Source organism: Pipistrellus kuhlii, unplaced genomic scaffold (genome assembly GCF_014108245.1).
Source record: "Pipistrellus kuhlii isolate mPipKuh1 unplaced genomic scaffold, mPipKuh1.p scaffold_m20_p_14, whole genome shotgun sequence".
Lineage (NCBI taxonomy): Eukaryota > Metazoa > Chordata > Mammalia > Chiroptera > Vespertilionidae > Pipistrellus > Pipistrellus kuhlii.
In genome coordinates, this window is record NW_023425449.1 from 14,723,206 (window position 1) to 14,795,294 (window position 72,089).

Below are 72,089 nucleotides of genomic sequence, written 5' to 3' on the forward strand. Positions count from 1 at the left end.
ACACACAAGAAGTGTCTTTTCAATCTTAAATAATCAATCATTATAGAAGGGCAAGTACATCTCAAAAATGTTGCTGTTTACATTTTCATGGGGAAAGTTGATGGGTTTTCCTGTAAACTCACCAGTCTTGATGTTCTCCTCTCACCCAGAGGTTCTCAAGGAGTGATTCTCTACTACCACCCCTCTCCCCAACCCTGTCACCCAAGGACATTTAGTTTTATCTAGAGACATTTTCAATTGTTACAACTGCTACTGCCACCTACTAGGTAGAGACCTCAGGGATGCTGCTCAATACCCTATAATTCACATGGTAATCTCCTACAACAAAGAGTTATGTGATCCCAGCTATCCATAGTGCTAAATTGAATAATCTGTAAGTCTAACCTAATTCTTACTTGAAAACTTTGGGAGATGTAATTGCATTCTTTAAGGTTAATTCTGCCAGCCATAGTCTTGGGTTTTCCAGTGGTAAGATAAGCACAATCTTGTTAACTTAATTCATCAAAGTAGAGGAATCAACACCTCACCCAATTGATTGTTATTTCAAAGTGAAACAAATCAGAACTTTTACTTTCTTTGACTTATTTGCTTTTACTTTTAATGTTTGTGTATATGTGTGTGCATGGATTGGGACACCACCATAATCTTCTCATGTTTAAGACCTCTAAAGGGTTAACAGAGCCTTGACAGTCAAGTAGAAAAACAGAAGAGTAACAAATGTGACCACCACTTGTTAAAGCACCAGAATTTGGGTGGTCACTGTGATTTATTCTCACTTTTCCCAGAATTGCCTTAAGGTTTTCTCACTGTAAGGTTTTTCCTCACACTATTCCACTCTTTTGTAACTATTGATATTAAAATTCTACCCGTACTTCCAGGCCCAGTTTTCTGTAAAGCCTTTCTGCACTCGCCCCAAGAAAAAGTAATAGCTTCTTCCCTTTGGGGATTCCAGCACTCTTTCTGTGGATCTCTGTCAAAAATATATATGCATATTTACTTATTATTAGGTGTATCTTATTAAAAATATCTAGTGTTTCCCTGACTAGGTGGCTCAGTTGGTTAGAGCACCATCCCATACACCAAAGAGGTTTGGGTTTGATTCTCAGTCAGGGCACATACCGAGATTGCAGGTTTGGTCTCCATTTGGGGCATGTATGGAAAACAACTAATCAATGTTTCTCTCTCACATTAATGTTTCGCTCTCTCCTTTCTATCTCTAAAAAAATAAAAAACATATCTTTGGGTGAGGATTTCTTTTTTAAGTGGAAAAAAAACCCATATATACTATCTTCTAGTGAATTTTAAATATTTTGCATTTTAAATGTAAGGGACTCAGTTTTATATCTTTCATTTTCCTCATAGTATCAATCTACTGAACCTGTGCTTAATTGGCTTTGAGTAGATTGGGATTGATTAGTAGATATTTGCAGGTTTTCCTTTCCCGCAAAATTAAAAACCGAAGTAAAGATAAAGGTATTACCAAAATAACATTTCTTATTGTGGAATTCCTTATTGTGGAACCGTGTGTCTCCAACATGCTGAATGGAATTACTTATTGTTGTTCTTCATTTTGATTATCTCTCAAATATCCTCATATAGATTATTTCTGGGTTTTATAATATCAGAAAAAGATATAGTTTATTACCTGATGCTAGAAAGACAGCCACACCACCATGAATTGTTCTGTTTTGTTTGGTATGTTTTAAAGCATATAGATTTTCTACAAACCTTTCCAACAGAATGCTTTTCCTTGTTATTGAAAACTCTGGAGGGAAGGAGGTGGAGGGTGAGAGGTGAGGACAGATAAGAATTTAAATGTGTGTTTCTCACAGGACAGCCAGTGGTGGGAGACTTTGACCTGGATCCCTCAAGCTTGTCTCATATATTTGTGAATCATGTGGAAGAAGGAGCACATGAATTTAAATTGTTAACAGTGACACAAACCACAGCAATGAAACAGGAAAGCAAGGCACAAAGTTGTGCAATTCTGCATTTGGCTTTTTAAAAAGCTTCCCTAACAATGTTCTTACCATAAAGAACAAATCAAAATATGATGAGGTAGACATTCTATATAGTCATGTGATGAGATCACGGTTAAAAACTAACATATTTCTTTACAGTATTCCCTTGAAAGTGTTTTCATCTGTGCTTTCCAGTTCACAAGTAGCTTTACTCTTCCCTTCTTAATACTAAAAATTCCTTTGGACTGTTCAAATTTTCTTTTCCAAACAAAACATGCAATTATACATTGCAGATGTGAATTCTTTAGATTAAAAATAGGATCACAGTTTAAGGTTTAAAGATAAGGTATAGGAGTTAAAATGTTTGCACGATGTACTTTATCAATTACATATCATTTAATATCCCCAATGTGCTTGCTCTGTTGCCTGCTATTCAAAATAATTCTTGTTGAATTATTTTGCTCTTGAGAAAAAACTATTCATTTTCAAGACTCTCTACTCAATATTACCCTTGAAGCAATCTTAATTTTACTAGAGGGATGTTGTAGTTATTAAGTCTGATATATCTGAAAAAGAGATTTTATTTTTGGAATATACCAATTACATCCTATTTTAAACATAGTTTTTAAATTTAGGAAAAGTATATAAGAGATACATACCCTGTTTCCCCAAAAATAAGACAGTGTCTTATATTAATTTTTTCTCCCAAAGTTGCACTAGGTCTTATTTTCAGGGGATGTCTTATCTTTCCATGCGCTAGGTCTTATTTTCGGGAAAACACGGTAGTAGGTCAAACATAATGTAAACTTTTTGTATAGTCTAAGACACAGGAGAATAATATCTCTCTCTCTCTCTCTCTCTCTCTCTCTCTCTCTCTCTATATATATATATATATATATATATATATATATACATACTCAGTTTATTATATATATATATATATATATATATATATATATATATATATATCCCCAAAGTGTCCCCTTGGGTGTTCAACCAGGAGATTGGGAATTTGATCACTCACTATGACATGTGCTGACCACTAGGGGGTGGCTCAGAACAAAGGAAGGTCCCTGCTGGAAGCCAGAAGGCCCCGATTGGCCTTGACCACTGGCCACACCTAGGGACCCTACCTGTGTATGAATTTTGTGCACTGGGCCTCTAGTCAGTATATAATGGAATCACAATAATGTAACCATTTGACTTAATGATCTTAGATATTAAGACCTGATTCACTGAGAGACAGAATCAAGATGGTTTCATTGAACAACAGTTAAACATCTCATTTAACCACCTTCATTAGCCTCACTGTCTTCACACAAATTTAAAAAATAACATCCATTATTTTATTGTTTCTATTACGTTTTTCTACATAATTTGCATAACTACATTATTTCTACTATATTGATTTTCTATAAAAACTTATACTATGTGTTTGTCTCTATATTGGGGAAAGCAGAGTGCTGTTGTTTATTTAAAATAAAGTCCTCAGATTAAGTTTTACTCTGAATTTCCCTCTTTCAAAATTTTATATGACCTACCTCTTTATTTCATTCAATTTATTGTGATTTTGTTGGCTTACACATACAGAAAAAACCTGGAGAGATACCTGATCTTTGGAAGGGCTGTGGGGAGCTCTTTTCAGTATTAATGTTTGCTATGTAAAAACCACATTTGAGTTATTTATTTGTGCTGTATAAGAGAGTCGTTTTATTAGTGCCTCATCAAATGTGGCATTATTTTCCCACTACTTCTCACAAGATTTTTGGCAGCTGAGGATGGGAGTGGCTGCAGTGGAGGTAGTGACCAAATGGCTGAAAAATTGCTGAGAATCTGATATGGATGATGGTGATATACAGGTGTTATCATCCTTCCTGTCTCTTGAGTGAAGACAAGAGACTATGACAGTGAGATTTCCATTTGTTTAAATGTATGCTGTAAAAATTGAATGTTTTTTTTTTTTTTTGCTGGAACCATTATATATATACAACCTGTCCATTAGTCACCTCATACATTTTATTATCACTTCATACTTTATTTTCTTCCTTTGACCTCAGGAAGATTCCCAAGTAATTCTAAAACCCATTAGTATCTCTGAACACTCACAAGAAATCCATAAATGATTTCTTAATGGTCATTACTAACAGTATTAAGCAATCTTAGACTGGCTAGAAGTCATTGTATGGAAACTTTAAAAAAAATCTTTAATATAAGAATTCTCTTATTCTCTTTTGTTAATACTAACGTTTCCCTTTTGAGTATTTAAAAATAATACAAAATGTTTACCACTCAGTAAAAACCAATATGATAAATGGGCAAATTCCATTTTCATTCTCCATTTATTACAGTATGTGGGTTGTTAAAATAAGGAAGTTGCAACACTGCTATAATTTATAAAGAGGGTAAGGAATCCATCTGATTATCCTCCCTCTTCCCACACTTCTGGTTGGTCCCTTGAGTAAGAACAGCTACAGACAAAGGGATTAGTAATATTGAGTTTAGATATGTTTCCCAGCTCCTGTGAATACCTCTGCCACCTGAAAAATGACCGACCTACAGTGCTATGGGATAGAGCATAGCATAGAAACAGGAGATTTGGAATAATGCAAATCAAGTTCAAATCCTGGCTCCACCATATTTGGTTATGTGTTGTGTGCTGTTGCCTGGAAAATAGAGGTGGTGCTAACACGGACTGAACGTGGTTGTTAAAGAATAAATGAGATAATGAATAAAAATTCCTGTTGTGCATTATACACTCACTAAGGTTCATTGTTACTCTTATTCCTATCTCTGTGCCCAGCAAAGCACATCGAGAAAGACTTCTCATGGTCAAAGGGTAGAACCCCTGTGTAATGTGGTTCCTGCAGAAATATAGCAAGAAAGTTAAAAACAAATATTAATAAAAAAAGAGACACCAGGTTTTTTACCGAGGTGGGGAATGGTGCTGTTTAATGGGGCTTATTAAGAATCACAAGCAACTATACAAATAAAAGCTCAGAGAGAGGTCTGCAATTTTGTTCCCTGAGTTATTATGCTCAGTATGGGCATTTAATTTGATACATTAGCAATCTGGTCAAAAGTGGAAGTTGCTGTCTCCACTGATTTCCAAAGTTACAACACTCCTGTTTAGAAACTGTAGAGCTAATTTGTCATCATAGAGTTATAAACACAACAAAAGGACCTTTTGAAGGGCAGCATCTATTGCAATCCATAAAAGTTAGGCGTTTTCATCTTCCTAAGTATGTTTAAGCACAACAAGCACAATGACAAGATTTGTCTAAATGCTTTCCACATTTATCAAGGGATGTAGGCATGTCGGCGTTAGCAGGCGTCTTTAGGAGAATTTGTGTAATGGTAGCTTTCGCACTTCTCAAATTATATTGGAGACATACAGGCAGATGAGCTTCTATGAATAGACCACATGTAGTAGTGTCCATTACACTCGTTACGTTTAGAAAGCCTATTGGAGATGTTGGGCAAAGGGAGAGACTAGCACAGCAAAAGGACCTGCCATGTGTTAGTAGATTAAGGCCTGGGAAAGAACTTGGCATTTCCTGGTCCCAGTGTTTTTGGCCTAGGACTTCCTCCTCTGAGCTTGTTCCTCCGCTACAGCATCAAAGAGAAGGCTCAGTGGCCCCACTAATAGGGAAGTAGGATAACCTGGTGAGATGGTTAAGCATTCTCCACCTGAAGTGAAATTTCCTGGATTTAAAGTCAAACTTAGCCACTTTTATATCTGGTGTCCTTGGAAAAGCTTTTAGCCTCTTAACTCTGTTTTCTCCATCTCTAAAATGAGGTCTACCTCAAAGTTATTCTTGTGGATTAAAAACTAAAGAATTTAGCACATTTATTGGAAGATTTGGGATGCTCAGCAAATGAAGGTTTTTTGTTAATATTTGGGGAATATTTTGGGTTCCTATCAGAAAGCTAATCTAGTGAGATAAAATTTCATCTGAGTAAGTGTAAAAGCGAAAGTACTGGTATCCTTAAGCAAGCAGACAGTGAAGAACATGGAGAAATATGTCCTAGCCAGCACTGGGGCTGGAAGAGTAGTGGAATGAGGTCTAAAAAACCAGAAAATCAAACTTAATTTGTGGACACCTTGGATGCTCAGTAGAATAATGAGACGTTGTCTATCAGCTCAGTAAAGTCCTTTGTCTAGGACCTTGGATACTGTTATAGGCTGGATTGTGTCCCCCTCAAAATTTATTTATTGGATCCCTAATCCCAATACCTCATACTGTGACCTTATTTGGAGAGAGGGTCTTTACAGTGGTAATCAAGTTAAAATGAGTTTTAGTAGGCTAGGCCCTGATACAGCATGACTTTATGAAAACAGGGAAATTTAGATACAGAGATATAAATAGGGGGACAATGCCCTGTGAATGGTTATAGGGAGAAGAAAGCAATCTATAAGCCGAGGAGAGCGGCCTGGAGCAGACCCTTCCATCACAGACCTCAGAGGAACTAATTCTGCTGACACCTTGGATTTTCGAATGTGAGACAACACATTCCTGTTGTTTATGCCACCCAGCTCACTAGCAAAACAGTGCAAATACTTAATAAAAAGTGGAATTGGTAAGGCTATTGATGGTACAGGTAGTGGCATGTGAAAAAGCTAGGCCTCTCTGGGTTTAAGGTATCAGTCTAGTAATAATTAATGTCGTTTTTAAACATTCGTTTAAAATCTTGCTTGGCATTGACTTGTATTGACATAACCTTCAAACACGTGGTATCTACAGAACGTGTGAAGTGCAATTAACAAGTTTTGCTTGAAAAAGTTTGTGTTTGGTTTGGTTTTTGTTGCAAAACTAGGGCTAAGAAGATGGCGGATGAAGAGCATATTCGGCACTGCATGCTTTACGAGTTCCAATTAGGAAGAAAAGCAAGTGAGGCTGCAAAAAACATCTGTAGTGCTCTTGGTCAAGATGCAGTTAGCGCCAGAAAATGCCAGCGTTGGTTTGAGAAATTTCGCGAGGGAAATTTTTCGTTAGATGACAAGAGTGGTCGAGGCCGTGTGTCCAATTTTGATCAAGAAGCTCTTCAAGCTCTTTTGGTGCAAAATCCTCAAATTACCCAACAAGAGTTTGTGACAACTTTAAATTGTTCACAAAAAACAATTTCCAATCAATTGTGTGCACTTGGCAAAGTCCAAAAGTTTGGAAAATGGGTTCCTCATGAGTTGACCGACAACAACCGTAATCAAAGAGTCACATTTGCAGTTCGCTCCTCTCTCGTCAAAACCGTTTGCCGTTTTTAGAGCAAATTGTTACCGGAGATGAAAAATGGGTGCTGTATGTTAATTTGAAAAGGCGGCCTCAATGGTTGGACAAAAATGAGGCTCCGCAGCCCATGCCAAAACCTGACTTGCATGCGGAAAAAAGTGATGTTGTGTGTTTGGTGGAATTTTAAAGGAATTCTTCATTATGAACTTTTACCATCTAACCAAACCATTACAAGTGCAGTGTATAGTGCCCAATTGGAAAGGTTAGCCCAAGCTTTAAGAGGAAAAGAACCCACGCTGATTAATCGGAAGGGCGTAATTCTTCACCACGATAACGCACGACCGCATACTGCAAGAATCACTGCTGAAAAACTGCGCCAGTTGGAATGGGAAGTTCTCCCTCAACCTGCATATTCTCCTGATATTGCCCCTTCCGATTACTATTTGTTTCGTTCTTTGCAAAACTTACTTCTTGGAAAAAAATTTAATAATGAAGAATGCCTCAAAAATGCATTGACTGAATTTTTTGCATCAAAATCACAAGAATTTTACAACAGAGGGATTAAAATGCTTCCTGAGCATTGGGCACAAGAAGTAGAAAACAACGGCAACTATATTGTTGATTAAATTTTGTTGTATTGTTTAAATAAATTCGATTAAAAAAAGTATTAGAAAACGACATTAATAATTACTAGACCTAATATTCAGTGAAGTTGCCAGTTTGAATGTGGTTTGTTCCTGTTAGGTTACAGGGAAATCAGAATTTTAGAACCTTCATTTTTCTTTAGTTTTCCAAGAGATTTTGTAGCACAGTGGGAAGAACCCTCCCCTTTGCTTTCCACTTGGAGTCAAAAGCACACTGAGGACTCAACATATTTAGGTAGGGACTCATATTTGGCTTGAGACTAGTGGAAAGCAGAAGATATTAACCTTACTTCCTAATTTCTCCATTTTTGTAAATCAAACTCAGATGATAGCAAACATCAAATAGAAATATTTGCACTTTTGTTTTAAATGATACAGGCCACTGAAGTTATAGATAACAAAATTCATGCACTGTTGCAAGGGGGAGGGCATGTCCCTCAGCCCGGATTGCGAGAGGGCACAGGCCAGGTCAAAAGACCCCAGTGCCCGGGAGGGATGCAGGAGGGCTCCAGGGCATGTCCAGCCGGTCTTGCTCAGTCCCGATTGTCCAGACTCCAGCAGCAAGCTAACCTACTCGTTGGAGCATTTGCCCCTTGGTGGTCAGTTCACATCATAGCAACTGGCTAACTGGTCGACTCTCTGCACCCTGGTGGTCAGTTCATGTCATAGTGAGCAGTTGAGTGGTCTTAGCATATCATTAGCATATTACGCTTTGATTGGTTGAACGCCGACCGGACAACTGTACACTTAGCATATTAGGCTTTTATTATATAGGATTGTACGAAACTAATTAGTACCATGTTCATCCAGAATTTGTCAGAGGCTTATTGAGCCCTTACTATATATTAGGCTCCACTGACTTGAGGGCTTCAAAGCAGAAAACACTTGGTTCCTGTCCTCATGAGACTTACATTCTAGAGAGGGTAAACAGAAGGCACAGCAGACTGTAACAGTTACTGAGTAGCTCAGGGATGCTATGAGAACACATAGTAAGGACATTATCCCAGCCTGGAGGGGATTGGAGAGCTTCAGGAACAGATGGTTCATCAACCAAGTCTAACAGGCCCTCCTAGTTATGTTAACAGAGGTGGAGGGGAAAGAGAGGACATTCTAGAGTAGAGAGTGGGCATAACACAGGCAGTGCAATAGGGAAATGATAATACGGCACTTCTACAGTAACCACAAATGATTTTTTTTTAAAGTAGGTGTTAGGTAGAGAAGGAAGGAGGAAGGATGGGCAGCTAGTAGAGGATGAGGTAGGATAGAGGAAAAGTTAGCTGTAAGAAAAAAGAGGTGCAGTAGCCACATGAAGTAGAAAATGAACCAATATGGGAGTTAGAATTTATTCACTCATTTAGTAAAAATTTATTGAAATTCTAGCAATGTTTGGATGAGTGGATGGAATGGTCATTTTTGACCTCATGGGAAAGGCCTACATTCACCTTTTGGCTGTGTCATTTCCTGGCTGTGTGCGTTCTGAGCAATTCACCAACCTGAAGTGGGAGACTTGAAACTTAATTCCCTCATTGGCAAAATGAGCTAAACCAAGGTCACTCATTCTACAAGATTCTGCCATGAACAGTGAGAATATATTCTAGTTGTGATGGGTAGAATGTGGAATTCCCCCACCATCCTAACTCAAAGTACCTGGGGCTTGAGTATACTGAGTTAGTAATTCCATGTTGGAGAAAGAGTGTTCAGCTAGCAGTCCCATTAGGCAGCAATCCCCATCTCCCAGAGTAATAAAAGTTACACATTTATGACTTGTATGAAATAAAAACCATGAGCTTTGGTTGTTTCTGTGAAAAATCTGTCATGTCTCTGTGAAAACTGGTTTTTATCACTCAGAGGGTTACTGTACTAACTGTAGACTTCTTTACACTCATTCTTCCCTCAAGAAACAATCAGACTTTTACATCTTAGTTTATATGCAATTATGACTCACTTGTGAAAATATTGAGTGTTGAGAGGAGAGAAACATGGCTGGCTCTGGAAAAAAAAATACCAAGCATACAGAATGTGTGCTGGTATCCTCTTTCCTCCCTGGTCATGCTAAATGTCCCTTATTTCTTTCTCTACTTTTACTTTAACTTGTCTTCTAATCTAGTTTAGTAGCCAATGAATGACCGATGCTTATCAGCTATGAAATGTGAATTTAATAATCTATTGTCTTCCTTACAGTAATTCATATAGAAGATATAATTATCCACTTTTAATGGGTAAGGGAACTGAGAGTTTGTAATACGGGATAACTTTTCCAAGACCGAATAACTAAAGCACCAGAGTTAGGATAGGAACCTAGGTCTGGTTTCCCATCAGCTCTCCCTTGTTTTTATTCCCTCTCTCTCATTGTCTGGTCTCCAATGAGTATGCTTATTGTAGGTATCAGTTTTGCACTTGTATCAATGTTGACATATAAAAAGGTGTCAATCTTGATTTCTAAACAATAGTTCAGGCTCTCTCATGGAGTTTACCTTGCCTCAGTGGTTACTGCCTTCCCATATAAGTTTGGGGGAACTAAATCTCTTCTTCCTGCCATAACATTAGGTATCAGTCTTCCAACATGTGTATTTATAAAACAATTAGATAATATTTTGATGGGGTAAGCATTTGCTATTTTATTTGGTTTTAATGAGAGGATTGCTTTACACAAATCTTGAAGACAAGTATCTTTCTCTATTGGAAATTATTATAAGCCAAGTCATAAAAATAATTTGTGAAGTAGATGACTAAACCCCCCCCCCCCAAGAAAACCAGTGACAGATTGAGGCTCCTCATTGACATTTCATAATGCCATCAAGAGAAAGGGAAGTGTGGGGGCACAGTACACACAGCAGTCAGCCAGGAGTATTTTTGTGGCCACACAAAAAGGAGGAGGAACAAGAACAGAAACAGAATAACTAGAGAAACTACTATAAAAATCTCTTCTCCCTGCCCCCAACCTTAGCAAATGGTATTTAACAAATAACAGCTGATGAAACAAGCCTAAATCCAGGAAGAGGAAATCAGGTTGGGGCCCTTGTAGAAGGTATTGCTTAGCATACTCTAGCATTATTTAGCTCTGTTCCACCGACTATTCCTCTTATTTTCCACCCAAAAAATGTTCCCTCTCCTCTCTCAATTCTGTACATTAGTCTCAAATTCACTGACCCTTTGGGAGAGGAGCAGCATCTCTTCAAGATACTTGTCTTCAAGCCTGTTGTCACTTGGGAAGATGATCCCTAGAATGAAGCAGTCCACACCAATAGAAAGGACACTCAGCATTCACCATACCTGTTCCCCTATTTATAGTCGGCCATTTCCCTCCTTTATCTTGGAAATATGGCTGATTTTCAGGGGATTCTCACCAATCTAAGGAAGCCAAGACTGCCTCTTCTCTTTAAGCATCTGGGGAGAGTTTTCCTCAACTTGACATTGCCATGGATCTGGACACCAAGCTCCAGCCCTATGATCTTGGTGTTGAGAAGGGGTCTGCACGGTATGGTATGTACAGCACCAAGGGGCCTCAGAACACTTCAGGGTGAAGAGTTCAGCATTATCATCTGACCAGTAGATGTAAACTGAATGTTTCTCCTTGCCCTTAAGTAAGTCTTTTCATTCTGGCATAAAAGACTGTCAAAAGATTCCCTTCCGTCTGACTGGTGTGGCTTGATCGTTGAGCATTGATCCATGAACAGACAGATCACTGTTCAATTCCAGGCCAGGGCATATGCCCTAGTAGTGGGCTTTATCCCCAGTGTGGATCAAGCAGGAGGCAGCCAATCAATGATTCTCTCTTATCATTGTTGTTTCTATCTCTCCCTCTTCCTTTCTCTCTGAAATCAAAGATGAAAAAAAGATTACCTTACTTCTTGTTCTTGCTCACCATTAGAGTTGGTACATGCTCATTTGCACCTCCAGCCCCGATTGTACAACTTTCTGGTCTCACATTGCCAATCCCTGTTATGTCTGTTAGCAATTTCAATTATACCATGGCCAAACCAAGTCCTTTACCTTCCCCGCTCAACTGGCTGGTCTCTCTGAATCTTTCCCATGTCTATTAAGGAAAAAAAAAAGTAATCTTTGACTTGCCTGCTTCAAATTTCTCTCCCTCCCATTCTTTTCAATATCAACCCAACTGGGGGAAAAAGAAAGAGAGAGAGAGACAAAGCTATTACTCTACCTCCATAGTATGTTTGGTTTAATTAATGATTTTCTGTCACTGGTACTCTCCCAGTCTTTACATCCGAAAACTATAACCATGTCCTACCTAGCTGATAGTGCTAGGACTTTTTCCCTCTGATCCTTCTGCATATCATATAGTCACACTTTCCTCAAGGCAATGTTTTCCTTGGGGCAGCCAGTATCTCCTGAATCAGCTCTAAATGCTTCGCTCATTTTTAAGGTGTTATGTAACCTTCTCCAAATTCATCAGATTTCATTTCCTGTATCCTTAAACATAAATTAGTAAGGCCAATATTACTTTCACCATTTGAAATGTCAGCTCTTTGTAACATATAATCAAGAAATGCTTATTGATTTTATAATATTTTAAGAGTCTCATGCTCTACCGACTGAGCTAGCCGGGCACTTCCTGATTTTATAATATTTTAAATTACCTAATTTCCTTCTTGACCAGCTGTAGTAGACAGAGTAATGACACCCTAAAATGTCCACTTCCTAAATCCCTGGAATCTATAAATATATTATATTATATCATATCATATTATATTATATTATATTATATTATTATTATAAAAGGACTTTGCTGATATGATTAAATATCTTAAGATGGGAGACTCTCCTAGACCCTCTATTATCACAAAGATCCTTATAAGAGGAAGGTCAGAGTCAGAGAGGGAGGGGAGAGACAGAGAGGTGGGAAGAATGAGAGAGGGATGTTTGAAGGTGTGATGCTGATGGCTTTGAAAATGGAGGAAAAATGCAGGTGGCATCTAAAAGCTGAAAAACGGCAAGGAAACATTACTTTCTAGAGGCCCCTGAAAGAAGACTTATTAAGAGTCACAAGCAACTATACACATAAAAGTTCACAGGGAGGTCTGCAGTTTTGTTCCCTGAGTTATTATAATATGCTCAGTATGGCATTTAATTTGATACATTAGCCTTGCTGACGCTTTTATTTTAGGACTTCAGGCCTTCAGAACATTAAGATAATGCATTTGTGTTGTCTTAAGCCAATATGTTCATAGTAATTTGTTACAGCAACAATAGGTTTCTAAAGTACCTGGGTAAGACACTATCAGTGGCAAGTCTTTAGCAATGAAGTCGATTATGTAATCTATTTCTGGATGGAAAGCAAAGTTAATGAAACAATTGAAGGAAAAGAGATTTACCTGATAGGGTAAATGCTCACGTACCTGATAGGGTCATTGTGTATTTATTTCCAGCTTCCAAGTATCACCTGCATTTAGCTAATACAGCCTTTGACTCTAAATGTACCTACCTCTGTGTGCACATGTCTGCACATTTCTCAATGGGGCATAAAAGTAGAACTTTGGGTAGGGCCACTGCATGTAGTGAGGGGTCAATGAAAACTCTTGCTTGCTTACAATTCTTTCAAGCTATTTTCAAGGTCCAATAATACCATGCCATTTCACTTATTAATCAAAAATGAGGATTTGCCTTTGTGACCATATGAAGAACTCTGCTCAGAAACCTCTACATACTTTTCAACTTCTTGGAGTTCAAAGTTCAAATTTTTCAAGGTTGTCTGAATTTCTTTGGAGAGAAATAACCTTCACACTAAAAAAAAATGTTTTTAATTAAGAGTATTATTTCATTGTTAATAATATTCTAGAAAAACTCATGTTCTACATGCTGTTTTTCTCATCATTTGTGTTGTGGTTTTGTTTCTCAAAAAGTTCAAAACTAAATCAACCCAGATACAAGTAATAAACTTTCAGTAACTTGTGAACTTTCCATACTCTCTAACATTAAAAAAAAAATTCTCTAGGACTAAGCAGTCAGACGTTGGCATAATTCCACGACTTGTTATATTCTGCTCTAGTGGGTAGGAAGTTTGAGATGTTATTTGTAGCCGCTTACTCCTCATAATTGCTAACAGTTATTGAGCACTTACTGTACACGAGGCTCTGAACTAAGCATTTCACATTTATTGGCATGTGAAATTCTCAAAACAGCTCTGTGATATAGTGTGGTGGCTTGATTTGTATTAATAGTTCAAATTTTTCACATATCCCTTGTCAGTCTTTTGGGATGCTATAACAAAATGCCACACACTAGGTAGCTTGCAAAAATCAGAAATTCAGTTCCCAGTTCTGGAGACTGGGAGGCCAAGATCAAGACACCAGCACAGTCCTGCTCTTTGTTAAGGGCCCTTTTCCTGGTTCATAGCTGGCACCTTTTCGCTGTGTCCTCACATAGTGAAAGGGGCTAGAGATCTCTCTGGGATCTTTTATCAGGGCACTTAATCCCATTTTTTTTTTGTTTGGGGGGAATAAAAACCATGACAACATCATTTATATAATCAACCTATGTATAGTTTATTCAGAGTCTGTCACTATTATGCATTGGTACAGAAAAGTTTTATCATTTTGGCACAGTTGTGTTTTGAGGTAATGACACCATTGGCTTATTTCAATTAGCATCATGACCAAGAAAACAAATTACTGTATTTTTCGGACCATAAGACGCTCCGGACCATAAGACGCAACAGTTTTTAGAGAAGGGAAATGAAGAAAAAAAGATTCTGAAACAAATAGTGTCCTAAAATATTTTATGTGCATTAAAACCCAACATCACATTCATAAACACATGTAATCAACCCTGTAAAGTAAACAGCAGCATTTAGAACCATTTTAGAGCCGGGCAAGCACACAGAGACCACACAGAGCCGGGCAAGTAAAAAAAACTTTTTTTTTAAAGTATATGTGTAGGCTATATTTGGACCATAAGACGCAGGGACTTTTTCCCCCCACTTCTGGGGGGGAAAAAGTGCGTCTTATGGTCCGAAAAATACGGTATGTTAAGCAGTGAGGTTCATAATTATTTCTTAAACAATAGGCGTTGATGGCTTCTGAGGAAGCTATTAACAGCAGCTCTATTTCATCTGTGCCTGTTCAAAAGTGTTGTAATCATTTTAGCCATTAATATAGTATTTTTTAATCAGGAATGATATAGAAAATGCTTTGTTCAACCCTTTCTGTCCAATTGCTTTTTCATGACTTTCTCCTCCAAAATTAGAAATAAAATCAAAGCCTAGTCATTATGTGGGACCATGATGCTATAGATTAGGCTGCCTTTCTATTAAAAAAAAATTCTGTATCTCAAATTGGAATGATTTTAGAATATCAGCTTACAGTATAATGGGGAAAGTAAGAAGCTACTTATTGTTTTGAAGTTAGCAGGTAAGTTGATTGCCTGTAATTCTGAGTGCCATTCAAAACCAACAAATTTTGCTTTTTGATTATAATACATGTCCATTATAGTACGCTTTGGAAGAAAACACAAAAGTACAAAAAATAGTAAAAAAATAGAGAATTAATTTGACAGAATTGACAAAATTAACAGAATTTTGACAGAATTAATTTTTTTCATTTTTATTTTAAGACCATATGTTTAATTGGTATTTTCAGGGACAGTATACTGTTGCCACTGTTATTAGCCTGTGCCAGTGCTGCCTGCAAGTCTAGACTGGTGTCTTTCCCTCTTCTCCTGCATCTATGTTAGTGTGATATAATAAATAGTTTATTCTTAACACTGTGCTGGGCACAGTGAAAACTCAAATTAAATGAATGTTAGCAAATATAACAATTTGTAGTAGAAATTTCAAGTTTAGAGGATCCATGTATCATCCAAATAAAAATACAAGTGTTGGCAAAATAGGTTTATAATTATGAGTATGTAAAATGCAGTTAATTCTTATATTATTATTATTATTATTATTATTATTATTATTATTAATTATGCAGGCATCCTGGTATAGTTAACAACAGAGTTGGTAGGAACCAGGCCCAGGATGCCAGCCAGCTTCCAGCTGCTAGTCTCAGCTGCCTACGGCTGGGGTCTTGTATTATTATTTATTTATTATTGTATTATTTGTTTGTATTATGTAAACTTACTTTCTTCCATCCCTGTATATTCCGTATACAATTAGAAATATAAAAACAGATTTAAAAAACACAAAAGCATTTAATTAGCTGAAAATTACCTTAAAATTATCTTACCCAACCTCTTTTAATAGCTTGAATAATCTTAGAGAGCCATTGCCAAACTGGGAAACTCCATTGGTCTATGTACTTTCATCTTTACTCAGAAGACATACATGACTAATGCTTATTCTTTAGTAATCTATGGTGTCCAACAAAGAAAAATGCATAATAGGTTTAGAATTGATTAATTTAATTTAGCTGCTGAGGTGTACATTTTTGAGAGCCAAGAATGCACTTTACTCATCTATCTAGCTTCGAAAGCTCCTAAAAATAGATAGGTTTTTAATAAATATTTATTGAGTGAATAAACCCATTCAATTTATTGATATTGTTAAACTATAATCTATTTGTAGACACAATTAAACAGATTCTGTAAAACAGTGCATTTACATGACATTTTTAACGTTTGGATGGAAACACTCTCAAGATATGTGAACATTAACTAACTTGATTGTCTTTGGACTTCAGAGTTGTTTTTGTTCATTTTTGTGCTTCATAATTCAGGTTATACAAATGTTCATGCCTGAGGTAAAAAAAAAAAAATACCAGGCACCCACCCATATTCCAAGTGAAGTCCATTGTAACATCATATTGGAGAATAACACAGGGTGGGTTCTTCTGATATAATTTTATCAGATTAAACATCATACATTTCATTTTGTCTTATATTGTAGCTGGCTTTCTTGGTTACAGGCATACAGAATATCCCTTCCACAAACAAGCTCTGTTTCTTGTAACTCACCATCTCCTTTTTGATTCCTTAATTCCACTGGCAATTTGGAGCAGCCTGCTTACTCATGTTGTGTCTGCAGCTCTGGAATCATAGTCCTTGAGTCATGTAATTTTGGAAATCTTTGCTTTCTGTCTTATATATTAACAGCAATCAGGCAGCCCCTTAAGACCTTCTTGGAAATATCCCAAAATACCTTGGTTTTTATTTTGTATTTCGTTTGAAGGAATTACAGTTAAGTTAGCCTTGGATTCCTAAATTTGATGGGCTCCCCAACTGACGACAAACCCAGAGGTCTCTAGTTTGGCAAACCAGCACCATTGGTGGCAATTTGTGGGTTTCCTAAATGTCACACAATCAATTTGTGGTACCAAGAATCCAAAAATCACAATTTAACTTTTTATTCCAAGAAAAACTTTTCTTTGCAACAAATGTTTAGTAGTAGTAATTTTCCCTTATCCAGTTTATCAATGAAAGGATGGATTCCAAAGTAGAAAAAGAAAGTATTAAAGATTTGTTAAATATAAGTCTATATTAATGAGACTTTAGCAATAATTGAGGAATAAAATTTATAGGACATTTTTAAATAAATATATTCAATAAATTCTTATTAACGTTCGACACAAAGGATACATTACTAAGTCACTGGGAAAGCAAGAGTGACTAAGACTCATTTTTTTTTACAAGCAAGAGTGACTAAGACTCATTTTTTACTAGTTGCAATAGTAGACAAGTAAACAGATAATTTCAATAGAGTATAAATGCTATAACAGTAGTAATATTGAATATGATAAAAACTCAAAGAGGTGGCCTCCTAGAAGATGTTATATGCAAGTTATAATTTAAAAAAGAGGAAAATAAATTAGCCAGGAAGAGAGGAATGCATTTTGAACCTTCTAGGCAGAGGAAGCAACTGTACAAAGATTATTCTAAGCAATGATGGACTTGTCTTAGAAGATCGCCCACATACCTTGCCAGTTATGGTAGATTATAAAAATGGTCACAGATTCTTCCCTTTGCATCCAAGTCTTCACAATGTGAGATTACATATCTCCCCATAAAGAGGTGGAGTATATTTTTCTACCTCTTGAATGCAGATAGGCCATGTTACTTACTTTGGCTAAACAGACATAAGCAAATGTGATAATAGCAGAGACTTGACCAGTGCTTATACATTGGGCCTGGTGGAAAACTGAGCCATCCTGACCATCTGCCAATTATGTGAAGGAAGCAGGAAGCCGTCTGCAAGAAGAAAAATAAGCCCTCTCCCCTAGGTTCTTAATCCTCAGAATCTAGGGATATATGGTACCTTACATGACAAAAGAGACTTCAAAGATGTGATTAAATTAAAAATTGTGAAAGGAGATTATTCTGAGTTATTGGGATTGGGGGGAAAGGGGGTGGTGTCACTATAATCACCAGGGTACTTATCAGGGTTAGAGAAGGAGATGTGAGAATGGAAGTCAGGGTAAACAGAGAAAGATTTGAAGAGGCTTTACTGCTGGCTCTGAAAGTGGAAGGAGGGCCTTGAGCCCAGGAATACAGGCAGCTTTTAGAATCTGGAAAGGTGAGAAGGCAGATTTTTCTCTAGAAAATTCAGAAGGAATGCAATTTATGCTGATACCTCAGTTTAGCCCAGTTGAGACTTGTGACATTCAGAACTATAAAATCATAGATCTGGCCGAAACTGGTTTGGCTCAGCAGTAGAGCGTCGGTCTGTGGACCAAAAGGTGCCGGGTTTGATTCCGGTCAAGGGCATGTACATTGGTTGCGGGCACATCCCTGGTGGGGGTTGTACAAGAGGCAGCTGGTCGATGTTTCTCTCATCGATGTTTCTAGCTCTCTATCTCTCTCCCTTCCTCTCTGTAAAAAATCAATAAAATATATATTTTCTTAAATTAAAAAAAATAAAAATAAAATCATAGATCTGTGCTGTTTCAATAAGTTTGGGGTGATATATACCTGACGGCAGCACTAAGAAACTAACATACTCTGCTAGGTCATCGAGCTAACAGCCAACCTGCTAGCTGCCCTTAGATACTTGATAGAGTCCAGCAGAGATCAGTTAAGCTGGTACAGAGCAGAAGAGTCACCTAGACCAGAGGTCGGCAAACTGCAGCTCACGAGCCACACGCGGCTCAAGAGCCACGGTTTGCCGCTCTGTTAACTAATGAGTTTTCCGACCACTGTGTAAGGCATTACCCTTACCCAGAAGTTTTGACTTCAGGTTAGAGGCATTAATATACTATTAAAATGTTTTTTAAGTGTTTTTCCCTCAGGTTAGAGGCATTAATACACTATTAAAATGTTTTTTTTTTAAAGTGTTTTTGCCTAAGGCAGTGGTCGACAGACTCAGTCAATAGAGCGACAAACCACGGCTTGTGAGACGCAGTTTGCCGACCACTGACCTAGACTATTACAGGATAGTATATGATACTAAACAGCTGTTGTTCTAACTCACTAAGTTTTGGGGTGATTTCTTACACAGAAAGCTGATTTACTGATCTGCAAGTTCAAAATTTAAAAGGTAAAGCAGTGCTGGCTGGGTGGTTCAGTTGGTTGAAGCATCATCCCATACACAATAAGGCTTCAGATTCGATCCTTGGTCAGGGCACATACCAAAGACAACTGATCAATGTTATCCTTCCTCTTCCTCTCCCTCCCCCCACCCCTCTCTAACAAATTTTTTTTAAATTTATTTAAATGTTTATACTACCCAAAGCAATGTATAGATTCAATGCAATTCCTATCAGATACCAATGGTATATTTCACAGAATTAGAATATTCTAAAAATTTATATGGTACCCCAAAAGATCTTGAATAGCCACAACAATCTTGAGAAAGAAGAACAAAGCTGGAGGTATCATGCTACCTGATACCAAACTATTCTACAAGGCCATAGTAATTAAAAGAGCATGAAAACAGACATATAGATCAATGGAACAGAATAGAAATCCCAGGAATAAACCCATACCTTTATGGTCAATTAACATTTTAACAAAGAAAGCAAGAACATATAATGGTTTAACATAGTTTATTCAATAAATGGTGTTGGCAATATTGGACAGATACATGCAAAAAATGAAACTAGGCCACCTTCTTATACCATACATACAAATAAATGTTAGATTCAAAGACTTAAATGCTAGACTCAAAACCATAAAAACCCTAGAAGAAAACGTAGGCAGTAAAATTTCAGACATTTCTCATAACAGTATATTTCCTGACACATTGCTTCTGGCAAGGGATACAAAAGAAAAAATAAACAAATGAGACTAAAAAGTTTTTGCATAGCAAAGGAAACCATAAAAAAAAAATACAATCCACTTAATGGAAGAACATATTTGCCAGTAATACATCTGATGAAGGGCTAATTTCCAAAAATTGTAAAACTCAACACCTAAGACAAATAATCCAATTAAAACTGGGCAAAGAACTAAAACACTGCTTTAAAGATGATATGCAGCTCGCCAATAGACATATGAAAGGATGTTCAACATCACTAATCATCAGAAAAATGCAAATGAAAACTATAATGAGATATAACATTATACCTGTCAGAATGGCTATTATCAATAAAGAAACATGTTAAGGAAAAGGAACATTTATTCACTATTGGTGGGAGTGCAGACTGGTGAAGCCACTGTGGGAAGCAGTATGGAATTACTTCAAAAAATTAAAAATGAAACTGCCCTATAGCCCAGAGATTACACTTCTGGAAATTTATCCAAAGAAACCTGAAACAGTAATTCAAAAGAATATTTACATCCCTATGTTCATTGCAGTGTTATTTATAATAGCCAAGATTTGAAAGCCACACAAATGTCCATCAGTAGATGAGTTTATAAAAAAAGCTGTGGTACATTTACGTAATGGAATATCACTCTACTGTAAAAAAAGAAGGAAATATTACCCTTTGTGATAGCATGGATGGACCTGGAGAGCATTATGCTAAGTGAAATAAGCCAGTCACAGAAAGACAGGCACCATATGATTTCACTCATATGTTGAATCTAATAAACAAAATTAAAGCAAAGTAGAAACAGTCTCATAGATAGAGAGCATGCTGACTGCTGTTGTGAGGATTGCTGGGAAAGGTTGGAGGGATAGAGCAAAAAAGAAAAAAGGAGAAAAAACTTATGGACACAGACAACATGTGGTGATTGCCAGTATGAGGGGGTGAGGGGTAGAGAAGGATATAGGGGGAATAAATAATGATGTATGAAGATTTGACTTGGGGTGGTGAGCACACTGTACAGTGTATAGATGATATGTACCTGAAACCTGTATAATTTTGTTAAACAGTGTCACCCCAATAAATTCAATAAAAAAACACATGCAAAACTAGCCAGGGCTGGTTTGTGTTACTGCTATACTGTGAACTCCATGAATGCAATTTGAGAAATCTTTTTCATTACTCACTTGTTATAAATGTTAGCTACCCCGATATTTTGGAAGCATGATAGGAAAGACATTTACTTATCTCTAGATTTATCTTTTAAATTTCTGGCATTTTATAGACACTTAAAAGGAAGTTTCGATGTTGATTATTATTTCATTGAAACAAGTGAACATAAGCCTAGAACTGTTTACAGAGAGTCTTCATGCCTAAGATCATTACTTGTCTTGCTCTCTACTCAGCTAAGACTAAGTCATCTCTATGGAATGCCAAAGAAAGATATTCTATCCTTTGTTAAGGGACTTGACTGACCACAGTTATATTATTATGCCTATGTCTGTTGAAAAATTCCAGGGAAAGTTAGAAAGAATCACATGGGATTTTGGCTTAAATCAAATGAAACCAGTTTGGAATGTGAAAGCAAAGAGAATTTGAGCAGTGAAAGAAATTTCACAACTATTAACATATCAATTTTACTGTGAACTTTTTCCTTGTTTTGCATGTCCTGTAATTTGTACATACAGTGGTATACTTCTTAGAATAAGGATCTTGGTGCTGCAAAACATAACTTGTGTTACATGATATCTAGTTTGCTTTAAGTTCTAGTATTGTATTATATCAATTTTCTATATTATATAGATATATATATTTTACCATCACTATTATACATGCTTCTTGGGATCTATGGACATCAATTCTATGATACTGTCACCAGAATTATTAATTTTCTGCTTCTCTTTCTTTCCTCTCCAGCCACCAATCATTCTCTGACCCTGAGTAGATGCAAGACCTACCTTCCCTGCTTTACCACATGGGCCACTGAACATTGTGGAAGTGAAATTGTATAATATAAGCACACACTAAAACTACTACAAGGTTAGTATTTTCAAGTTCAGCTGGGCTCTCACTGCCACGTGGCAACCTTTTTACTTGATGCTGGTGAATAGCCTGAACTCTCTCTTTTAGTAGATAATTTTGCTTCAACCTTGACAAAGAAAACAGAGACTGTCAGATGCTAATATTTTCCCTTCCCTACATTATAAAACTGCCCAGAGTAACATCCACCCTACATTTTGTTTTAAGGGAAAATGAGCTGCTATTTATTAGCTATGTGCTACATATCCCTAGCCAAACCTCTCCCCTGAACTCCAGACTCACACTTTTTATTGCCTACTAAACATCTCCATTGAGTATCAAATAGGCTTCACAAACTCAACATGTTCCAAACAAAACTCCTATTCTTCCTTGGCAAATTCTCCTGTTCCTTTGTATTCCCCATGCCAGTTAATGGTGACGCCATCCTTCTAGTTGTCCAGTTCCCAAATTTTGGGGTCATTCTTGCCTGCCAAATCACTCTCATCTCTTGTTTGGATTGTTACAATAACCTCCTACTTTCTCCTCTTGTTTCTGCTCTTGTGGCCCTATAATCCATTCTCAACAGAATAGCTGGAGTCAATCTGCTCAAAACCAGATCACAGGCTCTGTCCTTAGCTTTCCATTGTGTTTTCATTTTGCCCCAAGAAAAAACCCAAGTCTTCACAATGACCCATAAAGCTCTTCCAAGAGTCTCCCATTGTATCTTTGACCAATGGCTGACTATACTCCTCACTCATCTGTCTCTCTGCTCTTTCTTGAATATGATAATGAGAGTTTTGCTTTAGCCTTGGGCTTTCACATCTATTTTCTGCCTGCAAGTCTTCCCCAGGATATTTGTTTTGCTATTCCCCTTTCCTATTTTATTTTTCTCCTTAGTGCTTACCATGACCAAACATTGTAGATAGTCATTTCTTTTGTTTATTGTCTTACGTCTTCCACAGCAATCTATAGGTATATAAAGGCAGTGGCCAGAATGCCTTAACAACCAGAAGGACTGGTCACTATGTCGCCCACTGTGGCCAGCAAACTGGCCAATGGGGATGGAGTAGGGGGAGTGGGGCCAGCCAGCCAACTGCCTGTGGCCCCTCCTCTGGCTGGACCCCCCTTATAGCCCCCACTACTCAATCAGCCTTCAGCCTCTCCCCCTAGCTGGCCCTGTCCCCATGGTCTCCTACTACACTGATCAACCCAGACCCCTCCACCCATCCAGCTCCATCCCCATCGGATCCCCACTCTAATTAGGGGCATGGCCAGCCAGCCAACCACCAATGGCAACCTCCCCCAGGCCACTGGCCTTCTATCGCCCCCCCACCCAACCCATTCAGGGGTGGGGCCAGCAGCCCACGGCCCACAGTCATTCCCCACACCAGCCCCAGCCCCATCATCTCCTACCATCCCAATTGGCCCCTCCCATCATCCAACTCCACCCCTGATCACCTCCCCTCACAACAATCGCAGGTGAAGCTGGCCAGCCAACCTACACAGCTGCTCCCCGCCCCCCTCACTCCAATCAGGGGCAGGGCCCTCTGGCCAATCGCCTGTGGTCTCTCCCCTCAGCTGATCCAGCCTTGATCGGCCTCTTCCTCCTAACAGGCCTGACCCCAATCCGCCTCAATTGGGGCCAGGCTGGCTGGACCCCCACCTGTGCACAAATTCATACATTGGGTCACTAGTATAAGTATAAAAAAAAGGGATTTTTATTTTTTTACTGATATATTTTCCAGAGCTTATGATATTGCTTGGTACATAATAGAAGCTCAATATAGACTTGTTGAATGAATGGATTTTTTTTTTCCCCTTGCTATGAAGCTTCTTTGTTTATACACTAAAGTCAACCTCTTCTGCCTCTTTTAGGAATTGATTCATCAGCTGTTCCCAAAATTTCTTTCATTTTCCTCTCTAGCTCTTATCTAATCAGTGTTTGCAGCCTTTGTAATATTTTATGAAAATAAAATAAACATATTATAGAAAAGATGGGATAAGATGGAGATAAAAGGTGATTTTAAAAAAAAAAGTGAAAGTAAATCAGAGCAAGAGGAAGGATGAGATAGAATTTCATCTGAAGGCAACTGTAGTCCGGAAAACATGGAGAAAGGAGCTTTAGAATGTGTGTGTGTGTGTGTGTGTGTGTGTGTGTGTGTTTGGGAAACTATACACTAATTTTTCTGCTGATGCCCAGAGAGCACTTAGACTCCTAGTTGACAGGAAGAAAGGGCAGGAATGAGAAGTGAGGCTAAAAAGTGGGTTTTTCACATGAGTTTACGGAAAGCTGTATCACTCCATTCACCCAGTTCCTCTTTCCATTCTTATACACAGAACTGTTCACTGCAGGTCTAGTGAATATGCCAAGGCATAGTGTACTTTTGAATTTTTTAGGTCATGAGTATATGTTACTTTTATTACTTTGAGATATTACATATGAAAGTTAGCAGAGAAAAAGGCAGAATAGAGCAGCAGTTAAGAGCATAGACCAGGCACCAAACTGCCTGGTTATGCATCTCAGGTTTGCTACTTACTAGCTGGATAACCTCAGGTAACTTACTTTTTATCTCAATTTTCCCATTTGAAAAATGGGCATAATAAAAGTGTTTTCCTTATGAGTTGCTGTGAGAATGAAGTTAACTAACATAAAGTGCTTAAACCAATGTCTTAATTATGTGCCTGGGCAAAGAAAAAGAAAAAAAAATACTACCCACACACCATGATCCAACTCAATCTGTTTTATTTTCTCTAACTTGACCCATGTCTACTTTCACTAATAATTCTGGGTTTGATACTCTTGTGAAGAAGAAGAATAAGGCTTTAGTTTGAGCAATATTTGGGATTTCTGAAGGAAGACCAAGTGATGGAGAAAATTTTTTAAAATATATTTTATTGATTTTTTTACAGAGAGGAAGAGAGAGGGATAGAGAGTTAGAAACATCGTTGAGAGAGAATCATAGATCAGCTGCCTCTTGCACACCGCCCACTGGGGATGTACCCACAACCAAGGCACATGCCCTTGACCGGAATCGAACCCAGGACCTGTCAGTCCGCAGGCCAATGCTCTATCCATTGAACCAAACTGGTTTTGGCAGATGGAGAAAATTTTAATTTGATTGGATGTTTAAAAAATGCATCAGTACCTTTATGCTATTTATACTTTGAAAGACCTCTGTCCCTTTTATCTAGTCTTTTTCCTATCCTAACAAATTTTAAGAAAAAAAAAAAATAGGCCTATTTACTTCACAGAGCCTTTTAAAAAAATATATGTTTTTATTGATTTCAGAGAGGAAGGGAGAGGGAGAGAAAGAGAAAAATATAGAAACATCAGTGATGAGAGAGAATCATGGATTGGCTGCCTCCTGCAGACACCCTTTCTGGGGACCAAGCCTGCATCCTGGGCATGTGTCCTTGACTGGAATCAAACCTGAACCCTTCAATCCACAGGCCAATGCTCTATCCACTGAGCCAAACCACCCAGGGCACTCGACAAAGCCTTTTATTAAATCCCTGGCCCATTCAGAATTCTCCCTACTCTCTTGCATATATTGTTTGTTGATCACATTTAGCTCTATATTTATTTATTTATTTATTTATTTGTTCATTTATTCATTTATTCATTTATTTATACCTTTATCATTGAGAGTATTACAGATGTCCCCACCACACCCCAGGCCTTCACCACCCTATTGTTTGTGTTCATAGGCAATACATATATGCATATACATTATCCACTTAGTCTCTTCCTGTCCTCCCTCACCCCCCACAGCCCTTTCCCTCCTGTCTGTTCCATTTTTCCACACCTCTGGTTCTATTTTATTAATCAGTTTATTGAATTCATTAGACTCCATATATAAGTAAGATCATGTGATATTTGTCTTATTTTATATTATATGGTCTAATTATTAGAACTATAGAAATTGGTACTTGATTTTATGATACCATATGCAGAATATATTTTACTAATCACTATAGGTTTTCAGTATATGTTTATTGGTACCAGTTTTTATGATGAACATTGATTTTACCCTTGACTTGATCTTTCTGAAAAAATCTTGTGCTTTCTTCTTTTCACAGCTAACCCTTTAGAGATGGAAATTTGCATTCTATAGCAGTGTGTTTCTATTCCATAGCTCCTTTATTCCTTAACCCTCAAGCTCAAATTTTATCTTCCGCAGAGTCACTTCCCACTATTCGTAGCACCATGCACCAGAGAAAATATAATTTCACAGACATATTGTTCTACCTGACAGTAGTTCAAAATAGAAGCCTTTACTTATGGTTTTCTTAAGTTTGAGACGGTCACTCTTAGAATGATTTCACTGTCCCAAAGGGACCAATGCATCCCCATGTGATGTATTTACCATATTCATCTCACAGTGGAGAATTCAACTAGAATTCTTGTGGTCACATATTCTTATTCCCTATTTTTATCATGCAGATAACAAAACAAAGATCTATTAACTAATGAAGTAGGAAAAAATGAGTAGTAAATGTAAGGAAAGTCCTGCCTTCTTTGTTAGAAAATTAAGTATTGTCTGCTATCATATAGTTCTCCACATTTCTAGACTTTTCTTATATCCAATCTGAATGAAAACCAATTTTCTCCAAACTCTAGATTTCTTTTTTTCTGAGACCATTTCTATGAAAATAAACTTTGGTGAAATCAGGCTCAGAATAGATGACAAATGAAAACCTTTTACTTTTAAGGTTTTTCTCTGCTACATAATAATCATAAAATGGATTTTATAGTATTCACTTGAGGATATTAAAATGTTAAAATCTTTTATAGACAGTTCTAAAAGAATCCCTAATTTATATGTAAGGGAAATCTTGAGTTATTCCAGGTTAGAGGAAGAATGCCTGGCACAGTTAAAAACTAAAACTCCAAGGTTATTCTTCTGAGCCATATGCAGTCCAGTTAGCTCAATTTAGCAACGATTTGCAGAGTAAGTGCCATGTGTATTAGAAACTGAAGGTTTGAGGGGTGGTGTTTAAAGATTAACCAGATCTGGTCCTTCTCCTTGAGATTCTTATTCATAAATGGGAGAGGCAGATGTGAATTCAGCCAATCTACTGTCTGATCCTTTTCTTGTGAGGCACCAGAATAGCCAACCTAGGTTTTGGCCGAATGGATTAGTGCTAGGTTTGGGTTCCTAAAGCCTGGAATTTGTGCTGCTAAGTGCTCAGAAGTATCCAGGACTGGGAAGAATTAGTTGGTAAATAAAACAAAACCAAAACAACTAAAATACAAACATGTCCTTGGAACATTCTAAGGTTCTATCACTTTCAGGCTTTAGGAATGGGATTTAGTCACTATAAATTGAAATCCAAAGGACCAACTGTCTGGTGGATACTAGGACCAAGTAGAAAGTGAGAACAAGGCAGAAGAAAAGTGAGAGGACACGAATCATGGCAGATTCAAATTTTGCTGGCCACCCTGGGACTCATTTCTATTCGTTTCTGGTCATGTAAAATGTGAACTAAAAGCTTGCGATGGGAGCCGGGACCAGTTTGGCTCAATGGATAGAGCGTCGGCTTGGGGACTGAAGGGTCCCGGGTTTGATTCCAGTCAAGGGCATGTACCTTGGTTGCGGGCAAGGGGGTGTGCAAGAGGCAGCTGATCGATGACTCTCTCTCATTGATGTTTCTAACTCTCTATCTCTCTCCCTTCCTCTCTATATAAAATCAATAAAAAATATATTTTAAATAAATAAATAAAAGCTTGCGTTGGGAGGATACCAGCCAAGCACTAGATCATCATGGTGTAGGAGGAGGACAGAGAATTTAGCAAATCATATAAGTTAGTTGTTATTTTCATCAAGTTCCATTTTTAAAACTGATGCATGGAGCTCCCCCTAGAAGATGTATGATTATGTAGAGAAGGAGTACCTAAAATAAGCAGGAACATTGGCCTATTCTTACACTTTTTTGTCTTCCCATATTCACTTTTATGTCATGTGTATACCTCTAGATCCGGGGGTGAGTGAGACCAGCCCTCCTACAAGCCATTAGGAATGAAAAAGATGGGTGGTTCTGCAAAGGGATTGCTGGAATGCTGTTTCACAATTTAAAAGGAACAGATCTCAGACTGGCAAAACCAGATGTTCTCCATAAAGAGGAAAATCAAGATATCGGGTCAACGGAAGACAGGGATTGTGAGGAAGAAAGAAGGCACCTGACTTTATCAATAATCCTGAGTGTGATAAAGGAAGGCAGCAGGCTGTTAGAGAAAAGCTTTGCAGACAGGCAGACACACCAATCTGAATCCTGGTGATGCTATTTAGTTATTTTGTAATCTCTGGGAAATCAGTTAATTTCTCTGAACCTCAGTGGTAAAGTCACAATTATAATTCATACCTAAAAATTTGAATATGGGGATTAAACCCTCACCCTGGCACATTGGCAGTTATTATTAGCAAAAGAATAATCATTTCAGTGACTTCAGTTGTGGGGAATGCAAGCAAAAAGAGAAGAAAGAAAAAAATGAAGAGGAAGTAAAATATATATATTATTAAATAATAAAATATTATTAAATGAGAGAAAACAGAGAAATTGGATGATGGTTAGATTAGTGGCAGCAAGTTAAATGTTTTTACCATCCCTCTAACTCTGTGAAAATAAAGAGGCTTGCAAAAATAACTCAGAGAAAAGATTATGGAGAAAGAAGATAAATAACAGAAATCAACAAGTCACTTAAAGTTTCAAGTGAAGAAAAGATCAATTCTCCAAAACTAAAGATAAAGACAAGATAACAGCCACTTGGTATCTTCATAAGCCATCTCAAGTATTAACTCTTCTGTCAAGTTCTTGATGCCACCAACTAGGCTCAATTGCTCCTCCCTCTGGCCCTCACTGTCCCTGACACACCTCCCACCTCAGCCTTTACCTTATTGGAATATGAATGTCAGTATCCTCAGTGCCAAGCACAGTTCTTAATCTGTATTACCTGTTCACTAAACATTACTTGAATAAATGAATGAGCACAAATAACTACTTTATTTTTCTTCTAAAACCCCACTTTTAGTGACTTGAATCTCTTGGGTGATTTGACTGAGAATACTAGTATCCAGCCCATTGTTTTTATACTGGGACATGTGAAAGACAGTTTTATCATAATAACTTGGTTCAATTTTCCTCTTTCTAATGGACCCAAAAGAGCCATTGTCCTCCTCCTCCTTGCTGAATTGCACATTTATAAGTCTCTCTCTTTGTATTTAACTGCATTTTCCTCTAGGCTATAAGCCAAATCTTTTTCATTATGATATACAATCCACAAAACTTCACTCACACCCTCAACTCCATATTCAGTTCCTGACACTTAGAAACTTTATAAATGTTTGGGTAATTAATAAATGAGTATAATCCAGGTAAGATTTAAACAATGCCTAACGTGGTATTATTTGAACCTACACTTAAGTAATTGTGCTTCTATTACAGAGCACTTGTTTATAAAATGATTTAAGCACATCATTCACACATCATAAAGCTGCCCCTTTTAATCCCTTTGTTATAGTGCATTGTGAAACAGTTAACTGTGATATCCCCACGGAGAGTATTTAGTATAGGTAACTCAGTTCATTGGGAGAGGAGAGCAGAGTTTAACCATTGCTGGTTTCTTATCATTCACACTGAGTTTTGCCATGTCAAAAGCTGCAATCATTGACTTTATTTGCTAAACACATAGAGGACATGGAAAACTAAATGGGCAAGGGTAAACCACTAAATCCATGTAGTTGGGGTCCATCTTTTTGATAAAATGTGCTTTCTTATTAAGAAACAAGTTCTTCATTCCCAGAAGTTGTCTAAGATGATACGTAGAGAAGAATGCCATATGGTTAGATTTAGGGCCCTGTAAGATTCCCACTCAACCACCTCCTCTGAAGCGTTTTCATTTGATTACGATTTGGATACATTTTCCTTTAAGCCTTTCCCTTAAAAATTACCTATTCCAGGGTTTCTAAATCAGTGGCAAGAGAATTGTTGGCCAAAGTTATAGCCTCTCTTATACAAATGGTCTTTATGAATTATGTCACTCCCTTTTAAAAGTGGCTCTGTTGCGGCCAAGATGTTTTCACTTTGCAATTGTGCAAGAACTGTTTCGTGATATTTGCCACTGAACCTGGCTTTTTTTCCGCTCTCTCTTACAGCTCTTGTCTTCTCTCTTTGCTGAGGTCATTTGAAAAAGATGGAGAGGCTTATAGGCAATTGCAAATTGGTCTTTTTGATTGCCAGTTTAAGATTGGAGTCTTTCAAAGAAAAGAGGGGTTGGCAGTGATCACTGCTTATTGCTTAGAATTTCAATATTCACTCAAATATTTAAGGAGTACCAGCTGTGAGCCAGGCATTGAAGTTACTTATGTGTTTACATGTCCAAGGGTCCTGCCTTATGGAGAGGACATTAACATGGGTGTGATGAGGAAAGGATGTGGTAAATGCAGGGGACTTCTGAAGCACTGAGGGACATTTCATTTCACGTTGGAGGGAGTGGTCTCTTTTCTGAATGGGTGGCCCAATCCTCGAAAGAAGAGTGAGAGCTATCCATGAAAGTGAAGGGGATAATAAGACGGACAAAATGGACATGCTTTCTAAGGAGACAGATGTCTGTGAAACTGTAAGAAATTCTGTATAACAAAAGGAGAGTAATAAGTAATGAGCCTGGTGGGGAGAAAAGATGATTAAAATATAAGGGTTTACCATTTTTCATCTCTTCTCTTCTATGAAATATGGATATCAAAGATAATAGTCTTCATTTTCTGAATGGGATGTTTGATGTTGAATGTGGATTAAGTGATTTAATTTTCTCAGCTCAGATGTATTAGTTACTCCTTTGGGGGAGGATGTTTCTGTTCCTTTCTCTTCTTTATTTTTGTTTTTCTTCTTCAAGGTATAAGATGCAGTCACACCTACAGAATTTCTGAGGAAAGCTGTTCTGCTGAGTAGTTTCAGGCAACCACATTGTGTAACTGTGACCCTGTGCCTTTTGATCCATCCTTCCAGGTGATGAAACTAAGTGGGCAACTGAGCCAAGGTTAGCCAAGCCATAGCATAGGCAGCAGCCTATGAGGTAATATTGTCCAATGTTCTGCTCCAGAAAAGATAAAGGATTACTAGTTGAGCCCATTACATTACTTCTCTTGAGACTTTGCACTACCAAGTGTGAAAAGAATAAATCAGAGGTTATCCGGAAGAGAAGTGGACTGAGAACCATTGGTATGCAGAGAATAGTTGAGTCAGTTAAAAGGTGTCATGGACTCTTGCTGCTAGAGCTGCCTTAGATTCCGAATGACCCTTTCATTCCAAGTATTCTGGTATCTGCCCCTCCTGATGTCTGCTTCTTCAGCTTTTCTTGGCTTCTGAGAAAAGGGTCTGTAATGAAAAGAACTTGCTTCCTTATCTCCATACAATAAAGCTCCTATTACATAAAAATAATTTGAGTTGCATATGTCCTTATGACAATAGCAATATTAGAAGCAAAAGTAAATAGAAATTTTTAGCAGACAAGTTTTGAAAGTATGTTATTCTCACTTTAAGCTCGCCAGTCTAACAAGAAACCACAAAAGTACTTCTAGATTTTAAACCACCATAGCAGGTATTTCAATATTAGGGACTCTCACTCTGTAGTTCTGGATTCTGAACCTTTAGCTCTACCCCCGACAAAAGGATACAACACTCAGGCTGGTTTCAATCTTTTTTGTGTGTGCACCAGTTGTTTCCCTGTTTGCTCTCAAATTATTTCCCTGCCTTTCTCTTCCTGTGTGTTACATAGCAGGGAACTGAAGGAGGAGAAAGCAGGAGTACTTTTCCCTTTTTTGTTCTGCTATGGGTGGGTGTCCAGCATCTCTCCCTCACTTATTGTCCATCCCACTGGACAGCTTCACCCTCTAGAGTGCAGTCTCCTCCGGGCAGGATAGGTAGGCCTTTGTGTTTCCAGCTTTCCATAGGTGCCCTGGATTCAGAGCTCTAGGAAGCTTACCCTTCCCCTTCTTTCCAGCCCTAGAGACCACAGAGACTTCTTGTGATTGTGCCTCTCTCTCATTTATGTATTCCCTGTTTGGCTTTGCATTCTCTTCCATTGCCCATGTAACATATTTTCTGACCTGGGTCATTTGTTTCACTGATCCTCTATTTCCACATTTGTAAAATAGAGATGATAAGACACTTCAAAATGTTGTTGAAAGACATATATTTTCCTAGAATGGTCTCAAGCAAATCTCAAAAGTGTAAATGGGGCTGGTTAAATTAAACACTGAAAGCTTCAGGATCCTGAGGTGGAGTGTGGTTTGTTAATATGCTGCAGGCAATCCTTCTCCTCTATGCACAGGACCCAGGCTAACGAGCATCTTACATTAAACACAGTGATGTGATGAAATCACGCCAGTTTGCAGAAAGGGAGCATGAATGTCAGAATTAGCCCTTGGTATAGGTCTGCAGGGTGACTAGGTACTTTGCATCATAATGACTCTGTGTACATGGCTCAGCACATCACCATATTAAAGTTTCCAAGGGAAAAAGAAAGTTAATCAGCTTTTCCACATGGCAGAAAACATGGTTACCACAGCAGTTTTACATTTTAGAACTTTAGACCCTGGAGAGAAACCATGTCACATTCTTATTGGTCTGCAAGTATAAGCATCTCAGCCAAGGAAGCTCCTGCAGAACCATTTGAAAGCCTGGGAGGGCTGGCCAGTTCCTAGAGGAAGGGAGCTACAATAGGCAATACCATAGGTGTTCACTAAAAGTATGCATGAGGTGAACAAAAGAGTCTACAGGTATTAAAAAAAAGGGAGGGGGGGGGTCCTAGCCAGTGGAGTATAGCAAGTATAGCAAACTGGAAAAAGAGGGGATGGTGATACAGAGGAGAGAATTGTCAGTGAATGGCAGATGTCATGAAGGAGGCAGACTCAAAGTCAACTACAAATATGAGTGATGAAAGGAATTTTTTTTGTTTAAACACCTATGTAGTGCTTACCTTCTTGGAACGATTCTAAGTACTTTATACAAACTAATTGATTTAATTTCCCTAACAAGCCATTGTAGTAAGGAAATGGAAGAACACAGAGGTTAAGCAGGCCTGTTTCCGAGTTACAAAATGGCAGAGACAACCAGGCTTCACATATACCGATCCATCCTGGGGCTGAGGCAGTCTCATATGACTGTTACCAAGGAAGACAGAACAAACACCTCCTCAGGTCTCATTCACCGGACATGGGCTGTGTGTCCATTCCTGAATGGGTCTTTGTAACCAGGCCAACTGGCTATTATATATCAAGGTATGGACAATCCTACTTAAGCAACAGGATTGAGGAATTCCCACAAAAATATGTTTGCTATTGCCAGAAGATAGAGAAGTGGAGATTGGTGGCAAAAATAACAAATGAATACTACAAAAAGGAAACAAAGCAGACTTTCCATCTGAAAAGGGACAACAGAAGCTGCTGCATCAGAAGAGGAAATAGGGGGCCACGGGATGAATAAGAGAACAAATATAAGCACCACTGGGGGTTTTTCAGAATGAGTTGGGGAGCTTTCAGCAGGGGCTAGTGTTCCCCATTGTGACTCCTGCAACAAAGACAGAAACACGCTGATCTGTTAATGTCCTGTGGTCCCATGTCTACCTTTATGTTGTTGACTTAAAGGAAGTACTAGTTGGCTCTGGACCTGAACCTCCTATGTCTCTTATGTACTGACTCTCTCTCAGTACTGTCTTAAGTATATTTCTTTCCCCTCAGGTTTCCTTTCATCCTCACTTTAAGCAGAAAATCAACAAGTAGAATCAGGGACATAGAAAGGGAGTGGACTGACAGACCTCAGGAGGAAGAAGGTATGAGGAGTGCAGGAAGGACAAAAATTTTACACCTATGGATGAAGCCAGTGGCAGGGGTAAGGGCATGGGGTGGGGTGGAGAATCAGGTAGAGGGGAGCTATGGGGGGGGAAAAGAGGAACACCTGTAATAATCTGAACAATAAAGATTTATTATATATTTTTTTAAAAAAGAAAGAAAATCAACAAGTAGGCTTTTCATAATTTAAACTCATATCTTTATATTTCAAGTTAAAAATAGCAACTCTTCTACCAGAGTGACTTTATAAGTTAAAGAATGCTAGTGTAAGAAAAAGACCACTGCTATCTAGCTTTCTCCTAATGTGTGTCTCTGCTCTCTGAGGTTGGGTGTGGTCAATCTCAATTCAGCCTCAACTCAGTCATTGGAAAGGTGCTGAAGCCAAGATCTGAGCATTGAGAGAGAAAGAAATATATAAAATGTAAATATGTAATATTTCTCTCAAAAACATGTAGTTTTACAAAAGCAGCCTTTCATTCAACAACAAAAAAAAGGAAGAAATGTTACCTGTGGATTTTAATTGGAATGAGCATTGATTGATTACTGAGTAATTATTTTAGTTAATGAGAAAAAGGAACTTCAAAGATTATGGCAGTATCTCACTGCTTTATTTAATCATAGATTTCTAGATTATTACAATGATAAGTAACTTATTAGTCAGGCAGCACTTAAACTGGTGATAAACCACTCACTGAATTTAGTCATTTCTCTAGTAATCTGGTTATAATAAACAAAACATATTAAGTTATATCTTGATAAGATTCAGAATCCTAAGGTATTTTTTAATAGTTTCATTCATTTTCCCTTTGTATATATACTTTATAAAAGGAGCATTCCTGGCTTTCATTCATCTTTAGAAGGTACAATGTAGAGGCTGCCTCTCCCCCACAGATTTCAGCCTATGTACTTTTATCTCTTTAGATTAAAATAATTCCACTCCTAGTACCTCCTCCCGTAATACTAAGAAGCAGAACAACACTGTCATCTGCTTCATTTTATGGGCCCTTATGATTTTTCTGTAGAGGGATAACTATTGATTACATATTTTCCATGCTCCCTCCACATTTCCTGGTTCTGAAGCTCTTGTTTCCCTGGCTTAAAGCAAAAATATTGCTGGCTAAGACACCATGCTCTATTTCAGATCAGTTTGTAACCAACATTTGGTTATTGGAATATCATTTAAAATAAAAGCTACCCAAGATTTGAATATTACTCACATGACCAAAAATGAATTAGGGCACCTTCACTGTCAGCTCATTAATTTAATAAGTGACTCTTTATAATTGTACTACTTTTAGAAATATAATCTCTAAATGATTTCTAGTTAATTTTTAATAAATTTATCAAAGGACATACAAATATGTAAAAGCATATTTGTATTGTATGCTACATTTACATTAACCATCTGGAAAAATTATGATGTCTATCAGTTGCTGTGTTGGTTATAGTTGCTGGTAGATTTTATTAGAGAAACTACATCTTTTTAAGTCATGTCATAGCAAAACATATAACAATAGCAACAATAGCACCAACTTCTACTGTTGGTCCTACAGCTACCATTTGCAGTTGTGTATCTACTATTTTTTATGAGGTAAACCAGATAGCTACACTTATTCCCATTGCAAATGATGAACATGAAGCCGAGCACATTTCAATGTCTTGTCCAAAGTCAAAGGACATGCCCAGGGCAGAAGCAGGGAAATAAACCAGTCTTTCTGACTTCCAAGAATACATATTGTAGTATCTGATATTTTATGTTAACAGCATCTGATGCATCAAAAAAGTTTGGTTGGCTTTGCTATGTAAACCTTTTTAGTTTGATGTGGTCCAATTTATTCTTTTTCCCCTCATTGTTTCCCTTACCAAAAGAGACATATTAGAAAAATTATTGCTAAGAGAAATGTCTGAGATTTTGCTGCCTATGTTTTCTTCTAGGATTTTTATGGTTTCAAGCCTAACATTTAAATCTTTAATCCATTTTGAGTTTATTCCTGAGTATGGTGTAAGGTGTCTAGTTTCAGGTTGTTTTTTTTTTGTTTGTTTGTTTGTTTTTGCATGTATCTGTCCAGTTTTTCCAACACTATTTATTAGAGAGATTGTCTTTATCCCATTGTATGTTCTTACCTCCTTTGTTAAATATTAATTGGCCATAAAAGTAGGACTTTATTTTGGGGCTCTCCATTCTGATCCATTGATCTATATGTCTGTTTTTATGCCAGTACCATGCTGTTGTGATTATGGTGGGGCTGGGTGAGATGGGTGAAGGGATTAAGCAAAGAAAGTTTTAAAAGAAAGATTTATGGACACTGACAACAGTATGGTGATTGCCAGAGGGAAGGAAAGGTGGGGGAAATAGAAACGAGTAAAAGGAATAAATGGTAATGGGAAGAGACTTGACTTGGAGTGAAAAAACACATGATACAATATACATATGATGTATTGTAGAATTATATATCTGAGTGTTATACAATTTTATTAACTAACGTCACCTCAATGAATTCAATTAAGAAAAAGGAAAAAAAGCAAGATGTATGTAGAACAGAGTGTATAGGGAAGGTTAAAAAAATAAATATAAAACAAATAAGGTTTGGTTGGTATTCAGAAATCTACCAGTAGTCTATTTGGATCCTGATTCAAATAGATTGTAGGGGGGAAACTTTGCCTCTTATCAAAGGAAAAGCAAGAAACACATTTATACTAAAATACCACATTAAAAAATTTTTACACCATCCTTGAGAATCTAGACTTCTTGATCAGTATGACTGGCTTTCCTTATTCTCCAACACTTTGTGATCCTGCTTGGTGCTGAAGCATTGGAGAAGCTTATTTGGATATCGATCAACAGTCTGTTGTAGTTGAACTGCTATGGCAACATTAATCCAGGTGTGGAGCTCCGTGTTTATGTGCTACATGTGTGTACACTATGTAATCATTTGTCTCTCAAGTCTCGTCATCTTCTGAGGTGGCAGTCACAGAGCATATGGAAATATTTCTCAGAGGACTTAACAGATCTCTATGCTTCAGCTGATCAAATATTTTTCCTCTTTTTTCTCCTGGATCATTTTTTTCTCTTCCTGCTTCTCATCTTGCCAACATCTCTTTGTCTGGGGTTACAAAAGTTTGACATCTGCTTGGGAGGTGGGTACTGGGAGGACATGTGAATGTTATTCTGCCTAACACACTCCCACAAGAAGCTTATCATTGTTTGGCCCTTTCAGTTATTTGAAGAATTTACCTGGCTCCAAAACTTTCACCTTCTATTCTGGGGTGAGCTGCAGAGGAAATTTGGATGGTGATGTTTGCATTAACTATGGGAGGAGTAGAAGGAAATAATTTATCCCTCAATTTTTCATAATAAGTATAAATATTCTATGACACTGGGCAGACTCTGATTTGGAGCAATAATATATTAGCCTTATTTTTCTAATTTTAATAAAATTCAATGTAAAATTTCAAAAGCAGGGACTGGCCAGTTGAGCATTGACCTATGAACCAGGAAGTTGTGGTTCAATTCCTGGTCAGGACACATGCTCAGGTTATAGGATCAGACCCCAGTAGGGGGGGTGTGGGAGGGAGTGATCAATAATTTTATCTCATCAATAAAAAATATTTTTTAAACAGAAAAAAATGTATTTTCTTGTATGTGTTTTTCACTGTTAGCTTCTCATAGGTAGCCACAAATCAGATGGATTTATCATTCCTTCAAAATTAAAGAATGGAACATTTTCCAGAAGTAGTAAGCAGACTCATTTCTCTTTCTCATATCTATTTTTCTTGCATCTGGGAAAATGCTGACAATGGAGCACAAATAAGATGTTCACTTGGAATTTTGATAAATTAATTATTTGTTATCAAAAGTCCTTTCTTTGCTCTTGACAAAATATATTTTAGTTTTTTTCCAGTTTAAGCTTTTCTATGAACAAGTGGCCAACAACCATGGTTCAACATTTACTTCAGAACACTGATGCGTGGGTCAGAAGCATGATCTGCTTACAGAATGCTTTACCCTGCAGAGTCTTCATAAAGAAAAGAGTGTCTTAGTTTAATCCAGGACCAGGCACTGTGTAGCATAATATAAGAGAGCTTTAGATCATAAATAGAATCTTGCTTCTCCCATATGTAATAGTGCCGTGTAGTTGTGGCCAAGTCTTAATGCACCCTATGATATCACTTCCCCATTTTAAAAACAAATGAAGATCATAGTGATTTATTTGGATAGTTTTACTTGAATCCCTTACTTTACTAGCTTTTTCAATACCCCACAAGACATTTACTAAAACTATTTCAACCTTTCAGAAATAGATTAAGAATTTTTTTAAAGAATTATATCCAATAAAGAGTAACACTATGTTTGGAAGGTCTAGATACAGAAACATATGAGCGATGGATGATCTCAATGGTTTGTAAGATGTTACCAGGAAACTTTGTTTTTACATCCCATGCTCACTCTCTCATTTAGACCCATCAATCTAGGGGGAAAGTAGTACTTAAAAAGTAAATGCATTTTAGGTTAAAGGAAGAGGAGGGAAAATGGAAATAGATCATAAAATAATCAGAATATAATTGACTTATAAACCTTTAAGCTTTATCTTAAATGTTAAAATCCCCACAAGATCTGGACCAAGTCCCAGAGAATGGCTAGTGGTACTGATTAATAACAAAGAAGAGCAATGGAGAAGGTAAGAGAGGACCATTCTTATGCTTATTGATAGGATGTTTTTAAAGTGAGTGTACAGGTGGAATAAGAAGATAAAACATTTCATTAATCCTGTCAAAGTTGGGTTTTTGGTTTTTTTTTGTTCTTGTCTTTGTTTTTTAACCAAAAGAAAAAGGGCCCAGAGATCTGATGAGGGTCCACAGAAATCTTGGTTAAAAGTGGTGGCAAAATATATGATCTGATTTATTGACAGAGACTGGTGATGGCCAGTGCTTACTGTTGGAAATATTGTTTGTTTTTGGTGGTTTTGTGTGTGTGTGTGTGTATGTGTGTGTGTGTGTGTGCGTGTGTGTGTTTGGCTCTTAGTTATCCAACTATTTTTAAAAGGCACCTTCAGCTCGGTTCAGGGCAGAACCAAGGGCCAAATATTAGCTCAGAGTCACACAATAACTTGGTTTTCACACAACATGGTTTCCACTGCCTACATTGCCCGTTAAGCTGTGTCTCCTTGTTGCCAGGTTGAGAAGGCCTCCTTGGGCCAAAAGCAACCCTCCTGTTTCTATTTGTGGTCAGACAGAAGATGTTCACATGACAAATGATTCCTGTGACCCCAAAAAAAAAAAGAGCAGGTGAAGCTGAGGTTAATACAATATTGAAATGCTAAGAGGTTTTTCACAGCTCAGGAAACTCTCTTAGCTGAGCTGATTCTCCTGAAATGTTGAGTCCTGTTTTCCGTGGCGTGGTGCAGCTGATGTTGTCACTCTGTGGTCAGGAGCAGGAAAGCTGGTGGGGTGGAGAGAGATTAGTGGTCTGAAAGTATGTAATTGGTATTGCATGGCAGCAGGGAGTTGACAGCCTTCAGGGACCACAAACGGGAGAGGACCAAGATCTCAACTGAATTAAAACAAACTGTGATTAAGAAAGAAAAAAAAATCTGAGAGAAGCACAGTCACGTATTTAAGAATTTGACAAGTTATACACAAACACCATATCGCCCACTTAAAAGTTAAAGTGTTAAGTGAGATAATATATGTAAGGAAGTTAGTACCGTGCCAGTATCACAGTGATTATTCAATTAAAGTCTTGGCAGAATTTATTGTTATTATGTGTGAGGGAGCAGGTCTGCGTACCTCAATCTTAGAAGTGGTGTTCTTTTATTGGAACTTCCCCCCATTTGCACTAGAGAATTTTGATCCTCGATTCATATCCTGTACCTGACGTTGTGGGTGGAAAAACTCCACTCATGAATTTGGAGAGGGGAGGCACACCGCTACAGCCATTACCATCCAACTGAGTGTGGTTAGTTTGTATAATGGAAGCCAAGCAAAGCGAAGGCAGTGCTGGTACATGGATCCTTCTGTTAGACTAAATAAAGAACAATGAGACCATTTTTATGGGGGATGAAAAAAAAAGTGTATTTAATAGTAGGGAATGGTTTCAGTCTAGGAACCTTAGGCTGTGTCTAAATGTTACCAAATACTGAGATGAAGCTGCTGCACAAAAATCTACTCAAGTCATCCAGATGTTTCCAGAAATCCAGTCTTTGATTTCAGTGTTGGTGAAATCCCTGGAAGATTTTTCTCCCCCTGACATTGTGAGATACTCTCAGTATCTTTCTAGTTGGCTGGTAGGTTTTTCTATTCATATAAAGAACTGTTTTGTGCGAAGCTTGCACAGGGATGGAGCCCAACTTGATGTTTGGTTCAATGGAATGAGACAACAAGTTTAGCATCCTGGTACTTTCAAGTCAGAGGATTAAATTTATGAAGAGATGGCATTTAACTTTCTCCTATGTAATTCAAGTGTATCTGAAAGAGACAAATGAACAAGGATCCCTCTGAAGTTCAAAGAAGTTAAGTCAATTAAAATCTGTAGTAGTGTCCTCTTCGTTGAGCATCTGGGAAGTTCAGTAAGCCCGTTCCTTGCTCATGACAAGATAAGAGAGAATGAGCAGATGTTCCGAATGTTGGCTGCTGAGTGAATAACTTGGAATATTTCAAATAGAGGTGGTTTTGACATGTAGATCAAGATTTAATTAAGCCTAACTTTTCATCTTCATTTATCTTATATAGCAGAAATATAAATGGAAAAGCATGACCTCCATAGTCTGAGAACATAGGTTCAAATTCTAAGAATACCACTTATCTTCTTCAAGCCTCCTTAACCATAAAATAAAATTTATAACCTACAAGAATTTTATGAAGATCAAGTCAGATATTTACAAAGAGTTATGCTTAACTCATAATAGGTGCTCAGTAAATATCCATTCTCTCTCCCCTTGCTCTTTTTACCATCTCCCTAAGAATGACTTTAGTTCCACACATAAATGCTTAGGATGCAAAGGAATAAATAGAAAATTCAATTGTACTGATTCACTCCATATTTATCTTCTGTAATCATGTCACTGGAATGACTATACAACAATGAGCAATGCATTTAGAGGAGTATTGACAATAATTAATTTGAAGTGATGAGCATACTTTATAGTGATTTTGACAAGATCATAAAACTCATGAGATGCTTACATAGTGTTATAAGACCTCCGGAGAAGTTGTTTGTTTTTTAAAAAAGCAAAACACACAACAACACAAAACAAACCACTCATTGGGAATGAAGGATTCTCCTCATCCCATAAAAGGAATGCCAGAGAACTAATACAATGGCTAATCCAAGAAAATAGAGCATTTGGGGAATTAATTAGTCCACTAAAAAGTCTATGAAGAAGTTGTCTCTATTATCCTCAAATACAGAACAAAGAAGTATACTCCAGGGTAAGACTCTTCTACTATACTCAGTACTTACCTGGTAGAACTAGTATACTTGTAATACTCAATATCTATTGGAAATACTAGTTACTGCCTTTACTATCACATGAACTCAGGACACTGAGCTTAGCTGCTGTGTAGCACTCTACATTGGAAGAGACTTGGCATTGAAAGGAGGGGCTTATTTTGAGCACAGGCTCCAATTAGAAAGTAAGTCATCAGAAAAGCTAGAGCTGAAAGTAACCATAATGCAGCTAGCCCTCACTATAGCAGGTAATGTGACCTGCAGAGAGAGCATAGCGAGATTGGTCATCTTCATGAGACAAGCAGCTGGAGCAGCATTTTATGGAGAAGCATTCATGTAATAAAGACTTTACCTCAATATCCCAGGACAGATTGTAGGGGACAAAAAAGAAAACATTATGGGAAATATAGAAAATCAGCAAACCTAGAAGAAAAAAGAACCCAGTTGAGATTATTGTCTTGGCCACTTTTCAGGTTCTTTCTTGAGTGTGGAATAGACAAATCCTGATACCAGAACCCTAATGAATAGTATTTGGCTTAGCATTAATACTTTGATTTAAGTTTAGATATGGAAAAATATATAGTTCCCATGTCAACAAATAGATTCAAACATTTTCAAAATATCCTATTGTTTTCATAAAGACATGGCTGCCTGGATTATGTGAATCCAACTTGACTATTACAGTTAAATACGGATGCCTGGAGTCTGCAAAAGTAGATTCACACCTCTCTCTAAAGACTCTTATTTCAATAAGTATGCTGTCATACTTATTTGTCAGTTTTCATGTCTATGTTTCCCATATAATTTGAGCTGAGAATATCTCTTATTCATCCTATATAATTAAAGCCTAATATGCTAATCTCCTCTGACTATGCTTCTTATTCATGCCTTTCTAGACACACTGACCTTCTTTCAGGGCCTTAAACATGTCACGTACAGTCTACCCTGCCTCGGAACCTTTGTATAGTTCCCTCTGTCCATGGGGTATGTACATGACTCACCCCCTCTTCTTTGCTCCATGTCACCTTAACTATGAAGCCTTCTATGATAATCATATTTAAAATTTTAAGCCTTTCCCGACCACCAATAGTATTTTTTACCTTCTAACAAAATGCATAATATACCTATATATTATGTTTAACTTTTAACTTTCCTTCTCCCTCCAGCTAGTATGTAAGCACTGTGTGTGCTGTAATTTAGTTTAGATTTTTTCATTGATATACCTCAATCATTTAAAGTAATGCTTGAAAACCTAGTGGGTGCCAATGAATATTAATGGATGGATGGATGAATAATGACTTGTTGCTTCCTCTGTTAACACCAACACCTGGCACAAAGTAGTTATTGAATAACTAAATAAAATAATCACTGAATCTTTATGAGCTTGACTATAAAAAATCTTACAGGTGCTGAGTTAAAATTTTAAGTGAACCTTGACTTTGGTCATAGACACACAAAAAATGTAAATCAAAACATTATTCAAAGGCCAACTAATTATTTCTTCCAGCTGCTGAATTTTATAGTTCAATTTTTAGGTAGGAAATATGTCCTCATAAATCTCTTGAATCTAACATCTTACTCTCTCCTAGGCTAGAAGGTAAGAATTTTATTGAGTTACAATGTGAGATAAATACACTTTCTGGGAGACAGTTTGTCATATGGCGCAGGGTGATCCAGCCTGGAGAGACAGGAATATAATCTAGTTTTTCTTATTTCCATCTCAGTGATTCCAAATAATTTGTCACTGAGATATCTATTTTCACAACATTTTAAGTAATTAGACACAGTGTCTAACTATTGACTTGAGCACAAATATATTAATCTTCAAAAACCAGAATATTTTAAATAAGGAAATTATCATATAAAATGCACTGTGCATATTAATGATCTAGAAATAAGTATGTTATAAAATATTTAAAAATATAGTAGCTTAAATTTAATGTGAAAAAATGATTTTTGGTTACAGTAAGTTTCAAAACAACCTTGGTATTTTGACCTTTTCTGAACAAATGAATCATGTGCAATCTGACCAGATGACTTTTTTTTTTTTCCAGAAATGGCTCAAACTCTAGCCATGTTTCCACCATTATATTGACAAGTAATAGCAGTTACTTTAACCTCAGGTTTTTTGCCACAAAATTCATCTTGCTGTACTGATCAGAGTTTTATTTCCACTTGGGTATGAGTCCAACCAAATATGGCGAATTGGCTTTGGAGTTGGGAGTTTGGATCAGCCTAGGTCTTCCCAGGTCCTTTTAACTAAGACTTGCATTTAAGGCACATTCGTGCAGGTGAGTTGTGACAAGCTACAATGATTCAAATTTTGATGTTTTATTTTTATTTCCATCACCAGCTTTCAGTGGCACCACAAATTTAACAACCTTGAAAGAGATCACAGAAGATAGTACATTCGCCATGGCTATAAATAGACTTTAGGTGGAAACCCCATTTTCATGCTGCCTTTCTCCTGGAGAGGAATAGGACCCCCGAGTGCAGAGAGATATTCCTGTAAAAATGTACAGACTAAAATTGCAAAATGTAGTAGTGCTTATCTATGGGTGGAGAGATCATAAATAGTTTTTACTTAATTTTATGTTCCTTCCTATATATTCCAAATTTTCTAAAACGTGCACTTATTTTCATAATTGGAAAAATATACTGCTTAAAAATAACTGGAATGCTCTGGGAGATCAAAAGAAAGGATCACATAGTTAATAGACTTTTAATACTGTGGATGGTTTAGTACTTATACTCAGTCGTGTTCAATGTGGAAAGTCTTTGCATATAGTGTGTGTGGTTTTTTTTTGTTGGGGGGATTTTTTTGATTGGCCAGAGGGCTTATCCCTGGGCTAGAAATAACCAAGAATAATTTCAGTTGATAGATGGGAAAAGGCAATGGATGAAACCACTAAAATGGTTTGAATGATTTCACCCATGCTGATTGGTTAGAGCAGTGGTCAGCAAACTCATTAGTCAACAGAGCCAAATATCAACAGTACAGCGATTGAAATTTCTTTTGAGAGCCAAATTTTTAAAACTTAAACTTCTTCTAACGCCACTTCTTCAAAATAGACTCGCCCAGGCCGTGGTATTTTGTGGAAGAGCCGTACTCAAGGGGCCAAAGAGCCGCATGTGGCTCATGAGCCACAGTTTGCTGACCATGGTTCTAAGGTAGGGGTGTCGAACTCAATCAGAGAAGGGGCCAAAATCTAAAATCCAGCCTAAATCGCGGGCCGAATGGTTTACTGAACAGTCATAAACTGTCATTGTGATGGAAACGCAGCGGAGTGCAGTGATGACAGCGCGGTGCGGGCCACATTTCAAGGCCTGGCGGGACGGATTTGGCCCGTGGGCCTTGTGTTTGACACATGTGTTCTAAGGTATTTAGGGTTAGGACTTTAACATATGAATTTGGTGGGAGGAAACAATTCAGCCCATAGAGAGAGTCTCTGTTTTATGGGTAATAGTCTTGTTCTAGCTGTTTTGGCTCAGTGGATAGAGCATCAGCCTGTGGACTGAAGGGTCCCAGGTTTGATTTCGGTCAAGGCCACATACCTGGGTTGTGAGCTTGATCCCCGGCAGGAGGAAGCCAATCAATGACCCTCTCTCATCATTGGTGCTTCTGTATCTCTTTTTATCTTCCTTACTCTCTGAATTCAATAAAAATATTTTTTTTTTAATAAAAGAGTCTTTTAAGGTGATGAAAATATTCTGGAACTAGATAGTGGTGAAGGTTGCAAACAATGTAAATGTACTAAATGCCACTAACTTGTACACTTAAAATGGTAAAGAAATGGTAAATTTTATGTTGCATGTGTCTTACCACAATAAAAATATCATCACCTAGTCATATTGATTTTATCTTATAAAATTCCTTGAATATGTATACATTTGCCATGCATTGAGGCCAGATGGGTCTTTTAGAAATATGGATTGTATTGTATTATTCCTAAGATTAAAACCTTTCAGTGATTTCTCATTTTAGGATGAAATCCAAAATTTCTGGTTGTAGCTACAGGCTCATCGTGCTCAGATCTCAGCCTATATCAGGCTCATTGTGCTCAGATCTCAGCTTTGTATTGCCCCCACTGCTTAATTTGATATAATCTTAACCTTTCATCCTTTAATGTTTGCATAAGCCAGGATCACTCTCACCTCCAGGCTTTTGTATATGCTATTCTCTTCAACCACACCACCCTCCCTTCATTCTTTGCCTACCTAACATCTATTATCATTGTAACTTAAATATCACTTCCTTAGAGTGATTTTCTATGATTTCTCCATCTAAATTATTCTCTTTCATAGCATCTTTTTTTTCCTTCAAAGGATATAAAGCAACTACAAATTACCTGGTTTGGTTGGTTTTAATGTCTGTTTCGCCACCAGACTGTAAGCCTCATGAAGATTTTGGTTTATTTGGTTAACTCCTATATCCTCAGCACATAGTTCAGAATGCAGTACATTGTAGGCACTGAACATTTATTCAAATAATTAGAATTATAATAGAGTTAGACTAAAAGATTTCAAAATCTCTATCCATCTAGAGATAATATAGCTTGCAATTAAATTTACCTGATTTTCCTAATTTCAATGCAAGAAAAATATAGCTAGATATATGGAATGTCAAGAAATCTTAACAGAATACTATGCATAACTTTTTGCCCCCAAAATAATATAACAAATAAATGAACAATTCTCTCAGAAAGTGTAAATTTTAAAAGTGTAAATTACTTTAAGTGACTTGAGAAGAGGTAAAAATTGAATACATTAATAACCATATTAAAAATCTATCTCTAGAAAAGGCACTAGCTCAAAATAAATTATATGCCAATTCTTTTCAACATTTAAAGAAAAAATATTTATTTGGTTAAATAAACTTTCCAAATCATTAAAAATGTTGAAAACTTCAAAACTCATTTAATTAAGCTGCATAATCCTTTTACAAAACCAGAAAACAAAACAAAACAAAAATGAGGAAAACTATAGATTAATCTTACTTACAAGTATGTTAAGTTAAATATTTACAAATCAGAACTAGAAATTTTCCATGTTTGCTTTTGCATCACATATGCTAACACCAGAAATTTGTTCAGAGAATAATATAAAAGACCAAATAGGATTTATTCTTGAAGTGCAATAATGGTTTATCATTGGGAAATCTATTTATATAAATCCAACTAGCTTAAAAGATTTAGAGAACATTATACAATATTGCAAAAAGGCATTCATTTCTCATGAACCAATATTATTATTCATAAATTTAAACTAAGAATAAAGAGGTTCCTCCTTAATTCAATTAAAAAAATCTGTCTAAAAAACATAGCAAACATCATAATGGCAAAACATTAAAAGTATTCTCACTGAAGTCCTGACCAAAATAAGGATGCCTAATACTATCATGGCTACTAAGAACCAGGAGTTCTGATCAATGCAAGGAAGGAAAATAGCAGTATTGGAATAAGAAACTAAAATTTTATTATTTGCATATAATAGAATTGTACAAGAGTAAATTAAACAATAATTTTACTAAGACAAGTTGGTACAATGTCAGCATACAAAAATCAGTCACTTTTATATATAGAAAAAGTTACTTAGGTAGAAAATGAAAGAGAAAAAAAATCCAATTTCATAGTAATAAAAATTATTAGAATACCCTGAGTAAACTTAGCAGAATGCACAAAACATTTTAGGGAATATTATATGATTTTATTAAAACATAAAAAGCCAGAATAAACACTACTGAGGATAAGAAAAGCAATAGTGTAAAGATGTTAATTATAGCTAAATAAATATGTAAATTAAATGCAATACAAATTCATACCTCCACAAGGTTTTTTAAATAAAAGTTATGATTTTCTTTTAAATTAATCTGAGAGGGAAATATGGAAAGATATGCTAAAGTGAAAAAGTGAGAGAGATCAACAATGAGAACGTAAATTGGGAAGTAGGGTTATGCCTTTGTTTCCTATTTTTCCTTAGAGAGGAGAGGTTTTGATGGAGTACATACTCCACTAAAACTGGTCTTGGGGTGTTATCATTCTCTTCCTTGAGCTGCTCAAGTAATTGCTTTTGCAGATCTCACCCTCCCCACAGTGAAATCCTAAGATCTAGAACTGTAAGGAAGAAATACAGCTTCACTTTGGCCCAGGTCAAACTATGTCCTCATACACAATATATTGGAAGTTCTATATTTTCTGGAGATGACTGGACATTATTTAGCCAGTGTAAACCTGATGCCACATATTTTCATTCTTATTGACTGTCTATTGTCAATTTGGAGAGAATCCAGAAAGACAGAAAGATAGTGAATAATGAGCAACCCCAAATCTCCAATAAGGAAGTTGCCTTATGGAATCTCGAAATGAACCAAAAATCAAAATGACACCTATTAATTTAAGATATAGTTAGGACTTCAAATAATGAGGAAAATGGTATTGAGGTAATAAGCTATTCATTTTTTAAAAAATCATATCTATACATTACAGCTAACAACTTTTAGATTATTAAATAATAAAATACAAAATCCTATAGACTTATTAAAGGAAAGAATAGGTTCTTTTAACAATCGTGGAGCTAAGGAAATCTATGAAAGACATTAAACCCCCAAATCATAAATAAGTTAATGTATTTTCTAATAGAAATGAACAATTTCTGCACAATGAGAGAGCCTACTGCAAAACTGAGAGGCAGGTAACAGATTAGAAGAAAATATTTGCAACAAAGAAAAGAGAACCATCTAAGGCACATGTGTCAAACACAAGGCCCGCGGGCCAAATCCGTCCCGCCAGGCCTTGAAATGTGGCCCGCACCGCGCTGTCATCACTGCACTCCGCTGCGTTTCCATCACAATGACAGTTTATGACTGTTCAGTAAACCATTCGGCCCGTGATTTAGGCTGGATTTTAGATTTTGGCCCCTTCTCTGATTGAGTTCGACACCCCTAATCTAAGGGTCCCTACAATTCAATAAGGAGAAGCAAAAAACCTAAGAAGAAAAATGAATGATAATTATAAACTGTCAGAGTTGGAAAAATACAAATGATCAGCATACATGTGAAAATATGTTCTAACACACCAGTATTCAGGGATATTCATACCAAAGTTGCTATTCTCCCCATCAGATTAGCAAAATTGAAAAGATCAGTAATGGCCAATGCTGATTAGTATGTAAACATACTTTCATGAACTGTTTGTTGGCCATTATTTCACCTGGCTCAACCTTTCTGAAGTCAATTTGACAGTATTTTTCAAAATACTCTGACCACAATTCTTTCTTTAAAATTCGTGTTTGTTATCCTTATCTTCTCCTGCAGTAATATCCTGGCAATATCCTCACTTCTTAGTGTGTGAGATCATAACTCGCACATTCAGTTCCAACCAAGAAGGATCCTAAGGCTACAACTCAATTTCTCCTGACATGTTCTCAGCCAAAGTGTCTCAACCAGACCCCAGGTAGCTGGGTTAGGAGGAGCTTCCAGTCCCAACCCCATTCTGTGACAGAATCTGCACCCTCTCCTATTTGGCAAAAGGTGAAGACCTTGACTGCCTTCTGGGTTCCAAAAAGTAAAAGAAATGAATGGAACAGAGAGAGTAGGCATATATACGTGAGTGGTAGACTTTGGAAAGAAAACTGAAGCACATGTGCCCTGGCCAAAGTAATCCATATTTATCTGTGAAATATTCTGACTTTTAAATGGTTTACTAAGTTATGCCGAAACCGGTTTGGATCAATGGATAGAGCGTTGGCTTGGGGACTGAAAGGTCCCGTGTTAGATTCCGGTCAAGGGCATGTACCTTGGTTGTGGGCATATCCCCAGTAGGGGGTGTGCAAGAGGCAGCTGATCGATGACTCTCGCTCATCAATGTTTCTAACTCTCTATCTCTCTCCCTTCTTCTCTGTACAAAATCAATAAAATATATTTTAAAAATAAATAAATGGTTTACTAAGTTAGTTGGTTCACTACTTTAAAACAAAGAAAATAAGTTGTGGAGGGCAAAGGAAAATTAGTTTGCCAAATGAGAAATATCTTGATAAGCCTTTAATCTAGCCTTGGCCACCAGTCCAGTATTGCCTTCATTCATGGTTAAATTCCCCTGTGGTTCCTGGTGTCCTGCCCACATAACAACCATCGGAGGTCCAAGAAGTGTTGATCCCCCAGAAGCAAAAGATCTTGTTATGGTCATCTTTCCCAGAAGGCTCCTTGGCTCCTCTTCAGATGTGTACATCTCTTCCCCAGTAGTAAGTTCTGAATACAAGGGGGGTGGGGTGGTGGTGAACAGCATGTGATCAAGCCACTAAAGGTTCTGGTGCTCTCCTGGTATGCAAGAATGCCTGTTTAACTCTTCGTTATGAAGTCACTCAAGCGACTCTTCCCAGAGAAACATAAATCTACAAGTACACACTCTCTCTTCTTCCAGAAAGAGATGCCTTTGGTAAATCATGCATTGAAAAAAATTAATGTTCTATAGACTAATGCCCCAACCACATGATGACCAGTAGAAAACCCATACATTTCAAGAAACGTAGACAAACAGCACATACAAGATGTGTTCTGCCTTCTTATAAAGAGTTAAGGGATCACAACCTCCAACTTAAAGACCACGGTTGCTTTATCCTGTTTGAAGAGTGGGCACTGTTTTCATAGAATAATGAGCCACATTATTTCTGCCCCACAGAATTCTAATGCTGTCAAGTACGGTAAGACAGATGATCCTATTTAAAATTTTATTTTACAAAGCAAAACAGATATAACTCAGTAACGGCGCATCTAATTGACTTAATTGTCCCATTTATCACATGGCTTAAGTGAGCTGATGTTTTCTACTCTGCTTCACCCATGTAATTCTTGTAATGTAAGAGCTGAGACGTGGTGCCAGGCGTGAGCGAGAAATTCTCTCTCCTGAGAAAAGATATCATTGGAGTGATGTTGGCTTTGAGTTCCAGTTTATTGAAAAATCAATGTCCATTTGTGCAAGCAACACATATGGCTCTCTTCCAGCCTGATGATGGCTCTGTGAGGCTGGCTATCACCTAATGAAGTCAGATCAGCTTACCCAGCACCCGAGCTGCAGTTGGCAAAGTGACTTTGTCATTAAAATGCAGTTTATCATTCCTGTTGGTGTTTTTCTCCCCATTTCCCTCCCTCCTATCCATTCCTCCTGAAGCCACAGTATTGTTTTTCTCTCTGCAGATAATAGGCCAATGGCTCCAAATTTTAACATTTCAAAGGTACTCGGTATGATGTTTGGTGCTGGGTGGATAAACAGCTTTTCCTTAAGTCTGTGTCTCTCATTAGAGGCAGGAAAAGACGTATGTACATATATCATTCTGCTCAGTCTTGACTCAAAATAGACATTTCTACAAAGTTGGAGCCAAGTTTGTAACAGGCTCGATTGAAATTCGTCAGCTTTACCCCTGTCGTGGGTAAATCAACAAGGCTAAGTTTGTCTAATGTGTTGATATGTTCCAATAATCAGAGTCCAGCTGACATTGTATGTGAAGCATTTTAAAAAATTAGTTACCTGTAAAGCAATACCATTTTCTCATTATTAAATAGAGTGGTGATCTAAATTGCAATGCTTGCTTTTCTTTTTCCCCCAAGATAAAAATGTTCTTTTTCCCTGGAGAATATCCCCGGAGTGATACTCACTGGCAACAGAAGCTCTGGTGAGGCAATGCCAGGAGTAGCTATCTGAGTCCACTTATACCTGAACTTATTTCAATAAATATACAGCCAGACTTCTATATTTTGGAGTCTTTCATCTGTTGGTTCAATCAACCACCAACTGAAAACAGTATCTCTGATCCACAGTTGGGAATCCACAGATGTAGAGGTCCAACTGCAGACATGGTACTACATCAACTTACATTAGGGACTTGAGCATCCTCGGAGTTTGGTATCCATAGGGTTCCTGGAACCAATCCCCTGTGGACTGCAGTTAAGCCTTTGGGAAGTCAAAATTACATGTGCATTTTCATCTGTGCAGGGGGTTATATATTGAATATATTTACATAGGGGAAGTCTGTAGGCAGAGGTGGTGGGCTTTTATCCGATGTCCCTAAAGTAAACCTATAATAAGAAGATAAAAATGACTGAGTTTAGAAAATTATGAGAAGACTGGAAATTTTGACTATCTGTTTCTTATAGACAAAGAATTGAACATAGAAATTATATTGATATCTAATTACTGTCATGTGCAGGCTCATAAGTGTTACCAAATGCCTTTCCAAATAAGCATGGGCTGGTGTGGAAAGAAACATTCCTATGTTGGCTAAATGGGGAAAGCAGTAACCTATTAAGAGAATTATTCTCAGAGACTGACTGTTAATTGATTTTATGTGCATGTCGAGAAGCCGATCAATGGCAGGCTTGTCGAAAAATAGCAAAGAATAATATACAAAGCAGATTGCAGTCAAATGTGGAAAGCATCTGATCTTATCACTGAAAATATCTAGTTTAAGGAGCACTTTTTTTTTTTTTTTTTTTTTTTTTTTTTTTTTTTTTTTTTTTTTTTTTTACCAGTTTGGTAACCATAAACTCCAATGGAGTCTCTGCCATTTCCTTCTGAACAATTATAGGCAATGTTAATTTTTTTTTAACTAAAGAAAAATAACTTTATAAACAAAAAAATTTACTGAAGTAAAATTCTTATATTATAAATTTAACTATTTTAAAATGTATAATTGAGTGTCATTTAGTATGTTCGCAATGTTGTGCAATCACCACTATCTAGTTGTAACTATGTAGTTTCAAAAAGTGGAAACAACTCAAATGTCCATTGGCAGATGAATGAATAACCCTAGCCAATTTGGCTTAGTGGATTGAGTGTCAACCTGTGGACTGAAGGGTCCCAGGTTCAATTCCAGTCAAGGACATATGCCCAGGTTTTGGGCTTGATCCCCAGTAGGGAGTGTGCAGGAGGCAGCCAATCAATGATTCTCATCATTGATGTTTCTTTCTCTCTCCCTTCCTCTCTCAAATCAATAACAATATTTTTAAAAACAACAGATGAATGAATAAAGAAAATGTGATATATCAATACAATTTAAATATTATTTAGCCATAAAAAAGAGTGAAGTACTGATATGTTCTGCATTGAGAGGATAAACCTAAAAACCTGCTAAGTGGAAAAAAAGATATAATAGGTCACATATTAAGATACCATTTACATGAAGTGTCTAGATTAGGTAAATCCATAGAAACCTTATAATTTTGTTTATGATGAATGCTGACTTCTCCTTTAAGAACTGTGAACTTTTGTGAATGTAGGGACTATACCTTATTCATCTGTTTCTTCAGCCCAGAACATAGTTCCTGCATATAAAGAGATCACATTCTATCAATCAAGGCTCTTATCAGAGTAGAACCACGGGGGGGGGGGGGGGGGGGGGGGGGGGGAGAATATATATACACACACACACACACACACATCAGTATAAGAATTTATCATAAGGACTTGACCTCACACTATCATGGAAGTAGGAGAAACACTCTGTGATGTTTCATTTCTGAGTCTAGAGCTGGAACCTGATGTGCACGGGTTGGGAAGAGAAGGCGGTTATGGAGTAGAGGAAAGAACAAACCAGAACCCTTATGGGTCTCTTATCGCCTCCTCGTTTCCAACTTCGATGATAAAGGTTTTCTTTACAAGAAGCTGATGCCCCTTTGTCATGGAGCTAAACACACACTTGGATGGAGAACCCAGAGCATGAGATGCGGTAGGATCTGGGGGAGCTGAGGGTCGGCTGTTCTTACCATCCAGCCAGGAACCAGGGGGTCAGAGCCAACAGGCAGGAGCCTTTCCCAGAACCAACCTGCTCAGCTGCAGGGCTTCCCTTCTGCTCCCATGTCTGGGCTTGAACTGATCACATGAAGAAAAAGTGGATTCTGGGAAATGTAGTCCCAGCTTAGCTAACTGGACTCTTCCACTGTTACCAGGAATGTTTATAAAGGAAATGAGTAAGCAGATGCAAGAAACAATGCTTCTGCAAGATATTTGTACTTTCCTCACCTGCAGAGTGTGCACGACGTATTTTCCAACTGTGTTTTCTAAACCAGAAAATGGATGTTGATCCATTATATCCCCGCAGCAACCCTGTGACATAATTACAATTTTTCTTACCATTACAAAGATGAATCAAGAGAGGCACAAATCGTTAAGTAGCGTACTTAGCCCAGGTGGCAAACAACAGCTAGAAAACAACTTTTAGATCCATCCTCTTATAAAAGCTCATATTCTGTCCACAATACCACACTGCCCCCCACAGCCCTACCTTGATCTGCTCTATTCTGTGTATAGTGAAACATATATATTGCTTTTTTTCCTCTTCTCTCCATCTTCTTTCTTAAAAAAAAAAAAAAAAAAAAAAAAAAAGCAGGGGGTAGTGGGGGTATCCTTAACTTCCCATGTAACTGAATGACCTGACTCTGAAATGTGTGCTTTTTCAACACTGCCTGTCAGAAATGGTCTGAGGCTCAGCATCAGAAAATGGGGCCTTTTTTTTTTTCTCCCCTTAAGAATGAATTATTCTCATCCTCCAAGTCTCTGTACTCTTCCCTCTGCTGTTGAATCCACTTCCTCTCCAGCTACCCATAATTTACCATGAAGCAATGAACAAGTCAAATTCTGAAATATTTTTATCCTTATGTTTGTTTACAAGTCTTACAAGTTTCCATTTAAAAAAAAAAAAGTGTCACTTTGCAATGACAAAATGCTTGATACTACAAAAAAAAAAAAAAAAAAAGTCTTAATATATGACTTGCATGGCCAAGAGGCAGATTAAAGAATTGTGTACATTATTTGCCTAAGATGGGGCACAAAGTGCTAGTAATCAACTTTTTTAGTATTAACTTTGAGCATGGTCCTGGCCCAAAAGTTTCATATGGATTATCTCATTAATCTAAATGACCACTCAATGGAAGAGGTAAATAAATATTAACATTTTTAAATGAAAAATATGAGGCTCGGGGAGGTTTAAAAACTTGCTCAAATACACAGATAGTAAATTGGTCAGGTCTGTCTGGTTGGTCTTAAATCCTTGGTCGTAATTATCTTGAAATGTCATTTTAAACTTCTTAGCAAGTTCTTTCAATTATTTATTGAAATGCTCATTGAATGTCTTTGGGTGTTAAAGTCATAATTGCAGATTAAAACAACACGGCCAAGTACAGAATGAGGAATACAGTCAGTCATTTTTTCCCACTCTAATAGCAGTCTTCAATACCAGTTCCTGAAAGATATAGTAACATTTGAGGAATAAAAGCTTTTTTGAAGGGTATCTCCAAAATGGCTGGGAGTGCAGTAATTTTCCTTCCAAAAATATTATATGAATTTTAATTTTGTTTGAGTAGATTATAATTAAGTAAATCTCACACCTACAAGTTTAATTGGTTCAATGTTTTAAATTTAACCTCTTGTCTGCACACTTTATGTACACAAAACCAACTAGCAAAGAATGAGTCTTATTTTTATGAATAATTCCTTTTCATACAGTACACTGTGGAGCCAGAGACCTACAGAATGGACAAATCCTACTGACCGTAGCAAAATGCTCATGGAGATTTCTGCTCCTATTACAGCAGGTCCTCCCCAGCCCCAGGCTATTTTACATTGTGCTTTTGCTATGTGTGCAGTCCTTTACACTCACTCTCCCGTCCTAATTTTCTCTTTGCCTCATAGATGTCTTGTGATTCCACGGTGGAAGGGCTGTGAAACTCGACTGGACTGGGAAACTACATTCCTTAAAGAAAGCAGAGCACAAGAAGGCTGGGGGCGTGGTCACCATGCTCAACTCTAAGGTTTGTTCTCTTCTTGTTTCCCACGCTATGCTCCAGATTACTGACTGCAATAGCCTGTGGCTGTCCACTCAGTCCAGGGTTCTATTGTACTAGAGTGATTCTAACCTAGAGCTTCACTGAGACAGCAAGAGTGTCACAGAAATGACTCCTTCACAACATAGGATGAGGACTGTCTGCCTCACATGCGGTTGAAGCTACCTTTGTGGATATTGCATTATATGTGGAAGGCAGGTTCTGCTATAAGCTTCCGATCTCCTTTACTATGGGAATTAATTTGGCTTGGTGTGGCTCAGAGCATAGTCTTTTGCAATAGTTTGGGTTTTGCTTTCTTTTATTTATTTTATATATTTATTTTTAGTTTTTATATTTTATTGATTTTTTACAGAGCGGGAGAAAGGGACAAAGAGTTAGAAACATCGATGAAAGAGAGAATCATTGATCAGCTGCCTCCTGCAAACCACCCACTGGGGATATGCCTGCAACCAAGGTACATGCCCTTGACCGGAATCGAACCTGGGACCTTTCAGTCCGCAGGCCGACGCTCTATCACTGAACCAAACTGGTTTCAGCTGCTTTCTTTTTTTTATACCGGCTCTACTGATTCTCTTTTCTGGTTTTGTTTATTGTGTTTTTTAAATTTTTTTTTTTTTTTACATTACTACCTGAAATCTCTTCTTATTTTGTAAGCATACTGAAGGTTTCCTTTTTTTGACTGAGCTGCCCAAAGGGAAAGTACTTCCTTCAGTTTTTCTGAAGATGATCTACTCTCTGTCACCCCTTGTCCTTGAGATCTGTCCTGAGTGCCGGGCTCTGTGTTTCTGTTTATCTGATGTTCTTCCCCCTGTTACATCTTGGCAGTCTGCGTCACATCTGTGCTTCCCATGTACTGAGTGGCTACCACGTATGACCTCTCACTTTCACAGTAATCTTGAAAATTGGTGTCACTTCCATTTGACAAAAAACTCTAAGAAATTTAGTGCATTTTCTAAGGTCACACATTGGGATTTACATTTATATTGATCTGACCTTAAAATGTAGAATGACTGAAAAGATGTTTTATCCATTTCCCATTGTAGAAAAAACAGCTATAAGAATGGGAGGAAATATTAATGACCATAAGGAATGGGGATTGTGTCAGACCACTTGGGCTCAAACCGTGGTGCCACCTTCATTACCTAATTAACTTTGAATAAGTCACTTAAAGTTCTTGAGACATAGTTTCCTCTTTAGAATGGACATAACTATACTCACATTGGCTAACTTTCTGGGGCATCAGGAGGACTAAATGTGGTGTCACCTGTGGAATCACTGTTTAGGCAATGGCTTGTGTGGGAGGAGTTCAATCCATGCTGTTTTATTGTTGCTATTCCTGTTTCCTAACTTAAAGGTAGTTCACTAGGCAGAGTCATTTGCATCATGATATTTACTCTGAACCATCAGTGGAAGGCTGTCCTGACTTCAGGAGTTCAAAGGTTTCAGTGCTGGACCACATCATGCCCACTGTCACATGGGGCCATGTCTACATTGGAGGGAAAGGCCTTTCCCCCCCCCCCCCCAAGTTAGAGCTTTTCAAGCTCTAGTAATATTACCACTTTCTCTCTGTCTTGACTCTATTCTTAAATATGAAGTGGAATATTTACCGATTACCACACAATGCACGAAGCAGCCTTGTTCTATAAAACCCTTGTTCCTGGAAAACAACCTTGGCTTGGCTTTTTGATTCTAAATGTGAGGATTAGAGTCCAAAACTGACTCCCTGGAAAGGCTGACCAGGCAGCAGTTAACAAATCACCCTCCAGCAAAAAGAATTCCCGGACAAGCTGGGCAGGATCAGGGCTCTCACTTCCCATAAATCTCCCACCAGCCATTGCCCTTCTTTCTGGGAACCACCACCATTTCTTTCAGATTTCCCTCCCTCCCTCCATCATTGCCTCCCTCCTTCTCTTTCTCTCCCTCCTTTTCTTTCTCTCCCTCCTTTTCTTTTTCTCCCTCCCTCCCATTGTGTGTCCTTACTTTCTTTCCTTCCATTAGGGAATTAAAGCAGACAGAAAAACCAAATACAAAACTAACCCTTTGGTATGCCCTGTGTCTTTAATACTATGGTCTGTGTATACATAGACGTGGAAAGTTGGACTTCAGGGGCAGGGACTGTGTCTGGTCCTGCTCGGGGTGATACCCTAACACCGAGAATGTCACACCCTGCCAGGGCCACAGTGTCACTGAGGAGGGTGATGCTCTCAAAACAGACAGACAGACACATCTTCATGGTTACTCTCACTCAGTGCTCTATGGCATTGGTCATAGTACCGCCCTATAGCTATAGAAAAATTATATTGAAATAATAATCATAAATATAATTTAAAAATTGAGTTGGTTGTAAAAGGTGACCTCTGTGAGAGGAAAGGGAGGAGGCCTGGGTGCCTTGACCAGTACTCCCCTCTCTGCTTGACTGCACAGCGCCTAGTAAATTCACCGTGGTCTTAACCACTTAAAATATCGAGGTTGGTCCTAAACTGTCCTCTTCTGGATTGAGTATTTCCTGGTGTTTGTCTACCCTGGAACATTCCTCACCTTGTGGGTGAGTCAGCCTTTCCCAGTTCTCTACTTAGCTCATTTACTGAGCTGTCCCCCTGCCAGTGGTTTCCAAACCCAGGTCTGTGACAAAAGCTCACGGGTCTGAGTTAAAAGGTGAAAAATAAGGACTGCGCAGGGACTTTTTCCCAGGGCTCATTTTATTTACTTGAAATGAAATCCATTTACTCTGAGATTGTGTAATTCCTATATTTTTGTGACAAAGAGGTCTTTCTTTTATGAAAAGTTCTATAAAGAGGAAAATCAGGGAACCATGGCCTTAGACTTCGGGAAATGTGAAATAGAGAGACTGCTATAAGCTATACATGGTGTGTACGTGTGAGTGTGTGTGTGCGCATCTGAGTGTATATTTATGACCAGGCACCCATCTCGAAGGACCATGTGACTAGACAGTCCTTAAAGGAGGCTTTTAATGGGTCCTCGGCTGGGAGTATTAGCACCAGTCAGATGGTTGCTAAAGAAAGCAGGGACATTTCTGGGACAGAGGGGGGCAGCTATTCTATCCTTACAAACAAACCTTTAATCATCACCTTGCCCTTTTGGGATGCATGTTCTTCCTCGGAGCTGCATTTGGTGTCATTTTTAAACCTGATTTCACCTAAATAAAATCATTCCCTTAGGATAGCCTTGATGAGCAGCCAACAACTTCAAACAGGAAATGAATGAAAAGAAGAAATGCGGTAATGATATCCCTAATAATAATGTCATTTTAAATGACCATCATGGTTCAAGTTTTCTAGAACACAGAATGCATGGCAGGGCTTGATTGATGATGTTTTATTGGGAAGCACAATCTCAGGATAGCAAAAACGAGAGAAAAAAGAAGTACCTTCACATAGTGCATTTAATAAGCTCAACAGAAATAAAGCAAGTTATTGGTCTAATGAAAAGTTGAGAAGCTGCTTTTAAATGCCATTTCTGGATGGCTTTAGAGTTTACATGATAAATAAGTGACTGCACGTGCTCAGGAGGGTGGCTAGCTGGCTCGGGTTTATGTAGTTGAGAAGCAGCAGGGCAGGATTCAAAATCAGGCTTAACCCCTGAGCTGATGATGGCTTCCACATTCCTGCAGATTGGCAGCACAGGGATTTTAGAGGAATATCTGGCACCAAGATTATGAATCTGGTATTGGAGGAAGAGAAAATAGATGCCTGGGAGAGCCTGCTAGTCAGTCTAAAAACAATCTAGCAAATCCAATCCAATAATGCATAAAAAGAATTATATTCTCTGACCAAGTGGGATTTATTCCACAAATGCAAGGCTGGTTCAACATTTGAAAAATCAATTCATGGAATACATTGTATCAATAGGCTAAAGAGAAAAATCAAATGAATATAATAGGTGCAATAAAAGCATTTGCAAAAATCTAACACACATTTGTGATTTTAAAAAAAAACACATACACAAACTCTTAGCAAAATATAAATAGAAGGGAACTTCCTCAACTTGATAAAGAACATTAAAAAAAAAAACTTGATAAAAACCTACAGCAAACATCATATTTAATGGTGACAAACTAGAAGATGTCCCACTAAGATTAGGAAGGAAGCAAGAATGACACCACTCACTACTTTGTATTGGAAGTTCTATCAAGGCATTAAGACAAAAAATGAAATGAAATGAAATGTATAAAGATTGGAAAATAAGAAATAAAACTTGTTGCTTGCAGGTGACTTGATTATCCATGAAGAAAATCAAAAAGAACTAACAAAGAAACTTCTGGAACTAATGAGCAACTATAGCAAGATTGTAGGATACAAAGTTAATATACAAAAGTCAGTTGCTTTGACCTGAGCCAGCAATGGACACATGGAATTTGAAATAACAAAATACCATTTATTTTAGTGGCCTATCCCTCAAATAAATGCAAAAAATTAACCAAAAAATGGACCATAGAGCTAAATGTAAAATGCAAAACTATAAAATTCCTAGAAAATAATGTTAATAGGAGAAAATCTGGATGATCTTGGGTTTGATCATGACTTTTTTGATGTGACACCAAAGACATGATTCATCAAAGATCTAGTTAAGCTCAATTTTTCTGTTAACTGAAAACTGCTCTAAAAATTAAAGTCTGTTGAGCTGGACAGGTGCTCTTGTCCCAAATTATTGCTTTCTCTACCTGATGTTATTAAATGTTCACTTTTCTGTGTTATAAAGTCCATCTCCTGGCATATACCAAATAAGGGATTAATCCTAGCTCAACCCTGCTCCCTGGTAGGCTTATTCTTAGGAACTATTAGATCTTATAGAGCATAAAAATAATTAGCATGTATTTTGTCAGGATATGGTAGTCACAGAAAAATCTGGTATATATCTTATCTAATAAAAGAGTAATATGCAAATTACCCATCACTATGCTACACCCACAGGCCACACCTACCAACCAATCAGGAGTGAGTATGCAAATTAACCCAACCAAGATGGCTGTCGCCATGGAGTGAGCAGGAGGCTTGGGCTTCCCCAGCAATGGAGGAAGCCAAGCTTTCCACCTGTCCTGGCCTGCCTTGGACTCTACTTAAGGCTACAAAGTTTCAATTATAGAAGATAAATAAATCCCAACAAAAATGGCAGCAGCCACTGAGCTGGAGAGAGCAGGAGGATTGAGTTGCCTCTGGCAATGGAGGAAGCCAAGCTTTCCACACACCCTGGCAGGCCCAGGCCTCCACTCAAGGCTAAAAAGTTTCCATTATAGAAGTTAAATAAATCTCAGATAACAGGGCCTTTGTTTGGGTTGCTGAGGGTATTGCCAACCTGCAAACCACCACAGACTTCTCGCCCAGGCTGCCCCATGCCCCAAAGGAACTTCCACCCTGATCTGGGACACCCTTCAGGGCAAACCAGCTGGCCCCCACCCATGCACCAGGCCTCTATTTTATCTAATGAAAGAGTAATATGCAAATTGACTATCACTCCAACACACAAGATGGCTGCCCCCATGTGGTCAAAGATGGCTGCCCCATGTGGACACAGATGGCTGCCACAAGATGGTCAGCAGGGGAGGGCAGTTGGGAGGGACCAGGCCTGCAAGGGAGGGCAATTGGGGGTGATCAAGCCTGCAGAAAAGGACAGTTAGGGGTGACCAGGTCGGCAGAGGAGGGAAGTTGGGGGCGACTGGGCCTGCAGAGAAGGACAGTTGGGGGGAACCAAGCTTGCAGGGGACAGCAGTTGGGGGTGACCAGGCCTTCAGAGGAGGGCATTTAGAGCCAAACAGTCTGGCAGGGGAGCAGTTTGGCATCAATCAGGCTGGCAGGGGAGTGATTGGGGGATGATCAGGTTGGCAGGCAGAAGTGGTTAGGGGCAATCAGGAAGGTAGGCAGGTGAGCAGTTGGGAGCCAGCAGCCCTGGATTGTGAGAGGGATGTCCGACTGCCAAACAGGCAGTCAGACATCCCTTGAGGGGTCCCAGATTGAAGAGGGTGCAGACTGGGCTGAGGGACACACACTCCCATGCACGAATCTCATGCCCCAGGCCTCTAGCATATATATAAAATCAGGTGTTCAATATATTTGCTAAGTAAATGGGTGGGTAAAACAATAATTGTAAAGAAGAGGACTTCAGGGGTAAGTAGAGCTTCAGGTGCACAGAACTATCTTTAATTCAAGGAAGGAGGGTGAACCCTAGGAAAGGGTATGAGAGAAGCTCCAAAGACATATTTGCTTTATACACACTTATGCCTGAGAACCACCCTGGGAACCCATTTCATCACCATTCTTTATCAGCATTCATTTATTAAGCAACTGCCATGTGCCAGAAACAACTCAGCATCAAGGATTTAATGGTGAATGAACAAGAGGGACTGATCTCTTACTCATGGAGCTATTTGACTAAATGCACACACAGCTGAGTAGATACTAGGCTTCCATTCACTTTCCTATTCCTGGCGTGCTTATGTGCTCACACCACTTCAAGAAAGAGTTTGTATCCCTTTTATCCAACTTCCCAACCATTCCTGCTTTGAAAGAGCAGCTCAAGTAAAAACTTTTCTTGGTTTCCCTACTGTGAATAAATGCTGCCCTCTTCTGGATCATCAACAGAAGTATCAAAGACTGACTTCCAACAGAGAAAAGTTTTTGTTTGTTTTTTGAAGTTAGGGTTAAAAAGGACCTTGCTTAAATCCAATTAGGTGCTTGGGAAGGTCAATTTGCCTGCCTGTATCTTAGGAGAGAAGAGGATAGCATGGAATGAGAGAGGGGACAATGTCTGTGCTTTCTGACTCATTTCATGGTACCTCCTTCCAAGTTCACTAGACTTGGGATATGGTTATAGATGTTTATGTTGCTCCTGCATGTGTATTTACCTATACACATACCCTTCACTTTCCATCACATTAAGCCCATGTTGCCATCTCTTGCCTGTTCTTCTTGAGGACTCAATGCAGGTTAAGAGCATTTTCAACCAGTCTCTCTGTATAACTGTGTCTCCTGAATTTTTTTTCTGTCTGATTGACTGAAATTTTCTATAGATCTCAGAATAAGGGAATTTAAAGTCCATTTCTTATTTATGAATTTAGGCCAAACCTCATGCTGTTTTCTCTTTCATCAACCAGCTATTCTCCACTTATTATATGTTGTGAATACAAAAAAAAAAAAAAAAAAAAGTCAAGCTCTCTTTTTTTCTATGAGTTATCATCATTGGGGAAGATAGAAAAGTAGCCACATATCAGAGGCCACAGTGTGATGGAGGCGCTGATAGGGGAGTTCTCAGAGCAGGGAAGGAGGAATCTAACTCACACTGAAGGAGGGAGGAGGCTGCCTAGAGAAAGTGGTGCCTTGCCTTCCAGTTTCTTGAGGTTACATGTGAAATAGACTTACAAATGCCAAACTGCAAGGAAACTTTCATAGGCATTTCTATGCAACTTTTTGCCCCTTGAGAGGCTTTGGAGACTTGTAAATCTCAAAGTAAAAAATATCTTCAGTGATCAGTAAGATTCAAAGATAAAAACATATACACTAATAAAAGAGAAAGATGCAAATTGATTGTACCTTCACGGCGCCCACCAGCCAATCAGGAGTGGGTATGCAAATTAACCCATATGGAGCTGCATGTGTCCCTGTCATTCATTTTCTTCCTTTCGGTGGCTGTTTTTCCTTTTCAGAATACCAGTTTTTCAAAGTGAAGGAAGAACCAACATTTACTTAGTACTCATTCTAGGCTGGAAATTGAGCTGGTAACTCTAGCTCACTGCAACCATTTTATACCCATTTTAGAAATGAGAAATTGAGGTGGAGAGGTTAAACAATTCAAAGTTGAAGTTACCAAGTGGCCAGTTGGAGATTTCATTCCTGTTGCTCTAAAGTCCTTCACTCTTTGTGAATTAAAAGGCTGCCCCTCAGAGAGCCCAAAGAGGATTTTATTAGTATTCTCAGTGCCAAGAAAACTATCACCTCTACTCCAAAATTCTCTCCCTCTCTTCTACTTATTGTAACCCTACTAATTTTCCAGGTGTTAGCAAAATGCAACTGGCCTGAATGGCATTTGTGTTTTGTTTTGTTTTTGTTTTTGTTTTCAGTAATCTTTAAATATTTGAAATGATCACAAACTTATAGAAAAGATGCAAGTATAGAAAAGAAACTTTTTTTTTTTTCTGGAGCCATTTACATGTAATTTGGTGACCTGTTGCTCTCTTACCTCAAGTATATTTATTGTGTATTTTCTACAAACAAGACATTCTGCTATGTAACCACAATATAACTACCAGAATCAGGAAATGAATATTGACACATTATTACCAATTGATCCTTAAAACCCAATCAAGTTTCACCAGTTGTCCCAACAATGACCTTAGACTGAAAAGATCAGTAAGAATCCTACTAACTCCAATAATTTAGTTGACTTGTCTCTTTAGATTTCTTCAGTTTGGAGGAAGTGCTTAATATTTTCTTGAATTTCAAGACTGTGACTTTTGATGATTGCAGGCCAACTATTTGATAGAATGCTTCTCAGTTGAGTTTGTCTATTGTTTCCTCATGATTAGATTAGGTTCAATTAAACCCTCAGGTTATGAACCTTTGGCAGAAATATCACTAAAGTGATGCTCATTGCATCCTATCAGATGTCAGGTGATATCCATTTGTCCAGTTACTAATGATATTTCCTTTGCTCACACCAGGCTACTCCCTTTTTCCCTGTGTGAATGCCCTTTTCACCCTGCTATTGCCCTGATATTCCAGGCCACGGCTTTGAATCAGAATTATGCCTTGTATACTTATAGAATAGTCAGGAGGCCAGTGTGCCTTGAATGGAGTCAGAGAGGGGGACCAATAAGAGGAGGCCAGATTGTACTAGGACCATTGTAAAGACTTAGGCTTTTGCCCTGGCCGGTTTGGCTCAGTGGATATAGTGTCGGCCTGTGGACTGAAGGGTCCCAGGTTTGATTCTGGTCAAGGGCTCTTTGAAGCCTTAGCTAATTTTTGGTGTGTAGAATTTTGTTCTTTCTCTGACATTATAAATAGGCAAGGATTAAAGCAAATTTCAAAATTACTCCATGGTGGTGGTCAGTCCAGCTGCACCCAAACTAAAAAAGTAACTATTTATGAGTATGCAAATTTATTCTAAAATGAAATTGTCACATTCTGCATTGACTTTGACTAAAAAAAAATAACTATTCTAGCTTTTCAGACAGCTGTCAGCCCAACTACTAGTACAGTTGGAAATGAATTTTGTTTTGTGAGCATAGCAGTGAGAACTGTTGAGTACTGTGGGAAATGTTTAAATAATGGCCAAAATTCAGTCTTGAATCAGAGAGGACATGGGTATTATACCCGTTATGAGATGCACCCTTTTGTAATTTGTTAAAGTGCTTTTCTCATATCAGTATAACTGTTTATACTTTCTGAATAATTGGTTTAATGGTACCTGTAGTCTTACAGTTTCTTTAAGCTAGAATTATGAGGTAAGTGCTAACAAATGAGGTAGACAATAAACTGTGAATAGCAAAGACTCTTATCTTTGTATCTCTAATTCTTTGCACGGTATCTAGCATAAAAAAGAAACCCAAGATAAGGTTTTGGAATGAATGAAATGAAACCTGAGGTCCCAAACTTCTGATATAAAATTAAAATGTTTACTTTAGAGATGATTTCCAAATTTTGTAATTTAATCAGCATTAATTGATTGCCTACTATAAGCTAGATACTGGTGATGAATAAACCAGGTAGGATCCCCGGTGTCTGCATCCAAGAAAATTTCAGTTTTAGTGTTGCTAATAAGACTAATTCCCCAAATCCCATTTTGCCCTCGCTATCAATAAAGGTAATCTGTCTCACAAAAACCTTGTCAAATTACAACTGGGACAGGACACACCAGCATAAAATTATGCTAGAACTTGATAGTGACAGTAACTCCTCTCCTCTCCCTCCCTTTCTTTGCTCCAATGGTCCTCTTTCTGTCTTTGGATGGCCTACGCACTTTCCCTTCTCAGGGATTTTGTATTTGCTCTTCCATCTATCTGGAATATTCTGCCTCAGGTCTTCTCACTCAGGTTTAAGTTGAACAGCATCTCCTCAGAGAGGGGGCTCCTGCTTTCCCCTCCCCCACCATTTCAGTCTCTATCACATTAAACTGTTGTGTTTTCTTCATAGCAATAATAACTTTTTGAAAGTAGATGGTCTGTTTATTTTCTCACACAGGAAATAAATTCCATAATAGCAAAGCTTTTCATCAAAGAAAATCTTTCTTGCTCAGCCTGCATCCCAGTTTATAGAAGAACAAGCCATCAATTCCTCAAGACAGTTCAGTTATAATCTTTATTTATTTATTTTGCCATTTTTGGATGACAACTATGTGCCTGGCCCTGGAAATACAGAGTTCAAAGGAACATAACACTACTTCTATTATTTTTTTATTAAGAAAATGAAGAATTAAAATAAAAGCAACTTGGAGAAAGATATGGAAAGAAAACTGAAAAATCTCTTCTTTTTACTTTAGGCTTAAGTTGCATTCCTCTTTAACTCTCAAATATTTCTGTTGTGAATGTTTCCACTGGTTAACCACTTTCTTACATCTTTCCTTCAAAACCGGTATGGCTCAATGGTTGAGTGTTGACCTAGGAACCAGAGGATCATGGCTTCCATTCCCTGTCAGGGCACATGCCCAAGTTGTGGGCTTGATCCCCAATAGGGGCCGTGTAAGAGGCATCCAGTCAGTGATTCTCTCTCATCATTGATGTTTCTAGCTCTCTCCCTCTCTCTGTCCCTTCCTCTCAGAAATCAATTAAAATATATTTTGGAAAAAAATATTTTTTTAAAAAATGAAAGTATGCAACTTGACATGATGGCATTTGTATAATTAAAATTGTGATAGAAATACTGAACATGTCTATCATGTCCAAAATTTCTTAATGGCCTTTGTAATGTTTCCTTTCTGTCCTTCCCTGATCCACAGGCATCTACTGATCTGCTTTCTGTTACCATACATTATTTTGCATTTTCTAGAATTATATACAAATAGAAGCACATAATATGTACTATTTTTATCTGACTTCTTTCACTCAGCATACTTATTTAGCAATTCTTCAATGTATGAAATGTAATAATTTATAACTAATGATCATGCTATTGTGGTGAATCCAAGAAAACTTTGCCTAATCAAGGATCTTCTCTTCTATATATTAACCTAGATATTTTTATAGTTTTAGATTTTACATTCAGGCTACGATCCATTTGGAGTTGTGGTGAACCTTTGGATTATATAAGGCCCACCTGAATCATCCATGGTAGTCTCCATTCCAAGATCCTTAATTTCATTGCATCTAAAGAGTCCCTTTTACTTTGTAAGGTAAAATGTTCACAAGTTCCAGGGATTAGGACATAGGCATCTTATTCCATCTGGGGATGGGAGGAGAAAGACTCTGAGTACTGAAGAACATTTGAGCACCAAAAGCTCACCTAGTTTGTAGTGGAAAGAGCGTGGGCTTAGAAGTACCGGAGATTTGAATTTGAATCCCCAATTTTTCCACTAGTCACTGTACAACATTGGACAAGTTAATTTACTCTCTCCATTGAGGTTTCTCATTTAATAATAGATAGTGATGCTTATCTGATAAGGTTATTTTGATAATAAAGAGATAATGTAGTTAAATGCCTTGAGAGCAACTGGTATATAAAATATATGATAATTTACATTTTTCCCAGGAAACTTTGCTTTGGTTAGGCTACTTTTTTTTTCTGCAGGAAGGACATGCTTTCTTTATTCCTGATGTTTATGTTATTGATTTATGTGCACTGAAGTCTTTATCTTTATATTAATACCATGGCTAAGAATACATTAGTATAGAGTTAGGAATTGCAGAGCCCTAGGTCTAAATCTTTATGTCAGCATGTGCTGCTGTGTGAGACCAGGTTACGTATTTATTGCCTCAGTGTTCTTATCTCCTGAGGAGAGTAATAGAACCTACCTACTTCAAGGTGTTGTGTGAGGATAATGGAAGTGCAGGTAAAGTATAGATCCCTGTCCTGTGCTGTCGGATGCAGTAATTCATTTGGCCCTTAGAGGGAGCTCCATGTGAGTGAGAATCCTGTGAAGTAGATGTGCTATGTGGTGCTTATTTTTTCGGATTCTGTTTTTAGCAAAACTGATTAAGGAGTGATTCAAATGGCACAGATTCACAGCCATTTGACATTATATTTGCATCTTTAAAAATTGAAGCAGAACATTAATTTAGTTTCATTCTGGGTTAACAAAAATTTGAATTATTTTATAAAATGCTCTTAATGCCTTTGGCAAGATGAGAAACTTTAAATAATCTCAGTCCCAGAGTGTCTTTTGGTGGCTGCCCAAGACTGTAAATCCATAATTTGCAAAATATATTTTTGGCATATATATTTAGATTACACTAAAATAGCCAAGGCAGCAATCATTTTGAATCTTTTCAAACCATAACCTTTCAAAGAAATTAATTCTTCCTGTGACAAGGATTGCTGAGGCAATAAACTATAAATGGTTTCACGGAAGCAAATTCAACTAGAAGAGAGTTACAATGTTCCAAATAACGCAGAGCAGCCATAAACTTATTTTTGGCTTAAAAAAATGAAAATATAAAACACGAGAGATGTCACATTCAACACTAAAACCAAAATCCAATATTAATAAGTTTAAAAGAAGACACACATGACAAGAAATAAGATAATGGAGCTTAAAAACATTTCTCCTAAGGAAGTATTCAATTCCATTTTTAAAGCAACTATCTCCGAAGTATTTTTTTAAGCAAAGGAAGGAAATAATTTCCTCTCTTAGACACTGCGGAACTTTATTTCACTGTGAATGTACATTTGCAACAGTTCAATGGATTTTCCTTAGCATGATGAAGCACAGTCCTCAGCCCAAGCCCCACACACAACTCGTTTTATGTAACTAACCAGGCACTTCATTTCCTTAATGTGACTTTTTTCTTTCAAGCCAGCTCTGTCCAATCTACTATGGTAGCACCATGACTCACTTGCCTCCTTTCCATCTGATCCCTCCTTTACACACATGGCAGCCCACTCCCTTAATCATTAGGCCCTCAGGACAACTGGGTTCTGGTCAGCCTCAAACTGTCTTAAAGAACAAAGCCTCAAGTCTATTGATCAAGAGAACAGAGTTTTAGACAAACTAAAGATAACATCTTATTATTATTATTTTTTAATCCTTACCCAAAGAGGGGAGAGATTGACAACAATGCAGTCATAATACAACAACATAGAAGGGGACTTGAACATCACTTTGAATCTTTCTGACTTCAGCCAAGTTCTTTGCTTTTAAGGGCTCATGTGATTAGATTTACCCAACACTAGGTACTAGATTATCTAATATAGAGGCCCGGTGCACATATTTCATACAAGAGTAGGCCTTCCTTCACCCAGCTGCCAGCACCAGCTTCCCTCTGGCACCCAGGACCTGGGCTTCCCCCAAAGAGGGAGGCCCCACCCACCTGTTGCAGACCAGCAGTCAGTGGCCTGGGCCTCCCTCTTTGAGGCAATTGTGGAGCCCTCCCTCCCAAATTGATCGCCCTATTGGCTGGTGGCCTGGGCCTCCCTCTACAGAAAGATTATGGGGCCATGGCCGGACTCCCAACCAATCACATCTCACCCATCTTAGCTGGCCTGGCACCAGTGGGTGTCATAGCGTGGTCCTGGGTGGTCATCCAGATGGTCATCTGGATTGTAGTTCTACTGTTCGGCCCTTCTGTTGATTTGCATGTTAGGATTTTGTTATATAGGATTATTCTGTTAATTGTATATTCCCATCTTTCTACCCAGATTAAAGAGAGTTGAAGAAATTGCTGTTTTGCATCATTGTCAAAAGAAAATAGGCATTTATTTTCTTTTTCCCCTTTCTCTCTTTCTTTTCCTTTCTCTCTTTTCCTTTCTCTCTTTCCCGTTCTCTCTTTCCCATTCTTTCTTTCCTTCCTTCCTTCCTTCTTTCTTTCTTCCTTCCTTCCTCTCTTTCTTTCTTTCTTTCTTTCTTTCTTTCTTTCTTTCTTTCTTTCTTTCTTTATCCATACTGGATAATTTAGTATAATCTCCCTATAACCTAATCACATCTGCAAATCCCTTTTGCCATGTAATGTATTCACAAATTCCAGGGATTAGGGCATGGACATTTTGTGAGGGGTGGGAGCAGTCTATCTACCAAAAACTTTCATCTAAATATTCAAGACACTTTTCAAAAGATAGTCCTATAAAATTATACTTTGTTCCTGAGCTAAGCAATTACAGATATTACCCCATTTAGAGAATCAAGAAGAGAAGCAAAAAAATAATTATAATTTCCTAAAAACCTTTCTTTCTTTTCCCTTTTATTTTCATTAATACCATTCTATTCCATTCAATTCCAGAAACTTTAGTTGGACAACTTCTATGTACCAAACACGAGTGCTCATTAAAATAGATATAAAGATGGAAAACATTTCTCAGCTCTAAAAGAGCTCTCAACTTAGTTGGGAAAACCTCACAAACACATAATTCACAGCAACAGGGTGGGTGAATGAGCATCAGTGGGCAAAAGAATTGAGTTAGAAACACGGGAGTTACCTTATACACCCCAAGAACTCCAAGAGTCTTGTTGGACCACAGGAATACTTCCAAAGTAACTCGATTTCCTAGGAGCCCCAGCCATTTCTAGAAAACATTTTCTCCATCTGTATTATTAACTGCCTGAATAAAAATCTTTTGGGGCATTGCCTTGTGACTAAAGAGGAAAACATTTAAGAATTGGCATGAGCCTGCTAAGTCTTTCTATAACTTTACAAGGTCAAACAGAGGTCCATAAAACTCTAGGTTCCAGGTCATGATCACTAGAGTGGAGTAGGGACTCAAGCAGGCAGGCTGGACTGGGGCCTGCAGGGATGTCTCCATCCATCTGGGACCCTCTGACCCTCTGGCAATCACTCTTGTTGTGCCTTGTAGAAGACTGCTGAGCACTCAGTGGCTGAGCTCTGAAGATTTATTAAACAGTGGCAACTTATTATATAGCCCCTGGCACTGTCTCTCATAGACAAAAATAGACTCAGTCTTTTATCAATACAATCAAGATGCTGGCTTTGTTGGCAGTTGTCTTGTTGTTTTGTTTTGTTTTGCATTTTTGGGTAATGGTATTTCAGAGGAAATGTGATTTCCCCACTTCAGAAAAAGCTCTTTTTTTTTTTTGTCTTATTCATTAAATAATTCATTCATGTGTTCATTTATCCTTTTCTTTCATTGTGTACCTTCAGAATGTAAAACTTTAGCTTTAAATGTAGGCAGACTTCCCCACATTTTGAGGGAATGAGAAACTAAGTTTGTCTTAGCAGGTACAGTTAACTATTCATCTGTAGGATAAGAGGAAAGTGGGGAAGCCATTAATATTTTTGAGCATCCAGTAAGGCTTCAAGCAGATCAAACAGACATCAGGCAGAGATCTGGGGCAGTGTCCTGGAGACTCCTGGCTGTGCCTGGCATGGCATTGGCTTTTAGTTTTTGGCAAGTGTGTAGATTCAGAGGGTTCTGGGTGTCAGGGAAGAGAGTACATTACTAATTAGTAGGAAAACATTTAGATATTTAAGCAATTGCTGTTGTCATATGGGCCATGAGTGATAAATGTCAATTCTGAGTGAGGGTATGTTTGTGCATTAACAGTTGAGTTGCTGTGGGAAGTAATCTTTTGTTACTTATTTTGACCCATTCACTCCTTTAAAACTGCATCTTAGAGCAGTTGTTCTCAAATCTCCTTATTCTTAAGAGTCACCTGGTGAAGTTAAAATAATATTACTGGCCTTAAAAAGTATTTTAAAGTATAATAGGGGCAAAAATAAACTATCTAGAGGGCTAGGAAGTGGAAAATTCAGTCTCTTGCCCTATACTTCTACCTTTAGAATCATGCTTCAGGAGAATTCACTTTTACTGATTCAATATTTAGTTCTTCCAGAGGTTGCCTGTATAACAGTTTTATATCGGTGATTTTTAACAACTTTAAATATCATTCATTTAATTGGGAGTTCTTTAAAAATGCAAGATTACCAGCACTCTCCTTGCTAGGGTCTGATTCAGAAGATCTCTGTTGGGCATGGGAATCTGGACTTTTCAAAGTTCTGTTGTGATCCTTTCAGCCAGAGTCAAAACTAATATGTCAGAGAAAGGAAGGTATGAGTAATAACAGTCATATGTGATTATAAAGATCATTGCTCCATCAGCATGGCCATCCTTGGAGGAAATTTATAACTTCCTCTAAGAAATTTATTCTCTTCACTCAGAAAACATTGTACCTTGCTTCCCTCATTCTCTTCTACTTTCACATCATTTTCTTTCCTTCTCTGTTTGTCTTATTATAAGCCTCTTTTTTGTGTGTCCTAGAATTTAACTGTACATTCCCTTCTTTCTACCCAGATTTAAGGAGTTGAATAAAATGGACAGAATGAAAGGTTATTTGTTTATATTTATATTTTATTTTTTAAATTTATCTTTGTTGTTGAACGTATTACAGATGTCCTCCTTTTTCTCCTCATTGATCCCTACACCCCAGGCCTTCACCACACTATTGTCTGTGTCCATGGGTTCTGTGTATATTCATATAAATTATTTGTTAATCTCTTCCCATCCCTCATCCCCACCTTCCCTCTCATTTAATTATAGAGCGCAGAATTCTCAAAAAGATGATCAGAATTTTCTGGGAAAATGTATAATCTTCTGATCAATTAATAGGATACATGTTCTCAATAGCTGGAAATTCAGCACATTGATTTAACATAACGATTTATATTTAGCAAAAATTTCTTGTACTCAGGAGCATAAAATCTCTATGCTTATTTCTGCCCGCCAAAGCATTTACTGTGTCTCCAGTTGTTTATAACAAGAGTATGAGAAGGAAAATAGGGGGGCAATTTAGGGGGACTTACAACTTAGTTCAGTCTCTATCACATGTGTCAAACACAAGGCCCGCGGGCCAAATCCGTCCCACCAGGC